Source organism: Delphinus delphis, chromosome 10, assembly GCF_949987515.2.
Source record: "Delphinus delphis chromosome 10, mDelDel1.2, whole genome shotgun sequence".
NCBI classification, from domain to species: Eukaryota; Metazoa; Chordata; class Mammalia; order Artiodactyla; family Delphinidae; genus Delphinus; species Delphinus delphis.
Genome location: NC_082692.2, coordinates 66055446 through 66122791, shown reverse-complemented (window position 1 = coordinate 66122791; position 67346 = coordinate 66055446). Strand labels below are relative to the sequence as shown.

The following is a 67346-nucleotide window of genomic DNA, read 5'->3' as shown; positions in this document are numbered from 1 at the left end:
TGGTTAAGTTTGTGTTTTCTAGGCTTCAACAGTTTCAAGGAAGGCTCATGATGGCTCAAGGATTTCAACCCACTCCAGCCAAGGGTAACCCAGGTCCCTAAAACAGTCAGCAAGGGACTTCTATACCTATAGGGTAGGTTAGGATCTGCAGCCCCTGTCCAGCAGGAAGACATTTCAGAAGAAGAAGACCTCCGGTCCCTTAATCCTTAAAAATAAAGGGTGTAGAATCCCTCAGGGGGGAATGAGACAGGCTGGGACCTGAGACCCTTTGCTGCAGTGCTTACACCTGGACAAACATCTCCTGGAGCAACAGAATACAAGAAACTCTAAGGGAGTAAAAATAACCACACACACCTGCAACTGGGGCAAATTATGAGCAAGACGCAAAAAAACCAAAAACCCAACTGCCACTTCTGAGGTGTTGGGAGCAAAAGCAGGGGACTACTCAGGATTCCTGCCCACGACACCACCAAGAGGGTGGGCAGACCACCTAAGTCACCCCTCTGGCCTGACCCATGGATGTGCCCCTACTCTCACTCCATTTAAGGAACCAGCTCGGAGCCACCCTCCCCCAAACCCTTGTTCCCCCAGCAAGCAAGCAAGGGCACCTGTTGCTTGTTGGGCACCTGTTTCTTATTTTCACTCCCTTGTTCTGCAGCATGAGCCCCAATAAAGCCTTGCCCGAATTTCTCCTCTGGCCTCTTACCAACTTCTGTTGATTAAAGAGTCCAAGAACCTGGGTCAGTAACACTAAGACCAGCGGCTGTCTGATGGGGCCGTTCCAGCTTCAGCTGATAACATGTTTATTGCATTAGTACAGTCGGCCTGCCCCACCCCCACCCCCACCCCAGCCTGTTCACAGCTTTCTGCTCACTGCCCAAGGAGGTGGCCCTTCCCCCAGGGTGGGCATTCTGGGCACCTCCCCCACCCAGGTCGTTGCTCGGGGACCCTGCTTCTCTGCCTCCTCCTGACCAGCTGGACCCTGTGCGCAGCCTGGGCCACCCCTATCGGGGTTGCATTCAAGGATTATTCTCTGTTAATAAATAAGCCGGCATGGCTGCCTGTTGGCCAGGGCCTGTCGGGTCGGTGTCTTCCCTCCACCAGGAACCGCTGTGTGCCGGGGCCCTAGCTGCTTCCCAGGGTCTGACCGCCCCCTCTCTCTGCTGCTGCCACCTCCCCAGTCCCCAGTGTGGGGACGGCCGAGTCACCAGTGCGCTGCGCTGCGCGGCCCCCGCTCAGCACGCAGTTCTGGGGCGTGTGTCCTCCGGTTGCGGCCCTTCCTCCGCGACTCGGGAGGCGGTGGGCGCGGCGCGGGCTGCGGACGACACATTCGCAGGGAGTTCGTACCACCGCCGCCCGGCTCCACCAGCTGCAGGAAGTCCCGGTACCAGAGCTTGGGGCCCGGCGGCGCAACGGGCGCAGCATCCTCGGTCCGGGCCAGCCTTTCAGCCTGCGCAGCACTCAGCACGTGCAGCGCCAGGCGACGCATTGGCTGCGAAAAGCCCTGCTCCACGGCTGCGCACAGGTACACGCCTGAGTCCCCACGCCGCAACCAGCGAAGCAGCAGGCCCCGCATCGTGCGTTCGGCTCGCTCCTCTGCGGGCACCTGCAGGCCGGATCAGCGTGAGGCTGACGTTAGGGAACAGGGCGGAGCTCGCCTGAACGTGGGGGCGCGTCAGAGACCCTCCCCAGTGGGCGGAGAAAGGGCGGGGCTTCGTTCGGACTGGGCTGGGGCGCGGGCGTCAGGCGCCTAGTTAGAGGAATGGGGCCTCACCAGGATGCGGAGTGCAGGCAAGGGGCCAAACTGGGCGTTAGGGGTCTGGTTGGGCGGAGACTCACTGGGCAGAGCTGGATCGCATCTAGATGTGCGGAGCAGGCCAAGGGCCTCATTAATCAGGGCGCGCACTTCCTGGACGTAGGAGTCGGAACAAGGGCCTGGTTGGGAGGGGAGTGAGGGGAGGCTCACCTGAGTGTAGGCCGCCTCCCCCGCGCGCTGGAAGGTCCACTCCACGCGCGCCTGCAGCGAGCGGGGCTCACACTCCAGGAAGGCGCTACCTCCCTCCACACCGAACACCTTCCGCTCCAGCAGCGCAGGATGGGATGAGTCTGGGGGCAAAGGGAATGTCAGATTCAGACAAGGCAGGGCAGGGTGGGGCAGTCTTTAAGGGATGGGGGGTGAGAGCAGCTGGGACACTCACCCCCGGTGCACAGTGTGCTGGGGTCACCGTTCTTTACATCCTGCCGTCGGAACCTCCTGGGGAGAGGGGACATTAGAGCCTCCGTGAGCCCTTCTTTTAGCCAGGGGCAGATAAAGACTCCCTCCAGGCAGCCCGCCCCCGATCCTACCCACCTCTTGGCACTGGGCTGGAAGCGCGTGCACGCGGCCCCATCCCAGGCGCAGTAAGGGTCACGTGCCAAACAGCATTCGGCACAGGCGCGGCCGTGGGCAGCGCAGCGGTGCAACGGGATCTGGGCCACCCCGCTCCGAGAGGCTACGTACAGTTGGTGCTAGGGGTACAAGGGGCTCCAGGCTGACCTTGGGTGGCCCCATGCCTGCCTCCCATAGGTCAGGGATCCCTTCCCCCATTTGACAAAAGGGAACACTGAGGTCTCAGGTCCCACAGTCTAGTGAAGGCAGAGCCTGTACTCGAAACCGGGGCTTGTAATTACCAAGAGAAGAATGGGGGTGGGGGCACCTGGGAAGAGGCTGGGGCCATTCCGCCCGCAAGCCTTCTGGTCACTTACCCTCTTGGAGGAGATTTGCATGCTGGTGACAGCAGCTGAGTCCTGAGAGGGAGGAGGGGTGCTGGGATCAGAGCTCCGTGGGGTGGGGGTACCCCAGGCAATGGGGGCTAGGCCTCACCTCAAACATGTGCAGCTCCTCCAGGAGCAGCCCCTCAGCATTAGGCCGGCCACCCTTGGGGACGGAGATCACCTTCAGCACCGTGCCAGCATCTGCAGGGATGAGAAGGCTGAGTGACTCCTTGTGTTCCCTGACAGCCAGGGCCAGGGGTCTCCTCACCTCTGAGGCCTCCACCCTCCGCATGGTTGGGATGGTGAAGAATGTGGGTTGGAGCAATCAGAGCAGCATCCAGAAGGAGATGGGGGCACAGCCCCCCGAAAAATATGGAGATGGGACTGAACAGGGGGAGATTCCTCTAACAGGCCAAAGAGCCTGGGCTGGGTCTTGTGGGTGGTCATGGCAGGACCCTGACCTGTGCCAATGAAGAGGACGTCGTAGTATCCGTCAACAGCTGCTACACGGTCCGCAGTGATCTGGGTGAAGGTGTACCCGGCACCCACTTGTTGGAAGAGGGGGCGCCCCCCCATGGGCAGGACCGAATTGTACATGAGGGGGTGGTTCCGGGCAAACTGGATGACATCATCAGGAAAGTCCTTGGTGGAACTGAAGGTGCCAAAGGTCTTGCTGGGGCACTGGGGGGTGGGAAGGAGGCATGACAAGGATGTGGATATGAAGGCCTGGTGGGCAGCCCTCCACAGGACACCTCCCGGAACCTGGAGCATGTGTGAGTGTGTGTGTGCGCGCGCGCACGCACAGGGGGCGGGTGTTGGACAGAGCCCTGCCCTGGGAATCTGAGAGAGGAGCTCCAGCCTTGCCTTTGGGGGTCTGAGGGGGAAACATGGCCTTCCCCTGAGGAGCCCTGTCTAATGAAGATGATGTTTTCCCACCCATAAAAAAAAGAAGACACAACATTCACCAAGAAAACCCCAGGCCAAATTCTCTACCCCTGAAGCTTTAAGTGGGTTGTGGTGGGAGTCCCTGGGCTACGCACCATGCCAGGTCGGGGGTAGGGGACACGGCCCTGGTAGGACACCCACTGGTGCACGGGCCCCTCCTTGTGTGCAAAGGGTCCCAGGAAAGCCCGGCGCACATCATTCATGCTGTACACGCACACTGCGGAGCCCTGGAAGATGCTGCTGCAGGTGAAGATGTAAGTGGAGTAAGGGGCTCAAGTGGGGCCTAGCCAGCCTTGCCCCACTACCTCCCACACCTCACCTGGTCGTGGAGAAGACAGCATAGAGCAGCGGGGTCCAGCGATCCCGCGAGGACAGCAGGAACACGTCCTCTGCAGGGAAGGGACCAAGTTGGGGGAGGGTGCACAGCCAGGCTCAGGGTCTGCGCCCCTGCGCCCCCTCCCCACACCCCATCCTCCATTATTGGCACTTACGGAGCTGGTCAAAGTTCGTATCGCCCTCAGCACCGGGCACTGAGCACACCAGCCGCGCCTTCAGGAACGTAGTCCACTTGTTGACCAGGCTGCGCTGGCCACCCACGTCGTTCTGCGGGGTCAGTAGGAGGGGATGAGGGCGAGGCCCCAACAGACAGGCAAAGGGGCGGTGGCAGGATCACCGAATGTGGCCCAGGGACTCCTCACCCTGCAGATCTGGCCAACGCGGGACACAGACAGGCGTCCCAGGGCCGGCGTGGCCTCCACTGCCGACTCACGGAAGAAGAAGTAGATCTTGTCATCGTCCGGGTTCTCACTCTCCGGGATCCAAAAGACCTTGACAAACTTGGGCTCTGACCACAGCAGTAGGTGTGGGGTCAGCAAGGTCCTGGCCCTGCCCCCTGCTAGGAGGCCCAGGCACTGCCTCCCCTTTCTTTCGTGCCGGCAGAAGCCCTCAGGGCAGCAGCTGACCACCCAGCCTCTGGGACCAAGTTCAGATGGTGCTCCCCGAGGACACAATCGAAAGAAAGAGGGCCTGCGAGTCAAGAAGAAGCCACGAGAGGGCAGCAGAGACCATGGCTACCTGGGCCCACAGGCAAGCAGACCCTGGCCAGTGGTGGGCCTCTCGCCTCTCCCCTGGCAGTTCTCTATGCCAGTGGGCCAAGAAAGGAGGGATATGGGGTACCTGGTTTTACCTTCACTCATGAATCTTCCTCTCTAGCAGGAAATAGATGCCTCCACTCCTGCTTCAAATACTCTGCTGGGTCTCATCACTCTTAGAATCTACCCTGGCCCTACCCTGTGCTGACAGTCCGGACCCCTTATCATTGCTCCCTTCATGAGTCTGTTCCTTGGCTTGTTCCTGCCCCCAGGGTCTTTGCACTAATTATTCCCTCTGCTTGGAATGCTCTTATGCTCTTCCCGCAATCCTGCTGTGTTTTGGGCATTAGCACATACCTTTTCTCAGCAGGGTATCTTCCTTTCCCCAACCCTCCCACCACCACCACCGCTGCCTAGTCTCCTTTTCCCTTCCTCTCCATTCTCTCATTATATCTCCTGGCCATTGGAACGGATCTTATTGTGTATTAGATCTGAGGTCTGTGAACTCAAAGAGGGCACGGGCCATACCTATCTTGTCCACCCTGCGACCCAGTGCCTAGTGCAGGGCTTGACCCAGGGTAGCTACCTGGTGAGCACTCACTGCTCACTCCCTTTATGGGCCTTACTCAGCACCTGCTCTGTTGGAGATGAGGGCCCCCTCCCAACAGTCCCACCAGTCTTTCACCGTTGAGCCAGCGGGAATCGTGTGGTTCCGTTCGGAGACTTGGACGATGACCCAAGCTGCGGAAGATGGTAAAGTCCCGGCCCATGAGGTCTGCGGCTACTCCCGAGTACAGCTCTTCCCCTGTAGACACGGCAAGGCTGCTTAGTGGCAAAGGCTCTTGTGGTGGGTTGGGGGCACTATGGAGCTCTGGGGGCTCTTGGGGAGTCAGTGAGGCTATGGGGGATCCCTGGGGCTCTAGGGAGGGTCTTGGGACTTTGTGAGATACTAGAGTCTCTGAGGGGTTCCAGGAGCTCTCTTGGGGCCCCAGCCTTTGGACTCACCCACCAGCACGGAGGCAGCCCGATGCCTGGGGTCATAAGGACTCTTGCCCTTGCCATCCTCTAGCCTTCGAAGGTCCAGCCGGAGCATGGGCTCCTGGGAGGCAGGGGGGAGTTGTTACTGTAGGCCCTTTCTTACCCTCCCAACCTCCCTCCCTGACCAGACCTAGCCTTACCTCCAGCCGCTGGCCCACCTCCACAAATGCACAGGTTGGGTGGAAGGCCCCTGTGCCACAGGCCAGCAAGTGGGTGCGGTTGTAGGCATGCAGCAACTTCACGAAGTTCATGCACTCAGTCTAGCGCGCACGTGGGCAGGGGCAGGAACAATGAGGCCTCCCCCAGGGAGGTGGCCTTAAGGGCTCCCAGCTCACCAGTGGCACTCCCACCCCTTCTTTTCTGCATTAGCCCAGGCCAGTACTAACATGGGCTCTAGGGGCTCAGGTGCCCTTGGTGACCAGCCCGGCTCACCTCTCACCAGAATGGGTTCATTGGGAAGCATGCCTGCATTGCCCCCCATGACGCAGAGGCCTCCAAGAAGAATCACATAGCCCCCACCCTGACTCACTACCTCTGGACTTCAGCCACCTCAACCCTCCTGCCCCCATCATAGCCAGAACAGGCAGGCTTCTGTTTTAGCACTGCCCATCTCTAGAGTGAGGGGCTGACCCTCCCCACTCCCACCCAGGCAGCCAACACTCACGCCAATGTCCTTCCCTGCCCAGTTGCACTCCTCTCGCCATTCCACAGGGGCCGGCCAGGCCAGCTATGGGGAGGGGGGGGGGAGGGAGAACACGGGTCAGGGACTCAGGATGTTCTCTATGCTGAGGGTGTCGTCCACTCAGGAGGCCCATCCTCCAGGAAGCCTGGAGTGGGGTCCCGGGGCGGTGCTGAGGCTGGGGGTCCCTGGCACCTTCTTGGCCCGCTTGCTAATGTTGTCCAGGCTGAGGGAGGCCACATGGTTCTCAGCGCCCACAAACAGGCGCCCACGCTCCTCATCCAGCAGCAGAGCTTCGTAGCAGCAGGTCCTCTCCAGCCTGAAGGTCCGGAGACCGTGCTGGGCCTGGAGCTCTGTGGGGCGGGGACACCACTGAGGATTCGCCAGTCATACTAGGAGCTTCTTCCAGGCCAAGGTTGTACATGTGACCTGGCCCACCCACATGTGAATTTACACGTGTGTGAGTTTACACTCAGGGGGACAGGCCCACCCAGGGTCAGAGCTTCCAGGGTGGGCAGTGCAGCCCACCCCTGCCCCCATGGGGGAAGGAGGTGGAGCTTCTAGGGCAACCTCAGACAAGTAGTGTCCCCAGGCGAGTGCACGGGGAGGCAAGGGTTCTGGGGTAGGCCTGCATGTTGGGACAGCCAGAACCCCAACCCCAAAGTCAGGCTGAGGGTTCTCTGCCACCAGCCTAGGTTCAGTATGATACCACTGCCTAGTAACCACCCTGTGTAGGGGGTGTGGGAAGGGGGCTCTAACAGTCCCCACACCTCAACTTCCCTGGGAGCAGGGGATGGAACAGAGGCAGGATCTGTTGCCATGCTTCCTGGGAAAGCATGAGGAGAATGTGGGCAGAGAGCTTGGGGACTGAGGCCAGGAAAGGGTTAATTGGAGATGGCCTGAGCGTGCCCCCAATCCAACCCAGCCGGTGGCACACACACAGTGCAACAGCCAACACAACGCCCCCTACCCACACTGGGCCCCTTTCCTGCCCACCCTGAGGTGGGCCCTCCCGCCTGCCAGGTGCACCTACCTTGGAAGGAGAGGCGAAGGCGTGGCGTGCTGGGGGCAGCACCCCCCAGCACTGCCACCCAGAGCAGAGCCAGGCCTGGGATCATGGCGGCGGCCTCAGCCCGCCCCATCCCTGCAGCTCAGGGAGCTCAGGGTTCAGCGGGCGTGTGTGGAGGAGCCTTGAGCCACCCTGGACTCTGCCCCGGATCTGGAAGAGAAGGAGCTGCAGCGAGAGCTAGGGAGGGAGGCTGGGGGGAGTCCCCAGGGATCAGATTACAGCCCCTAGGGGAAAGAGGCTGGGGGGTCGCATTCCACTTGCAAGTCCTCCTCTCCCTTGGAGGGTGCCCTGCCTGGCCACAATCACAGACACACCCACGCTGGGCACACCATCGGGGTCAACCCCATACTGGCAGGCGCCTGCCCCACCACGTCACCCTCCCCAGTAACCCGCCCTCATGTACACACACCCACAGGCATTAATTCACAAACTCTGCATGCCTACGTCATGCCAGCCTGGGACTGGGGCTGGGGGCAGTGGGGCACACAGACAAGGTCCTCCTGCAGGAGGGGGCAGAGTACCAACAAGGACTCAGATTGGTGCAGTCATTGCAGTGGTGCCAAGTGCAATGAGCAAAACAAGACAGTCATGGGTGTGCCGGTAACAGGAGGGGGGTCAGGCCTCTGGAGGTAGCTGTGCACCCACGGGCCCACAGAGGAACAGAAGCACATTTGGAGCTGGCGCCAATGGTGTGGGCGTCTGTGAGTGTGAATGTGCTTCTAAGGATCCCTTTGTGTATCTGTATTCTGTAGTGAGTATGTGTGTGTGTAGTGTGTATGCAGGCATATGTGTACATATCTATGTGAAACCATGTGGCATGCGTGTTGTATTACACATGTAGGTGTGGCATGCATGTGCGCACACACGGCATTGTATGCATGTCTACACAGTGTGTACATGTCTGGGGTGTACACTTTGTAAGTACATACGTGTTTGTGTTGCACATGTGTGTACGTGTTTGTGCACAAGTGTGTGAGTCTCTCTGGACATGCAGGTGAGCAAATATTATAACCGCAGCGTCAATCACTGCCTTCAACTCTGAAACACTCCGGAAACCCACTTCTCAGAGGGATAAGTGCAGCCGGGAGACCCAGGGCTGGGCAGACGCCTCAGTTTCTGATTTGGGAGCTGCTCCTACTTGGATCCAGCAGCCCCAGCTTTTTGCTTGACCTCTCTCTCCCCACCCCAGAGGGTGGGAGGGGCTGGTCACACACAGAAATTCTGTGAGCTCAGACTTCAGACCCAAGAGGAATCAAGTGGGGAGAGCCAAGGGCCTAAAGCAGATTCTCACCCCCAGCTCGGGTGAGCTGCCCTTCCCTCTCCAGCCTCCAGAGTCTCCCTGAGCCTCTCCATCCCGTCTTCGCCCTCAGGGTTTCCCCATCTTTGAGACCCTCCACTTCTCTGAGCCAGAGCCCTTCCCTGGACCTCTCAGATGGGGTCAGGCTCTGGCTGCAATGTCCACCCTCTTTCCCAGAAGTTGGCTGGGCAGGTGCCGGGCACAGTAGCCCTGGCGTGGGGCTAGGTCCTGGGGTGCATTCAAGCAAGGGGCACAGCTGCCGGGGCACGTTCCAGACTGCTCTCCCCAAACCCCCGCCTAGCTCTGCCGCTTCCAGACCCCTCCCACCCTAGGACTCCCACCTCCCTCCTTCCTTCCACTGACACTTGCCGCTGCCTCTTCTGGGCCCGTGAGGTCTGCGACGTCACAAAACACCAGGTTGCCTTCCCACACTCCACCGAGAGCTCCGGCATCAGCGGCTCCTCACCCTGGCCCCTTCTCACCCTGCAGAAGGGGAGAAGCCGAGGGGCCCTAGGGCACCCTCTGACGGCTCCTTTAAGGAGAAGCCCCCGCCCCCACCAAGCCAGCCGCGCCCCGCCGTCAAGTTTACAGGGCGGATCGGGTGACTGGGCAGGCAGCCGGACCGGCTGGAGTTGGTGGCCAGAGCGGAGCGGGCACAAGGGAGGGGCGGGTAGGGCCGACCCCTCCCCCCGTAGGGCTTCAGAGCAACAGGATGCCCCACGCAGTGGTCCTGGAACTGAGGCCGGCAGTCAAGGCAAATAAGGAAAAAGCAATAGAGACCCCCTAGCCCCAGGCAGCTCTGGCAGAGGGATTGGTCAGATGGGGCACCCCCAGGGACTCGTTTCTTCACTTGTCCCTCCATAGCTGGGGAGCTGGAGGTGGGTAATGAGGGGCTCAGCTGCCATCTCAGTCCCCAGGAGCCAGCTGGGAAGGGCCGGTCAGGGTCAGAGGTCGGAGCGGGGGTTCTCAAGTGGAGGTTTGATGGGCCCCCAAGACCCTGCCCCAGTCCTTCCTTAGGGCTTGGGCCACTTAGTACTTCTGCCACCTGGCTGGCAGTGGCTTTGATGACAGCCAGTCTGGGGCGGGAGAAGAGAGCCAGAGGGGCAGGCAGGGCAGGGAGGCAGGCGGCAAGTCTCACTTCTGCACTGCAGGGTGTGGGACCATCCAGAGCCCCGTCATGACCGGTGGTCCCATGTCTCTGCTGGGAGGTGAGGGGCATTCTATGCCATCTCCATGAACTTCAGTCTTTCTTCCAAGGTTGAAGGTGGGAGGAACTGCCCCACCGAACACAGAGTGAGGTACCCAAGGGGGCTTCAAGGATAGGATGGGGCTCCTACACCTCAGCGCCTCAGTTGGGAAGGGTCTGGGGTCTTGGCCTAAAGGTGAGTCTGGTGGACACACCCTGTTTGTACTGCCAGGTCTACTTCCTTGGAGGGGTTGAATGTTGACAATGTTGGGGGGGCCCTCAGGTCCACCTGGGTGAACATACCAGGGCTTGAGGGTGGGCTTCCACCCCTCAATCCCCCCAAAATGCATCCTGCTGCATCCTCCCCAAGGCTATCAGCAGCTCCTCAGGGGTCTGTGAGGGAGGCCACGTGGGCACTTCAAGTGTGCATGGTTCTGCTGCCCATCTCCTGCCGAGTCCCTGGAGTAGAAGTGTCTGTGTCCATCCAGGGTGGGGCCATGCCCCTCTTTCCTGAACCTCAGGCCTGGTGTTTCTGGCCCAGCCTGGCTGGCTGGTGGGCAGGTGAAGGGTGGGGGTTAGTGGGAGGACCAGGGGCCTTCAGGAGGGGGAGTGGGGGTGACATAACCCTGCCTGAGCTCCTGGGCTTCCAGGATGTGGCCTCTCCCTCCTCCCAGGCTCTTTTGCCTTGGACCTGGGCAGCGTCCCCTGGCCTCATGCAAGCAAACAAAATTCTTTGGCTGTTTACAATTTTCCACCCAAGCAGCCAAGATCAGCAAGTACCTTTGAGGTCCCTACCCAACTGCACGGTACCCCCTACTTGCCCCCACTGCTTTTAGTTCTTCAGGCCCAGGTCCCAGCCTCTGTTTCATCCCCACCCCCAACCCAGTGTCCATACTGGAAAATGGGACCAGGACCCCCCACCATCTGTCCAACACCCTGGGACTCAACCCCCAGCCGAAGGGACTGGGCTGTTCCTGGCTCACCTGAGCCCTTGGCATTGCCTTCCCACTTCCAGATGTGTCCCCCTCCCTGGAGCAGGAAGGGAGATCCCCAGGAGTGGGAGCTCAAGTTGTCCCCATCCCCACAAGGTCTCCTTTCTGCTCCTCAGCCCCAGGTCCCAGCGTATGCAGACCCTGGGTAGGAAACTTATGGAGGCAGCCCCCTAGGGGCAGGGTCACTGGCTGTGGGTCACACTGGGCTCTGGAAGTCCCCAAGGATTCTGGAATCATGCAGCCTGGGCCTGGGTCTCGACAGAACGGAACAAACCAGGGGAGGCAGCTTGGGTCTCTGGTGCTGCCTATCAGTGGCACAGCCTGCCAAGGCCTTGGTTTTTCCTTCTGGAAATAAGTTGATTGTGCCAAGTCCCAGCACCTGGCTCCCCAGCCCTCATCGCCATCTGGGCCTGCCCCTTGCACCCTGCCTGGACTCTGGGTGGTGCGACTGGGCTGGGGTGAGACATCCATTTGAGGAAGGCTACAGCCAACACTCCCAGTGCCCAGCCTTGGCTGGGTTGGGCCTTGGCTCCCCACTCACACCTGCTTTAGCCATCAGGGCTGGTGGCTCCAAAGTCTCGACCTTTCCCTCTTCCGGTCACATGGGTACTAGGACGTGCTACCCTGAGGACTTAGGCATGGGGGGAGGGAAGCGGCGGAAAGTAGGCCCTGGAAAGCCCAACTGAGGCCTAACTTCCCTGACAATCTGCTACCCACTCCAGGGGATCTCCCAGGAAGGGTCTTTCAGGCATTTCCCTCATCCACCCCCCCACCTGGTTTCCAGGCTCCCCAAGGACCCCCAGCCCACCTTTTTGGAAAGATGAGCTCCTCCCCTCCTTCCTTGCCTGTTCCCTTCTGAGGGCCAAGTCAGAGCTGAGGTGGAGGGGCTGAGGGAGGGGCCGCCCGGAACCCTGGGCCTCTAGCTGGGGCCCTACCCCAACCCGCTCCGCCCCAGCCCTCCGCCTCCTTCACATTCCTCCCTGGCTGAGGTCAGCCCCTCCGCGATGGGGGAGCCCCCCCCACCAGCCACATCACAGCTCTTCACTCACTTCTGTTTTCTTCGTTGCCCAACGGGGGTGGGGGGTGGGGGGAAGAGGGGCCTGGGGGTGGGGCCTCCCTCTCCTCTCCTTCTCCATTGCCTGGGGGAGGGGGGGAGGAGTTGCCAGGAATGCGGCAAAGTAGACTCCGGAGGCACCCTGTACTCATTAACATACATTAACATAAATGCTACATTCCCTTACTAGTCAGGGGGAGAGACTCTCAGGAGTACTGGTTGGGGGCTCAGGATGCTCTGGGAGGGCAGACCAGAGCCCGCCCCAAGAATCCACTCCCCAGTAGCCAGAGAGGGGTGGGGTTGAATCCTGACTCTGCTGCTCACCAGCTGTGTGTCCCTAGGGGGAGACTGAACCTCTCAGATCACTCTCCTCACTTGCCCTGCCGTTGTAAATGGTGGGCCAGGCAGGTCTGGCACACTGTGGGGTACACAGGTGTGTACTCCAGTTGTCATCTCAGCGCTGGGCAGCCTTTGGCATGCAGGCCTGGAGGCCTCGAGGGAGTCACTGCTGCCCCTTCCAGCCCAGCTTCATGGGGCCCTTTCTCAGGCTTGACTCCCCTCCTGCCCCCTTCCCTCCTCCTCCCCACCCCGCCACAAGCCCAGCCCCCAGCACAACACCCTGACCCTCCACCTGAACCTCCTTCTCTCCCCAGCCGCTGGGGATTCCTCAATCTTCTTACTCCACAGATCTCCAACCCACCCCCAGCAGTGCCCATGCCCACACCCTCCTCCCTCCAGGGAGCCCCCAACTCAGGGAGGACTTCTGTCTCCTTTAAGATAGAACAAGGCCCCAGCTCCTTTCCCTGCAGCTTGAAGCCTGACCCCTTCCCCAGGTACCCAGCCTGGGGGTCCCCGTGGTCCTTCTGCCAGTTCTCCTCCCAGTGCCTCCCCTCTGCAGTACCCTGCCTCCCCAGCTCCTCACTCAGAGGACTTGCTGAAGCCCGCGGACATCCCAGGCTCTTAGCCAGGCATTCACACACGCCTCCCTGGCTCGGCCCTGGCTAACCCTGCCAGCGCTCCAGCTACCCCATCTCTGGGAGGTGGCAGCTGTTCCTTCGCTAGGACTTAGCTTGGGCTGTGCCCTGTGCCCTTTTGCCACCTGCTGGACTTTTCCTCATCACCCACTACCCACTTTTCTCTGTGAAGCCCCAGGTGCTTATAACACCAGGTCCAAGCCTCTCTTCAGGGCTCTGGGTTCCCCAGCAACCACCATCCCATCCCTTGGGGGCCCCAGGCACAGGGAAGCGAAAGACACAGTGCCCACAGGAAGCCCGGCCACCTTCCTGGGCCTGCTGAACCTGGGTGAGGATGGGGGGTTGATGGAGAAGAGAGACTTCAGCCCCCTTCAGGATTCAGTCACTCAGGCCTTGACTCCCTCCACCCACAATGAGGTCAGAAAACAGAGTAAATGCCAAAGAATGTCAAACTGATTTTTCTCCTAAATAAGATCACCTGTGAGGTCAAGTCTCCTGTAAGGGTGGAAACCAAAGCAGGGAAAAGACAGAGATCCATGGCCTTGACCCCTGCTCCCTTGGATACCAGTGCCCGTTGCTGTGTGGTTAACTGAGGAGCTGATTGGCTGGCAGGCATGGACATACTTGGGGTCACACAGCTGCATGCAGACCTCAGCTGGCTTGAGGCTCTCCTTGGTGGTGTGCTGGGAGCTGGCTTCCGCTTTGGGGGTTCAAGGGGGACTTGGCGGGGGGCTTCCCTGGTGGTGCAGTGGTTAAGAATCCGCCTGCAAATGCAGGGAATACAGGTTCGAGCCCTGGTCCGGGAAGATCCCACATGCCATAGAACAACTAAGCCCGTGTGCCACAGCTACTGAGCCTGCACTCTAGAGCCTGCGCACCACAACTACGGAAGCCCACGTGCCTAGAGCCCATGCTCCGCAACAAGAGAAGCCACCGCAATGAGAAGCCCGCGCACAGCAACTAACACCCAACGCAGCCAAAAATAAATTTTTTAAAAAGGCGGCGGGGGACAGACTTGGGGGAATGCACAGCCTCACACCAGGGATGAGGTCCCCTAGGATCTCTTTTGGGGCAACAGACCCAAGGATTGGGGTCAGTGGTTTGGGAGTGGGCCTGGACCCAGAACTCAGCCAAGGGAACCTGCAGTCCCGTCCCTGACTCCCAGGGCAAGTAGGACCTGGCTGGCCATGCCACAGGCCAGGTGGCTGGAGTCAGGACTTGTATTCTCCAGCCTTAATGGCTGGCTTGGCATTCTGGGGGGGGGGGGGGATGGCTCTGAGGGGAGTGGGAGGATTTCCTGACCTCAGGAGGAGCTATGGGGCTGCCCCGAAACATGGTAAGGGGTTATTCTAGGTCTTGGAATCTCCTACAGCCTCAGAGGATCCAGTCCTAATGGGGCCCCCTCCCCTTTCTGCACCTGGCATCTGGGCCTCCACCCACCTGCTGGGGGTGGGAGGTCTGGCCCAGGGGAGCTGGAAAGTGGCTACAGACCAGGGCTGGCTTCTCCCCACAGGGTCTCCCTACATCCTTCCCTCTTCAGAACTCTCTCTCAGAGCTTGTCTCTTTCTCTCTTCCCAGCCGTTTCCCCACCCACCCCACCCTCCCAAATGGGTTAAAAATAGCCAGGCTGCTACCACATCAGTAGCCTGAGCAACTATTTGGAGTGGGGTGGGCCCTCTGGGAGATGGATCAGCCTTGTGGTGGTCCCCACTGGCTGGAGACAGCCTACCTCAAACTGGGATCCACAGCTTGGTCTGGGAGCAGGAGCCTGGGTCCTTTGCCTGGCCCTGCCTCAGGATCCTGAGCCTCATAGAAGCAGCTACCCATGGGTGGGGTCAGGAAGATGGTCCTTCTTAGGCTGGGAGAACGCTGGGGGACACACAGCCAAGGAGCACTGAATCTCTGGCTCTCCTCACCCAGGGATGCGGGACGGCTGAGGTACAGCCCTGAACAGTTCTAGGCAATGGGGGGATCCCCAGGAGTCACCTTCATGGAGTCCCTCCTGTTGGGGTGCAGGACACCTGGGATGCACCCCCCTGCCTACCGCCCCCCATGGCTGGGAATTTCCCAACCAAGAAAGACAAGGATGAATTGAGAGGCCGCCCCCACCAGTGCTGGGACAATGAAGCCTTATGCTCTCAAAATCAGAGCAGGGGTAGGAAGGCCAAGGGCAGGTGGGGGCCTAGCTGTCTGCACCCAGGGAAGTACTGCTTGCCAGGAACCCACCCAGACCCATTGCCAAGCCGGGTACAAGGGGATCCTGGCCAGAATCCTGCGTGGCCCACTCAGGGAGGGAGACGCTGGGTTCATCAGGCAGACAATGCCAGCTCGTCAATGGTCCCTCTGTGCAGGGTTCTCCCTCAGGACGGAAGGAAGGAATCATCTCTGTCTCCCGCTTCCTGCTGGGCGGATATCAGGGCACCGGAGCTCCCACACCGCCCGCACATCTGGGGTTCAGCGGGATCCAGGGCTGACCGCTGAGGGCAGGAAGGGATCCTGGCTTGGACGTGGGATTCTGTTCTCCTTGTCAGTCGGCGATCCTCAGCCCTCAGTGGCAGGGGTAGCAGGAAAGGCCCGAGGGACTGGGGCGGGGACGGGGGGTGGGGGCCGTTGAACTCCTTCCGAGGGGGCGGACACAGCCTCTCATCTCTCGCCAGGACTCGGGACCCCGAGGCCGAGGGGAGACTGGCAGGTGTGCGGAGGCGAGGTCCCAGGTCCCCGGCCCTACCCTCCCACTCGCCCCGCCCTCTCCGCCTCCGCGGCGCCGACCCCGGCCCAGGCCGCTTTGTCCCGCCGAGGGCGCGGAGCCGCCGCCGCCCTACAAAGCTGCCTTTGTGCCCGGCGGCCTCCGCAGGACCCGATGACGTCAGCCTCCGCGACCGGCCCGGCGGGGCCCAGCACGGGCTGCTGCGCCCTCTGGCGGCCGAAGGCGGAAGAGCTCGCCTGGGAGCTCCGCCCAGCAGAGGCGGGCCTTTTACCGAGCCCTTCCCACAGGCTCAGAGGGCTGCAGACCCCTAGGTCCAGGTGCCTTGCCTGGAGCTAGGGGCTCACCCCACAGGCACCCCGGCCCTGTCATCTGCTGCTCCCTCCTCCAGCAATGCACGAGCACTTCCCATAGCCTCATGGAAGGCTCTGCACTGAGAGCCCAACGTAGCCATAGCCCTGCAGCTATCCAGCTGCCCTGCCGGTGGCTACAGTCACACTGAAGTGTAGCCACCTGCCTGTCCCTACCCTCCTCAGGTTTGGAGGGGGACCTCTTGGTCAGAGACCTTTCTGAACATGTCTCAAGGCCCCTGCTGTCCTCAACTTTCTGTTTAGTCAAGCCCAAGGGACTTCAGTTCTGGGCAGGGCTCTGGGCAATGTCTCAGAGCCCTGGCAAAGGACCCAGGAAGAAGGGAGGGTGTGCAGGGGGCTGCAGCCCACCTGGCTGTGTGGCCTCAGCAACGCACACTACCCCTGGGCGCTGGGCCTGGGAGGTCAGAAGTCACATTTCCTTCCGCACTAGACTCATTGGACACTCCTCCTGCTCCCAATGTGGAAGAATCCCTTAGGAGAAGAGCTCCTTAAGAAATCTGCCCCACTGTTCCAGAAGGCTGCCCCAGACCCAAGACTGCAGAGGTGCTGAGGGAAGAGGGGGAGACATGGAGGCCCCAACATGTAAGATGACTAGTCCAAGGGGGAAAACTAAAGTGGTAAGTACTGGGCCTGAGTATGACCTGCGAGCTGAGTGCCCAGGGCCCTGCCACAAGTGAGGATCCAGGTCCAGACTACCATCACCTTGGCACATCTTAGCCTGGGTCTCTGCCCCCTGGAGAGAAGAATGTCGAGCAGTTCTTGGTATTTTTTCTTTCTACATTTTATTATTTCAAACCAGGTGAACAATTCCATAAAACATGTGAAAAAAGCAAGGAAGTGTTCAACACTGAAGGACCCGGGCCTGGGGTGAGGGCATGAGGGGCGTGGCCCCTCAGCAGGCAGCGGCGGTTCCTAGGTTAGCGCTAAGGAGCTACATTTAGGTTAATGGAGCCAGGGCCCAGGGCCGCTGGGGCGGGGCCCTCAGTGACGTTGGCAGTTGTCTGGAACAGCCCTTGAAACCCAGTTCTGTAGAGGGCAGGGCAGGGGCGCCGCCCGCACAGGGGGCAACCAGCAGAGGGATGGGTGTAAACACGCAGACACACTCAAGGCACGGAATCATGGGAAGGGGGTTGGGTGGGTGCTGGTCAGGACCTGACAGTTTTAAATAGTTTTTCTTCTAAAAAGTTTTCTAGGTTTGCAGTTTTCTCTCTCTTTTTTTTTCCCTTTGCCTTTCTTTTTTTTTTTTTAAAAAAAAGCTACGAGAATGAGCCAGTGGACTGTGGTCTCCAGGAATGGTGGCGTCTCACGCTTCTTGTGCTTTTTCCTTTGGGGCCTCCGAGTGGCTTAGGGGGAAGGGGTTGGTGGGGGCAGGAGGCTCCCTGTAAACATTTGGACTTGGGTTGGGTCAGGGGCTGATGCTGGGCGAAGCCAGGGGTCCCAGGCTGGAGAAGTGGGTGCCCCTCCAAACACAGGCCTTGGGAGACTCAGCATGTGCTCCCCTCCCCCATCACAGAACAAGACAACAGTTAAAACCAGAACAGATGCCAGGAGGGGGTACGGTGGCCGTTCCCTGCACCTGGGATACGGGCAGGCTTCAAACAGGGAGGCCTGTGGCAACCCTTCCCCCAAGTCTCTGGAGCTGAGGGAGGGGAGAGGGGGAGCCAAGAACAGAGAGAGGAGAGAAGGGGAAAAGCGGCCAGGGGGACAGGCGGGGAGCGTGGTCCTCTTGCCCCCATCTTCCTCAGGGGCTGGGGGGAGCAGAGTCGGCGGTGGCCCTGGAGGTGGGGGACAGTCAGGGCATGGGTCGGGAGGGAGGGAGGTAGCCAGTGTGTGTCTCTCCTCCCGCCTCCCTAGACAATGACCCTTCTCCTTTTTCCCCACCCACTCGTTACCAGGGACACAGTGCCCGCCCAGAAGCCAGTGTGTGTTGCTGGGTTACGTGGGGGAGGGGAGTCTGTAGCACTGGCAGAATCCTCCCCACCTCTCCCAGGGCTGGTGGGGCCAGCCTCAGACCAGGGCCCTCAGATAGGTCAGAGGGGAAGACAGCAGGGATGAGTGCAGAGCTGGTCATACTGAGTGGTGGGCAGCTGAGGCAGCTGGGCCCCCTCTGTCATCTAGATCCTTCAGGCTAGGCCAATGGCCTGGTGGGTGAGAAAGTGAGTTTTCTCCAAGGAAAATCGGGACAGCCCTCTAGTTCTGTCCCAGGACACAACCAGGCATTTCTGCTGTCTGGACCAATGGGCAGAACGGAGCCCAGGCTTACCTGTGCCACCTCGTCAGTGCCCTGCATTCCATCGCCCTCCTGATTCAGCACCTTGTGCCTCCCTCCCCTTGCCCTCTGGTCTCCTAGCGGGTTTCCAAGTTCACCACCCCCACCTGGACTTTCCCCAGCCCCAACCGTGTCCCTTCTCTGGGCTCAGTGGCCCCACTTTGTTCCTCCCTGCCCGGCCCCCTCTGGCTCACCATCCTGCCAGGCCCCGCTGCCCCTCAGAAGAGGCCGCAGTCCTTCAGGTTGTTCTTGATGATGACATCGGTGACAGCATCGAACACAAACTGCACGTTCTTGGTGTCAGTGGCGCACGTGAAGTGCGTGTATATCTCCTTGGTGTCCTTGCGCTTGTTCAGGTCCTCGAACTTGCTCTGGATGTAGCTGGCTGCCTCATCGTACTTGTTGGCCCCTGTGGGAGACAAAATGGTGAGGACTCGTGCTGCATGTGCGGCAGGCAGGCCTGTCCCATAGGTACAGCGAGGTTCTATGCGTGTGAACTGACAAGCATATAACGTGTGACACTTGTGAGAGGGCACAGGCACGTCTGAGTGTGCAAAGAGGGGCACCTGATTGTGTGAAGGAAGATGCTCAGTGACGTACAGAGTACATGCCTGAGTGTGTTAAGAAGGGCCTTGGGGTGTACAGACACAAGTATCGATATATAAGCCTGTGAGGCACCAGCCCTTGCGTGTGTCCCACAGTTACCCTTCTGTCCAGCGGGGGGCGCCCGTGGGCCACCTGGTCACCACCAGCTCCTCCCCAGAGGCCCAGACCCCACACCTGTATACTCAGGGAAGCAGATGGTCAGGGGGCTGTGTGTGATCTTCTCCTCGAACAGGTCCTTCTTGTTGAGGAAGAGGATGATGGATGTGTCCGTGAACCACTTGTTGTTGCAGATACTGTCAAACAGCTTCATGCTCTCATGCATGCGGTTCTGGGGGCAGGACAGCGCCTTCAGCACCAGCCCCCGCCCCTACCACTGCCCCCACCCTCCCCCAGTGGCCTCCGGGCCTCTCACCATCTCCTCGTCCTCGGCTAGCACCAGGTCATAGGCGCTTAAAGCTACGCAGAAGATGATGGCTGTGACGCCCTCAAAGCAGTGGATCCACTTCTTCCGTTCAGACCGCTGACCACCCACATCAAACATCCTGCAAACACAGCACCTTAGCTCCAGAGAAGGGAGTTCTGCGAGAAGGTCCCTGCCCCATTTCACAGGCTGACCGACTGAGGACAGAGGCCTGCTCAGAGTATGGCGGCTGCCTCCATGGAATCATCCACGCTGGCCCACCTTACCCCTGGGGTTCTAAGCCAGGACACGTCTGGCCCAGCAGGGTCAGGCTGGTCAGCAGGGTAGGCTGCCTCCACATGGGGCAGGGTCAGCAGAGGCTGTGAGCTGCTGGCAACCACAAAGCCTTAAGAAACTTCAGAGTGGGGCTGCGGATCCTGGACCAGCCCTCGTTCCCAACAGCCATCGGCAGGCCCTGGAGTGAGGATCTCTTCCCTGTCACCCGCAAGGCTGGCAGCTCCTGCCCCATTACCCTGCCCACACGCTCGCTCACTTGAAGTGTAGGTCTTTGAAGGTGAAGTGCGTCTCCACGATGCCCGTGGTCTTCACGCGAGTCCGCAGCACGTCCTGCTGCGTGGGGATGTAGTCACTCTGTGCAATGCGCTCCAGGTCATTCAGGTAGCTGGGATGGGGAGTGGGGCATCAGTGGGGGCCACCGGGCCCCGTTCCCTCCCATCCCCTCATTTCCCAGGCATAGCCCTTGCCGCTTTAACCCTTGCCTGTACTGCATTCACTGCTCAGATGAGGAAACCTGCACTAGCACCCCTGCCTCCTGCCTGTGGAATGGGCCTGGGAGGAGGGGCAGTTCTGTGGCTAGCCAGCCAAGCCCCAGCACCCAGGTCTGAGGCAGGCCTGCGTCAGACAAGATCCAGGGTGCTGGAACTACAGGTGAGGGCAGTGGGAGGGGGCAAATTAGTCCTTCAGTGAGAGATTCAGGATGCTAATCGGCGTAATTACGGCACCCGCCACAGAGCAGGCTGGCATGTCCTTCGATGCAGGGCTGGACAGGTTGGGGCCTGCCAGGCCCAGTGGGCTCTTTGCCCAGTAAAATTTGGGCTCCTCAGGGGGAAGGCATGAACACTCGCTTGGCGGGGGTCCCAGGGGCTCCTCATTACCAGCTCTCCTAATTAGTATCCAAGCTGCCCCGGCCAAGCCCTGAGACCAGCTCTGCTGCCTGCCTCAATATCTTTGCTGTGTCCTATGGGTTGGGTCCAGGCCTCCCAGCCACTGCCCAGTACCAGTGTCTTGCTCTTGGGGCAGGGCTGCTGGGGCGAGCCCTTGGCTCCCACCAGCAGCTAGGCCAGAGGGAAATGACCTCAGAGACGCAGAGACAGAACAGAAAAACAGGAAGGGCTATGGGGAACCATGACGCATGTGCTGTGACCTGCAAACTGTACCCTGCCCCCTACTGAGAGCCTCCAGCCCAGAGGCCTCATGGTGGGTTCCCCACTAGTTTTTCCCTTGTCCCCAACAGGTGGGCTCACCCCAGGGACCCACTGCCCCACAGCAGTCTTGGAGGATTGCTGTGAGGAGGGGCTGCAGTATGCCTGGTCCCTGGAGTTTTCCAATCTGCTCCCCACCTCTGGGTGACCTTGTCATGGCATAAACCTGCCTGGGAGGGCAGGGCCCATGTTCACTGCTGAATTCCCACACCCAGAACAGTGCTGAGCACAAGGTGGGAACTTAATGTCTGGGGAATGAAGAACGGGGATGAGGATGATGGAGGAGTGGGAAGTAGCTGGAAGGTGGCCCTACGCTGCCCTCCTTGAGTATCCTGGGCACTGAGATGGCAGTGGTTGATAGGACCCACCCCTCCTTGCCTCCAGGACCCAAAAGCTCTGCTGGCGCTGAGCCTGTGACCTCTGGGGAGCACCCCCGCCCCCGCAGTGTTTGGCTGTGACTCTGCAGCTCCTGTGAGGGGCGTGCACTCACAAGTGCATTCAGGCCCGGCGGGGAGAGTGGGGCGGCTGTCCCTGTGACTGGGGCAGGGCTCAGGTGCCATGGCCAGGCAAGACCGGCCTCCACCCACCTTCACAGAGGTCCAGCCCCTCTCTGGGTGGGCTCAGGATGGCATGGGCAGTGGGACTGGGAAAGCTGTTCAGACAGAGGGACTGGCTTAAGCAGAGGTAGGAGAGGAGACATGAGAGTACGGGGCCAGCAGCCTATCTGGGTGGCACCATCTGTCTGGATGTCCCTCCACAGCCCTGCACCAGGCCAAACCCCAGATCACCAAGACCTTGGCTGACAGTCAGCAGCTTCACGAACAGAGGCTGGCAGTATCTTTTTAAGGGTGCTCAGGCCCTCTGGTTCAGGCTATAGTCCAGGTCTCCCCACACTGCACCCCCAGCCCAGCCCCTTGGAGTACTCACTAGGCGGCAGAGTCGTTGAGCTGGTACTCCCGCGAGCGGCCAAAGCAGGCCTGCACACCGTGGTCAGCCCAGAGCCTCCGGATGACACCGGACAGATCCTCAGGGAGCACGCCCTGTTCCTCAGCCGTGCACGACAGTGCAAACAGCTGCCTGGCGTCGTCCTGGGCACAGCAGTGAGTGGTCAGCTAGTTGCAGGAGCACACCCCCACCCCACCTGTCAGAGGCAGGGAGGCCTCCGGAATGAGGCCCAGATTGGGGTGTTCTCAGCTTCCCCAGGACAAGACTTGCCCTGAAGCCTTATGGGAGGGAGGCAGGGTTGGGGAGTCCACGTACCGCGCGGGAGGGGTCAGCAAAGTCAATCTGCAGATTGCCCATGGCTTTAACAATGGCCATGATGGACTGGATGGTGTTGCTATAGACGACTGCCCGGTACTGCCGGCATTCCTCCTCTGAGTAGCCATCCTCGTGGATGATCCTGGCAGCCAGGAGTCAGGGGTTAGAGAGTACAGGGCACAGGGACCTCACATGGCTGCCTGGGGCTGCTGGGGCCTGGAGAGACCTACTTCAGAAAGGAGGAAACTGGACTTCCCTGGTGGTGCAGTGGTTAAGAATCTGCCTGCCAATGCAGGGGACACGAGTTCGAGCCCTGGTCTGGGAAGATCCCACATGCTGCGGAGCAACTAAGCCCGTGTGCCACAACTACTGAGCCCGCGTGCCACAACTACTGAAGCCCGTGTGCCACAACTACTGAAGCCTGCATCACCTAGAGCCTGAGCTCAGCAACAAGAGAAGCCACCGCAATGAGTAGCCCGTGCGCTGCAATGAAGAGTGGCCCCCACTCGCCGCAACTAGAGAAAGCCCGTGTGCAGCAACGGAGACCCAATGCAGCCAAAAATAAAATATAATATTTTATATATATAATAAATATAATATAATAAATTAAAAAAAAAAAGAAAGGGGGAAACTGCCTCTAAACCACTCGGACCTGAGGATGGATGCTGCCTCTGGGAAGGTCCTGGACCTGGCTAACACGGCTGGGCCTATACTTGGGCTGGGTATACTGGACCCAGTACAGGCCCAGAGGAAGAAGAGGGGAAATCAAGGTTTGGAGGCTGCCTCCCGCACACAGCACTTACTTCATCTGCTTGACAATGGTGCTCTTCCCTGACTCCCCAGCACCTGGAACAAAGGGTACAGTTGGTCAGGGAGCAGGCCCAGTGGGGTTACAGAGGTAAGCCAGCCACGTGGTCTAGAGGCAGAACTCACCCTCCCCATCAATTGCACAGTGAGATGGAGGTAGTCGGGCCTGGTGGGCAGCAGAGCTACCAGGGGTGCAGCTGGCAAGGCCACAGGGGTGAAGGCAACCTCGGCCACCTGGATCCCATGGTGGACTCACTCCAGGCCCTCGCTTCCCACAAGGTCCATTGCCCACCATGGCTCCCCAGTTCCCTGGTTGAGTTCAGGGGCTTCGGCTGGAGACTTGAGGCTCAGGAGTCACCCTGTCATCCTCACACATGCAGGCTTGCCACTCTGCAGCTAGTGCTCCCCAACATGGTGCCTAGGCACAGCTAGCAGAGGAGCCCTGCTCACTCCAGCGGGGCAGCAGCCCTCTCTCCCTCCACTCTGAGCCGCAGCTGCCAAGGGGCCTGGATCCGGGCATGGCGTCATACCCCTGCCTCCCAGACATGGCCCAAGGCCCAGCGCCCCATGCAGTGTCACACACACACACACACACACACACACACACACACACACCCTACCTGTACTGACTCAAGATGCTTCCCTGCAGAGCCCCATCCTGTATTTCTCTTTGGCCATTGCTGAGGGATTTGCTGGCTCTCTCTCTTGTGACTGTCATAGCAGCCCCAGAGATAGGTACTGTTTCTCCCATTTCACAGACAAGGACACTGAGGCTCAGAAAATTAAAGTCTTGGCCCAAGATCATGTTGCCAGGATTCAGAAAGGCAGGGAGACATGTACGACGATGATGCGTGGCCTGCTCAGCCCTTCTCAAAATGTGGCTCAGATGCTGCAGGACGATGCCTTGGGAGGGTGTTTTTTTTGTTTGTTTGTCTTTTTAAAAGCAGATTTCCAGGCCCCATCCCAGACACACAGCCACATCTCGAGGGGTGCAGGCCAGAAATCTGCATTCCTCAGGGAGTCTGCAGGGAAGTGTGAGACCACTCAACTCCCGGCTGGGGGATGGAGGGGGTGGAGGCAGGGTCCCACCTCTTCCCTTTGCCGCTTGCTCCCTGTCCTGAGCTCCAAGTAGAGCGTACCTCAGCTTGGCCTGGCTTTCCCTCCCAGCCTTTGCCCAGACTGTTTGCTCTGCCCCGTCACCGCCAGGCATCTCCTCTTGCCAACTCCAGGCCTTTGCCCGTGCAGTTCTCTTTGCTGGGCACACCTGCCCCATGCCCCACCTGCGTGTGTCCCAAGCCTCCTGATCACTGTGGCGGGTCTGTCCCTCTGAGCAGCTCAGCAGGGTGTGTGGTGGGGTCTGTGGGGAAGTCACACTTGAGGACTCTGGCCCCCATATCCCTCAGGGTTGGTTAAGACAACCTCAGAGGCTGAAGGGGCTAACACACAAACTACCACGAGCAGCAATAACATCCGAGCAGCAATAACATCCGCAATGATGATCACGGCCGAGCTGTGAATAGTGCCCCCTACGTGTCAGATGCTATTCTACGCCTATCACACCCACTAAGTAACCTCACAACAAGCCCCGGGGGTAGCTCTACTCTCACCCCCACCTCGCAAATGAGGAAACTGAGGGACTTCCCTGGCAGGCCAGTGGTTAAGACTCTGTGCTTCCAATGCAGGGGGCACGGGTTCGATCCCCGGTCGGAGAACTAAGATCCCGCAAGCCGCAGGGCGTGGCCAAAAAAAAATTTTTTTTAATTTAAAAAAATTTTTTTAAAAAAGGAAACTGAGAGAGGCTGCTGTCACACAGTTATAGCCCCTCTGCAGGTGGCTCACCCTGCAGTGTTGCATGCCTGGTACTGTGGCTGGGCCACACAGTCCCTGCCACTGGGTTTACTTCCCAGGCAGACACAGGTCTGAGTCTCTGCAGTGCCCTCGGAGAAGCAGCAGACCCTGCTGAGGCCCCTGCCTGCATCCCCCCTACCTCCCACCCCAGATCCACATTGACCAGGAGGAAACTGAGGTGCAGCTGCGGCCTTCACAGCTGTGAGCCTGGGCATGTCCACAACCCAGGGGCCTCCCTGAGAAGGCCTCACAAACGCCACCAGCTGCCTGGAATCACTGGGCTTGACTGTCCCAGGCCTGCTTCCCAGGATAGGGGAGCACTGGGGGTGGCACAAATGGGCAGGCTCTCGACAGGCTGGGGCATGAGCCCCTCTATCGGTCCGGCCCCTGGGCACTAGAGGCCCCAGTCCCAGTGCATTCCCCTGGGTGTGGGCTCTGGTCAGTGGCAGCATCCCTCCCTTTCCCTTGGGCTGTGCATGGCAGGGGAACAGCTAGGACCCCTCAAACTAACACTTCCCACCTGCAGAGTGGGGACATGGGGAGAGGGCCTGGGAAGGCCTGATGGTGATGCCTGATCACTGAGGCCCTTTCCCCAGGGCCCAGAATATCCATGGGGCAGGGAGGACAGCACTGGACTGGCTAACCACGAGGGCCAGGTGACCGCCTGGCTGTCCTTCCCACCTAGTCACTTGCTCCCACAGAGCAGGAGGGAGGGAGCACATCCTGGAGCAAAGGAAGACCCAGGAGCCACAAATCTCAGCCAGTGCAAGAGTGGAGGCCAAGGATGCAAAGTGATGGGTCAGATCGATCATGCCGTCCCCAGCCAGGCGAACTGAGACTCAGAGCGGGTAGATCTCCAGGGCGTAGGGGACCACAGGTGAGGGTGACTTTGGGACCACCGTCCACCTGAGGCACCAGTCTCCTTGTCTGGCCCTTTGATTACTCTCTTGGTAAAGGGTGTGGGCCACTCCATGACCCTGCCCAGAGATGGGGATGACAGCACAAACTTGCTTTGCATCTGATTTTCCTAGCTGCTGCAGACCTGGCAGACACTGAGGTTCCCTTCCCTGTCCCCTTCGAGCCTCAATCTCCCTTCCTCTCCCTTTGAAGAGTTTGGAGGACATTCTCTGCCCCCCGCAGGGGTCATTTCAGAACAACTCCCATTTGACAGGTGGACAAACCAAGGTCATGGAGCCCTCATCCCTGGAGTCAAAGCTGTCCCGTTGTCCTTCCAGCAGCTGTGACTCAAGAGGGAAGGAGTTAAGTGGCAGGACAAGGGTGTGATGCTGGCAGCCAAGCAGGAAGCAGGGGAGAACACCAGGACAGAATCAGAGGCATGGCCCAGGAGCAGCTACAGCAGATCAAGGGACAGAGGTGGGTGGGGCCACAGCATGATATCCCGGTGGACACCCTGGTTCTCGGGCAGCCCACAAGCTAGATGCCCCAGGAACTCCTTTTCCATCGGGGCCTGATGATGTTCCCCTGTTAGATAGGCTGGTACCTGGAGTGGAGTTTGCTTGTACCTTGCTAATCCTGGGCACCCAGTTCTCCCCACCCAGCCCTGCACCTTCCCTTCAGAGAAGGGGGCTTCACTAGCTGGATCCGGATTGCTGCAAAGGTGCTGGGTGGGGGGAACTCAGCCAGTAGAAGGTACCAGGAGTCTCCTACCCACAGCTGGCCCACCAGGCGTTCCTTCTCCAGCTGAGACCAGAGGGACCCACAGAGGATCCCTGGGGTGCCCTCAGTGTTCCCACTGGGCCATACCTCTTCCCACCAAGGAAGAAACCTCTGCAGCCCTTGCCCTGGGGCGCAGCTGCTGGGCCCCCAGCAGGCAGGCAGTAATTGCCGAGATGTGCTGGGTGACAGCGGCTGCTCTGCATTAGAACATCTGCTTCCACTCTGGGAGCGCTGGGCCCCAACGGAGGAGGGAACAGATGGGGGAAGGGAGAAACAACGGCTCCACCTGCCTGAACAAGGCCAGCAGGGCCTCTGCAGCAGAGACAGGGCCACTGGTCCAACGGCTTGATGCTGATCCCAAGCCCCAACATCAGGTCTCTGCTGTCGTCTATCTTGAACCCTCTACCTCCCAGACAAGGCTTTGTCCTGCAGGGAGGCCCTGACATGCCGCTTTCCTCTCTGGCCCCACTTTCCCTTCTGCAGAAGCTGTGAAGCCTCGAGTGGCCAGCAGGCCCATCTCTCACTTTCAGATCCTCTCCCAGAGGGAGGTCCAGACCTGCCAGAGCCCTGGTGTCCACCCCGATTCTCCCTGAGATCTCCAAGAGCTGCAGTCCTATCCTGCCCTTCCTCTGACACCTCATCTGTGAAACAGGATACCACCATTATCTCGTCCGAGGAGACGGGTGAGTGCCCAGCACACGGTGAGCATTCAGATCAAAGTTATTATCACTATTTCTTTTACCCTTTGGAAGATGACAGATTTCCCCAAACCTCTCATTTCCTGCAACCCACAGTGACCACGCTGCATAGGTCACTGCAACCGCAGCCTGCAGAGGGGCCTGCTGTGACCATCTCATTTTGAAGGCGAGTTTCTGAGGCTTTCAGACAAAGCACAGCACAGGGCAAGGACCCAGTGGCTAAGAGGCTGACTCAGCAGTGGTGGTTCCCTGGCGGGACTTGTGTAACCTGGGACCAGAGTCAGAGCCACTCACTCCTTTGCTGGCTTTTTGCTCTTAGTTGTCACTTCCCTTCACAACCCGGCACTTCTCCACAGCGGGGTACTCCTTCCCGTCCAGCAGCCTCATGGCAGACACTGCTCACTGGCTCTCCTCACCCAGAAGGCTGGGCAGGCTGGGTAACAGGCCTCCCCGCAGAGGCTTTTGTGCTGGTGGGCTCCCCTGGAACATGTGGGGCTTGGGAGAGCAGCCAACTGACGTGGCAGGCCTGAGGGCAGAGATTCTCAGAAGCGGCAGTGGCTGGGACCACAGGGTAGACGGGCAGCAGCCCAGCTCAAAACCCACAGCACGGCCCCGCCCCCTAGCCCCCACCGCCCCCCTCCCAATCCCCTCCCCTGGCCTACCCTGGCGGGGGGCACTGGGGGAAGGTAGGGGTGAGCCCTGGGAAGCCCACCCCGAAGACAGCCCTGGCACCACCTCCCACGGTCATCCCTGTAAGGTGCCACGTCTCCAGCGCAGCCTGCGGTTCTGGGGCCCCATAGCTCCCGCCCCTCGCCTGCAGCCTTAGGGTCCCGCCCCGCCACCACCAGGGGGAGCCCGTCAGCCAGAGACCCGGTGGAGGAGGTGGGGGTTGGGCGGCGCAGAGGCGCGTTGGTTTCTGGAAAGCAGCCGCGGCTAGGGGCAGCTGGGGGAGGTGCCGCAGCCATGGCCCCCTCCCGAGCCTGGGAAGCCCTCGGCCGCAGAGACGCCGCACGCCAGGGAACAATGGAGACGGCAGGGAGGGGCAGAGGGCCCCGCCAGACAAAGGCCCTCCAAGCCCCGCCCCTGGTGTCTCTTCCTTCCTCCAGGTGCTGCTCTTTGGCCCCCTCACTCCCTCCAAGGAGGCTCAGCTGGGGTCTGGCACTGCGAGGGGCCGGGCAGTGGGTCTTGGATGGAGCCTGTGACACCGCCACCCACGTGCGTGGCCTTGGCTTCCTCCAGGTGCCCCAACAAACCCGGAACCTCCCTCCCTCCAGCCTCTGCCACTTGGGAAGCCTCCAGCGGCTTCCGCGGCTTCATGATGCCCATCAGGGAAGCACCAACAACCAGGGCCTGGCCTGCTACTGCCAAGTCAGAGCTCTCTGTGCAAGGGAAATAGGCCTCGGGTCCTGCCAGACATGGAGAGGGCTTTCCAGGGCAGGGCTGTGTCTCCCTCAGTGGGTCCCTGCCCACTGTACACAGAGAAACTGAGGCACCACGTAAGGAAGACCACCCTGGAGGAGAGGAGGCCCTGAGACCTGTGCACTGTCGGCCACTCAGGCTACAGGTCTCACCCTCCACAGGAGCCAGGCGGTGCTGGACAGGGCCCAGGTCATACAAGGAGCCAGGCCATTGGCACACCCCTCTTCTTGAGGCTTCTTCGTTTAAGAAATCGCTTTGCTGTTTTCAAAGAATCTGAATAACCCCTACCTTTCTTCCTGATTCACTGTGGTAGACCCTGGGTGAGATGCCCATGCCTGGGCCTCAGTGTCCCCATCTATGAAATGTACCCCTCAGGGGAGTGTGCCAAGCCCAACGCCTGCCCTGAGCAGCCTCCCTTGGGTCCTCACACCCACCCCAAACTGTCCAGCCCAAGCGGGCAGTTTGCCTATGTGCTCACAAGCCATGGACCGTGCTGAGAATCAAGACATCACAGGTCCCAGCACTGGGCACAAAGAGAGGAGAGGACAGCCTGAGGTCACACAGTGAGGAAGACGGGGGAGTGGGCGCTCTGGGCCCCGAAGTCTTGACTGGCCATGAGGATGCATGTTCTCAGCTTTGTGTGTGGCCTCATGGCCCACCGACGCCTTGATGCTTCTGCTGCTTCTGCTCTAGCTCTCCTAAGGCTTTTAGGCTCCTCAGTTCCCTAGGGCCTGGCCTGACAACCCAGAGCAAAACCCTGGGAACCTCCGTGGGGGAAGGCAAGGCAAGAAAACTTGGATTTTGGAGGCCAAGTAGCATGAGGACCGGCCTCACCACGTCTCATGCTGTAGCCAGCCCACACCACAGACATATCAGTCTCCACACAGTACCGTACACGGGCTTTGCTCTTAGTGGGGACCCTCTGCTGAAACACTCTTCCCTGCTCCTCATCTGGACAACTCCCAGTCTTCAGGTTCAGGGGCCCCCATGCTGGACTCTGACAGCCTCTGAGCTTTCCTCAGGCCTGGTCTCAGTCCAAGCCTGGGTGCTGTGGGAAGCACAAGCGTAATGTTAGGGGAAGAGCAAAGCGCTAAGCTGCCTGACTGTGACCTAAGTATTCCCGTGAGGGGACGTGGGCCAGATGTATTAGGACGAGGTCACCCCATGGCCACACAGCAGATTTCTGGCTTTAAGCAGGAAAAAGATTCACGCACAGAGTCTTGGGTCCCATCCTCCTGGGCAGATGGTCCCCTTTCAATCTCCTAAAAGAATTGAGGCCCCCCAGGCATATGCAGAACACATGAGCACCCAGAGCATCTGCCTGTCATCCTGACTGAGCAGTTCTTGCCAACTGGGCACAGGCTCCTGAGGGGTGACAACAGTTGGGGGCAGGTGCTCAGGGTCACTACCTGGGTCGCATTTTGGTGTCTCCACTTATTGGGTAAGTCACATGATGTCCCGGACCCTCCGTTTCTGCATCAGTGAAATGGATGTAATGTCAGTCCCAGCCTCGCAGGGTTAAATACGATGAGACCAACCCTACACGATAGTCATCAATCAGAGGCAGCTGCTGTTATCACCAGAGGGGAAACTGAGGCCCAGTGAAGGCACCCCCAGGCCCAGTGAGTAGTGGGGTGGGGGGAATCCTTACGCTGGATCAAGGGCCCTCTGTCTACCCCCAGGCAGGGGAAACCCAGAGTGAGCTAATCCCGGGGCTGCTGCTCCATTTCCGGGTATTCATCTGGGCCTGCAGCCGGCCTTCCGGCTTTGGAGGGCAATGGCTGCTCGGGAACATAGAAGCAGCCCTCTGCTTTCCTGCTAGCCCCCCTGCCGGCGTCCCTCTCCCAGCCACCACTTCCTGTGGTCAAAGGAGGGGCCTGGAATCCTTCTCAGAGGCGCCACCTTCTCTGAGATCTTGGGCCCAGTGGTTGCTGGGACAGGACAAGGGACAGAGCTGTCTAGATTGACTCCAACCCAGTGACTACCAGTAGGGTCGCCCACAGGCATATGCAGATGAGCCTGCACAGGTGGGGCTCACCTTCTAAATCCCCCAGTTGAGCTGGCTCACACTCCCCACCCCAGTGCAGAGTGTGAGCGGCTCTCTAGCCTCTTCCCCTTTTGGGCTCCTCCTCCTCCAGCTGCTTCCTCCTTTTCCTCTGGTGTGGACACCACTTCCCTGAGAGGCCCAGTCCTGCCATGCAGACTTCACTGCCCCTCCTCCTGCCCGGGGCACAGTAGGTGCTGCCATCAACACCCCCTCTGGATATTCTGAGGCTGTAGCAACCATGGCACCCCGGAACGCTCCGAGCCATAAGGACACCTTCTCAACAAGGCTTATATGATACCACCTCTAGGCTTCGGTTCAAACTGGCCTGGCATTTACTGTCAAGCCTTGGAAGTGTACCCAGAAGGCCAACACTGAAGGTCCAGTCCAGTTTAGGGAATGTGTGGTTATTCCAGGGAGATTATTCCTCCAACCACCAAGATGACCATAGCCCCAAAAGCAGCATCGGGGTGAGGGTGGAGTGTTTGGGGTTTAGTAAGAACAAGAGCTACAGGCTAGAGAGGCTGGGTGGGGCTGGGCAGAGGGGGCCCCACCCTGCACCTGTGGCTGAGGGAGGGGCTGCCTGAGAGCTGCAGGTAGTAGGGCCACCATCAAAGGGCCTAGTCCTTGCCCTCCCCAGGGCATTCTTAGGCAGGCCCATCAGCTGTGGCCTGGCCAGAACCTGTTAACTCCTTTCCCCCACTGAACTTTTAGGTTAGGACTCCTGCCCTGAGATACTGGGAAGGTGAGATAGAAGCTGGCCTGCACCCTGCCCCCATCCTGCTGGGGAGACAGCACTTAGGCTCTGGGTCGGACTGTCTCGTCCTCTGCTGGGGATGTGGTGAGGCAAGGCCCTGGTCCCTCAGAGGCTAAGGGCTTATGTGGACAAAGCTTCCTCCATCCTGTTCCTGCCAAAAGAATGGGTGGCTTCTAGTGACAGAGACCGAGAGAGACACATCTAGGGACTTAGATCGAGGGCAGGGTATACAGGACTAGTGTGCCTGCCTCTGGCCCAAGCTGTCCCAAGTGCCAGCCCCTGCTCTGCTGGAGCCTAGGGACCTCACTGGGATCCCATCAGGCCCCACCCCCAGCTACCTGCTGTCACTTGCTGGGCAACTGGGCAACATTTGCAGGCCTGGGTATCGATGATGTTACCCAGTGACCCGGCAGCTCAGGCCAGCCCAGGGCCAACCCTGGGCCAACCCAAAGAGGTCCTTGACCATGCCAGTCCCCATCTGGCAGCCTAGGCTCCAAGTCAAGCACAGTGGGTGGCTTAACGCTGCCTCAGGTCCTGGCATGGAAGCCTGAACTCCCCAACTGGCTTGACTTCCACCTCTGGCCACAGTGGCAGGCATTCCCTCTGTCCTTACCACCCGCTCTGACCTCTGTCTGGGGTTCTCCAACCCCCAACCCTCCTGGGATACCCTCAGCTGAGCTCCAGTGTCACTTCCTTTGCAAAACCGCCCTTATTCACCCAGTCTCCCAGCTCAGGGGTATCACTTGAAGGACCCAGTTTCACTCCTATCCTAGAGGTACAAGTTTTCATGTTGGCTGCACCGACATTGGAGTCATGGGCAGGGGCTGAGCCCAGGGGACCTGAGCAGGACCTAGGCAGAGGGGGTCAGAAAGGGCTTAGACCCCTACTCACTCCCTCACTTGGGAGCCCCAGCACTGCACTACCGACTCAGGAAGACAAAGCCTGGCTTAGCCTGGGGGAGGGGTGGGAAGAAGAGACTCTGAGGCCCAAGCTGCCCCACCCCCCATTCAAGTGCTAATGAATCCAGCCTGAAGGCGGGATAGCAGGATAGCGGGATGGTGGGATGGTGAAGGCCATGGGGAGAATAGGGAGGCTGGAGGCTGGCCTGGGTACCAGCCCACGCGGTACCCAGGGCCCTGACACACCCCCAACCCTAGACCCCCAGGAAGGTGGCTCAGTCCCCAGAGGTTGGGCCTAAGGTCCCCAGGACAGTGTGTCACTCCAGATGGCACCCAATGTCTGCAAGCCTCAGTCTCCCGCTTGCTGTGAGCAGCTGCCTAAGGGAAAGGGAGGGGGTTCCCAGGGGCTCCATACTGTAGCCAGGCAGCCTCCAGGCTGGGGAGATCCCTCCCCACCAAACTCTCAGCTCTGCAGGAGTCAGCAGAGGGTCCCCCACCTGTTTTCACACCCCCAGACTTTGGTGTACTGTCCCCACAACACCTGTGGCTGTAGGCAGGCACTGCGTCCCAGGTTATGGATGGAGAGCCGGTCACCTACTAGGATTTCACCTGTCACTGGGTTTCTCAGTCAGTACACTAGGTGGAGCTGGGATTTGAACCTAGGTCTGTGTGACCCCAAGAGCCAGTCTAAGGAGGGTGAGCCCTCCTCCCCACAGGCCAGGAAACACCCACCCAAAGGCTTGGGAACCAAGTTGGTCCCTCTGCCCCCAATGCCTGACCCTGGCAAATGTTGCTAATTTTTCAAGGCCACGCAGAGTACCCCTTCTCCAGGAAGCAACGCCCCTGCATTCATAGGCATCATTAGACTCTACCCATTACCTAGCCAGCCAGGATCCTGGGCTAGCCCTTCCCACTAACTCCAGCTACACCAAGCCCCAAGCAGCAGCCCCAGAATTATTTATCCCTGTTCACGGATGTTCGCAATAGTTTCACTCTTTCCATACACACTGAATAGGCACCTACAGTGTGCCACGCCCCTTGTGAGAGACACAGACAGGACAAAGGTCACAAAACTCCCTTCCTTTTCATTTGATAAACCTAACTGAGCCCCTGTATGTGCAGGCTCCGCACTGGCCAGGCCAAGAACTCCTGCAGCATTACTCTGGTCTGAGCCACATGACTATGGGGCAGCTCCAGCCCTAAAAGCTAGACAGGCTCTACTGGAGTGGTAGAGACAGCGGGCCTGCAACAGTCCCCAAAGAGCCTGAGCTGAAAGGAAGAATGTAAAGCCAGTCTCCCATATGAACAGTTGGAGTCCCTACTGTGTGCTGTGCCCTGTGACAGGCTGCACACTCGTCAGCAAGAGATCTGCATGGAGTGGGATAAGGGCTGTCTCTGAGGTGCCAGCATAGCCTGATGAGACCAGGAGGAAACAGCCTGAAGAACTTTTCCCTCAGTCTCCCAACCCCCCAGTCCTGGTCATTGGCCCTACACTGAGCCCTTGCCACCTGCCCATGATATGGCAGGCGATGGCTCAGTGACCGCCATCTTGCTCCTCCATCTACCCATCCCCAAGGCCAAGTTCACACCAGTAGCACTGCTTTCATTCAACAAACAGACAAGAAGCACCCAATAGGTATCATGCTCCATGCTGGCACAGAAGGCTCAGAAATGAACAGGACGCAGCCCTGCCCCTGTCGCAAGGGAGGGCAGCTGTGACCTGGACAAATACCACACTCTGATGGGGGTAGCGCTGGGGGGTGTGGGGGCGGGGGGCAGAGGAGCCTTGGAGAAGGGGGTCTGTCAAAGAAGGATCCTGGGAGGCGATCCCTGAGCAGAGTCTTAAAGAACGATCAAGTAGGAGTGAAACGGCAGAAAAGTACATCAAGGGAAGGGAACAGATACAAAGTCCCAGGGGCAAGAGAGAACTGCTGTATTTATACCCTGAAGCCTTCCTGGGGCCAGCGATGGGCACTGTCTCTCCCTTCTCTGTAGACTGCGCACACAAGCCCAAACAAATCAAAGTCACTCTCTAAACACACACACTCTGGTTTACTTTCCCCTAAGTGCCCAGCCTGAGGCCCCAAATTCTACCTGGGGACAGCTGGTCAGTCAAGTTGAACTGGGTGGAGGCAGGGGTATCGCTGAAGTAGGGCTGGTATCAGCAACTCTGCTCCCCCTACCAAGCTGCCGGAAAAAACCCTCTCACCAGTTAGTGTGTATCACATCTGCCTTTGCCCCAGTGACAGTGACAGTGACTATGTCCGCTTGCTGGCGGGGCAACCCAGGACGGGAAGGAGCCAGTATGCGGGTGGGGCAGCAGGCGTGGTTCTGGCTGGGAGGCAAGGCTGGCAATTGCCCAGCCTGAGTTCCGTTGCCTGGACAGGTCTTTCCGCTACGTGGGACAGGCACCCAGCTCTCTGAAGCTGCCTCAGCTAGGCTCCCATCACCTCTTTGTACCTGGACAGGAAAGGGATGGCCAGCCAGGATCCTCCTCCAGGCAGTCCTGGCAGATTGAGTCCTCAATTTCAGGCAAAGTTTGGTCTCCCAGCCCCTTACAGTGCATCCTCTGCAGGGTCTTAGCCCCCACTCCCCACTCCCAACAGGAACCTCCACGAGGTCCCTGTTCCCCCCATCCTGGGCACAGCACTCCTCTGGCCCAAACCCAGGAAGCCCATTTCACAGAGAAAGCAAAGGCCAGAAGGGCAGAATGCTGAGATGGACTCCCCAGTCTAGAACATGCTGAGCATTTCTAGGGAACCCTGCACCCCTGGTTCCTGCCGGCCCAGCATGGGAGGGGTGGCCAGTCCTAAAACCTGAGCCGGGCTCCAAGCAGCAAAGACTGGTGGAATGGGGTCAGGACACAGAACAGGCCAGGAGCCCCATGGCCCAGTCCCACATCTTCTCGGGCACTGCCATAACTGCAATCGGCCTGGGAAGGGGCTGGCTAGAGACCCCCTGGCCGGGCACTGGGAGGCAGCAGTACCGGAAGCAGTACCCTCCCCAGGCCCAGCGGGCAGTAGCGATGGGCATTCCGCCGCGTCGCCACCCACTCGCTGCTGCCGCTGCCGCACTCGCAGCAGAGACAGGAAGAGGCAAGCGCCCAACGCAAAACAGCCCAGGAGGCTGGGCCGCCGCCCCTTCCCGCCCCTTCTCTTCCTCCCCGCAGTGGCAGAGGAGCGGATGCCATTTTGAAACCTCCAGGGCTGTGCCCCTGAGGCCAGGCCCCCAGGGACAGTCAACAGATGGGCCCAGGATGGAAGACATGCTGTCCCTCGGCCATACGCTCAGCATGAAAAGCCCCGCTTTTCACAGCCTGGGGACCCCACGCAGCTCTGGGGCTGAGGGGCCACACCCCCCCCACATACAGGTCCAGCCTCCAATGCTGCCGCGAGGGCCTCCCTCAGCCCCATGCCTGAACCCCCCCCAAATCAGGCCACCACTGGGCACCACACCTGTTCCCAGGGGGAGGCTGGACTGGGACAACTACCAGGCCCGCAGCCTCTGCACAAATCCACTTCAGATGCCCACCCCCAGCAGGCCCCCAACTACTCAACCAGCTGGTCCACCACTCACAGGACCTCAAGATCCGACGGCCCACCCACCCCCGGAGGCCACTTCCCAGGCCTTTGGGCCCAGAAAGGGTGCGGGAAGACTAGCACCCATCAGCATATCTCCTTGGCCCGCCCGCCGGGGGCAGCAATATGTCGGATGTCTCACCACTTCCACTTCCCCCCACCCCTCAAGCAGCCACCATCTTCCCTGGCCTTGGAGGCGACGCAACCCAAACTCCACACTCGCTCCTACTCCCAGATGCCCCCCTCACTGGCCCAGACAGGGTTTAGAAACTGGGAAACAGATACCCAGCAGAACTCCCTGGGAAGCTTGAGGCCAGGTCCCCTCCCCCAACATGACCAGTGGAGCCTCAGTCCAGCCCCTTAGAGGTCTGGGGCCAGTCCACTCAGCCCGGCCCACCTGGTGTAGGAGGGTTGGGGGAACCTGGAGAAGGCCAGAGTGTGGGAAAGGACTTAAGAGCAGGGGAGCAGAGGGTTTGAGGAGAGATGTGTGCAGAGAGGGAGCTGGTGGGCCAGATGCAGGGAGCAGGGGTCTCTAAAGGTTTGGGGGTTCTGGCTGGAGAGAGAGCTCATAAGCAGTCATCCCACTTGAGAGGTCCCTTGGGGTCAAGGTGCACAGGTGGAGAATATTGGGTCCAGAGTAGGGATGGGGCACAGAGGGAGAAGGAGGGAGTGACTGGGGGCCTGGGAGGGGCCCTGGAGATACTCATGCCCAATAGGAATAGGGGGAGCAGGTGAGGGAACAGGTGGTGCCTGAAGGTGGGGGCCGAGTGGGATTCTGGGGGGTTGGGTAAAGTCTAGGGAAGTATGAAAGGACAGGCAGGGGCTCTGAGGATCTGCGAGGTTGGTCAGCAAGGGTGGATGGTGAAGCAGAGTTCTGGGCAGCGGGTGTTGGGGCACTGGTGGCTGGATTTGGGGGTTTGGGGTCTGGAATGAGTTGAGGATGTGATCTGAGAGTCTGGGCTATGGATCAGAGGTCTAGGCCAACCCAGAGTTTTGATCCATTATTTGTATGTCCTTGCCAGGCGGGTTTGGGGGGTTCAAGTCCAGGTGTGGGGGGTCCAGGCCGAGTCTGAGAGTTCGAAGCCCTAGTCCTCAGGTCAAAGTCGGGGATTTGGGCGGGGAATCGGGGGTCCCAGCGCAGGGTGCTGCCTCACCCAACAGCAGCAACTTCACCTCCCGCGCCGCCTTCTCTCCGTCTTCCCGCAGGTTCTTGTCGATCATCTTGGAGCGCTCGGCCGCCGCCTTGTCCTCGGCGCTCACGGTGCAGCCCATCCCGCCGTCCGCCGGCCCGGCCGCTGCCCGGCCCTCACACGGCCCCGGCCCAGCTCGGCCCCGCCCGACCCACTCTGCTCCCGCCGCCGGCCCTCTACGAGTAGCTCCCAGGTCGGCAGTTCCGAGCGTCTGCGGGCGGTGCCTTCCAGGCCGCCGCGCACGGACCGCAGGGCGGGCAGGGGGTGGGGCCGGAGCGAGTCAGGCCCGGGTCTGGGACGGGGCGGGGCCGGAGGTGGGGCCATATGAGATTCGGGGCCGGTGATTGGCGAAGGCGAAGTTAGGTGCGGCCCAAGCTCGGCTCGGGCTGGAGGCGGAGCCACGCCAAGGGATAGCGGTAGGGGTAGAGCCTAGCCCAGAAGGATTGAGCGCAGGGCGGGCTGTAGGCGGGGCCGGACTCCGATTGGGTGCGGGGCGCCTGGAGCTCCGCGGCCCGACGGCGGGGGCGGGCGGATCTCGTAGCCTGAGGATGGAGATCCAGTGCACCTCAGGGGCCGAGCAGGAACCAGTCCTCTTAGTTGGGCGAGCAGAGCGGAGGAGGCGTGTCTTCGTCACTTGTTAATGAACCCAATAAACTTGTTTCAGGATCCACAGCGCCCCGGAGGCTCTCTGGACTGCGGCTTTCTTAGTCTTAAAGCGGGGTTGGCCCCTTCTCTCTCTAGGTTGCAGTTAAGAAAAAGGTTTATTGCCACCTCAACACTTTTGCCCAGGTTGTCTCCCTACAGCTGGGATACCTCCTCTAATCATCCAAGACTTATCCATCCTTCTCTGATCTTCTAGGAGGTATCCTCCTGCAGGTAGTTATCCTGGACTCCATCATGGGACCCAGCAACCATGACCCAAGGGAGAGAAAGAGAGAGAGAGAGAGAGAGAGAGAGAGAGAGAGAGAGGTGCCACCTGACTTCTGGGAAGATAAGTGGCCATGATCTTATGGCCTGTCACCCCTGGACAGTGGCTGCAACCCCATGGCTGGACAAAGGTGGGGTGGAGGCAACAGCATTTCTAAGGGGACATTTCAGTCTTTCTGATCCTGTTCTCCAGGAGGAGGCCACAGCCCCGACCTCCGATGGACATTTAAAAAGTCTGCCAAGGGTTACCCAGGAAGGTGTCCTGTGTGGCCCTAGTGCCACGAGCTGAGGAGGCCCCAGTCCAAAGACAAGGAAGGTCCACAAAGCAGGGAAGGGAGCTGGCCACCAATGCTTGGTCATCAATGCTTAGCCACCCACAGTCCCCTGTTTAGCACAGACTCCCTCCTTACCACCTTGATACACATCTTCCACTCTCAATCCTCAGTCTGCTCTCCCTGGAATGTCCATGCGTCCCTCTCTGAATGGCTCTCTTGTTGAGGGGGCATTGGCCTGTAAGTCCTCAAATGGTTCCCGCAGGGCTCCCTCCTGCCTGGAACCAAAGCTCAGGCAGGCCCTGCCATGAGCACTCAACGCAACTGTTGAAAACACAATGCCCACCCAGGGACACAGACATTCAGAGATATGCTCTACACATCCATACATAGGCTCAGCCTCCAAAATGCTTCAAATCCACAGAACACACTGTAAAAATGAGTGCACACAGCCAAGAACACAGCCTGTCCACACAGACTACAAACCCAGCTCCAAGGTGGGCCTCTTCCCCTGTCAGCCCCGCCCCTCGCTTGAGAGCTGATCCTCCCTCCTTGGGCCTCCCTAGTCTGCTCCTAGCAACAGGCAACAGCTCTAGCAGTTACCAGGCAACAGCTCTAGCATTTGCCAGGCAACAGGGAGAAACTGTCCGTCCCTTGGAGGCCAGGCTCACCAGAGGTAGGTAGACACAGACCCCAGTCAATGGAGGTGAGGCAGGACAGGGCCACTGGGAGGCATGGCTTCCCCCAGCCCCAAGCCAGTTCCTGTGGTATTTGCACCCTTCCCACCAGTTAGCCACCCGCTTCCAGTTAAGTGCTCTTCCTACAGAGTCCAGCAACCCCTGCATCCAGTGCTCCTGGCTGCTCCCTCACCATTTTCATGGGGGTCCCCAGGGCTACTGCGAAGTCTCTGTTTGCTCCTCCAGTCACACACCTCCCACTCCAGGGGCTCAGAGCCCCACAGGCCCAACTTCTCCCCCAATCACCAGCCCCATGTCCACCGCTGCTCTGAAACCCAGACACTTCGGGTACCCCCGATAACCCCTGTTTTCACTTTGTGACCTCCCACCAGCCAGAGCCATGACCCTTGCTCCCCACCCCTACATCCTGTCAGTTTCTTCCCCTCCTTAACTCCCCCTCAAATACATCCCCATTCTCTGTCCCCACTGTCCCTTATTCTAGGCCTCCAGTTTCCTCCCTGGCTCTCCTGTTTCTCTACAATCCATCCTCTACATGGCAGTCAAGGGGATCCTGCTGAAAGAAACCATATCACTCTCTTGCACACAAACCTTCTGTGGCTCCCCAGTACCCTGAGGATAAAGCCCACACACACGGCTTTGGACTGTGCAGGGGCAGAGGTGGCACAGTGGTGATTGACAGCAGGGACTCTGAGGAGCACTCCACAAACTTGCCGGCTGCGTATTACTTTGGACAAGTACCAGAAACGCCTTGTGCCTCAGTTTTTTGTTGTCTTTTTTTAATTTTTCTTTTTTTTTTTTTTTTGGCTGCACCAGGTCTTAGTTGCAGCACGCAGGATCCAGTTCCCTGACCAGGGATCGAACCCAGGCCCCCTGCATTGGGAGCTTGGAGTCTTTTTTAAAATAAATTTATTATTTATTTGTTTGTTTTACTGTTGGCTGTGTTGGGTCTTTGTTGCTGCGCGCGGGGCTTTCTCTAGTTGCAGCCAGCTGGGGCTACTCTTCCTTGCGGTGCGCAGGCTTCTCATTGTCATGGCTTCTCTTGTTGCAGAGCACAGGCTCTAGGCGCGTGGGCTTCAGTAGTTGTGGCGCACGGGCTTAGTTGCTCTGAGGCATGTGGGATCTTCCCAGACCAGGGATCGAACCCGTGTCCCCTGCATTGGCAGGTGGATTCTTAATCACTGAGCCACCAGGGAAGCCCGGGAGCTCGGAGTCTTAACCACTGGACCACCAGGGAATTCCCATGTCTCAGTTTTTTTTATCAGTAAAATGGACCTAACAGTAATAGCTACCCACTACACTGGCTGAGGTCACGGATAAGGGAGGAAATGTAGCTAAATGTTCAGAATGTGCATGGTACACAAAACGCCCTCAGTAGGGGTGAGTTGTTATAACAGTAATTTCTTTCTGCCAGGCCCCTTAGGGGCTGTCCCCGACCAAGGCCCACCTCATCTCCCTCCATTTGCAACACACCAGCACTCCAGCCATCTGACTTGCCTTGCTCTCCCCATTCTCTTGCACGTCCCCCATTCCCTTCCCCCACTTCCCTCCTCCCAATCTTTCATTCCCTGGCTGTGAGCTGGGCATCTCTGACTCCCATTGTCCTGGGGCTTCCCTTCCCCAGCCAGATGCCACTATCCCAGTGGTGAGTCTCTGCCACCCACCCAGATCTCTGATTCCAGACCCCTTACAGCATAGTCCTTGAGGGTGGCAGGTAAATATTTGTCAAACGAAACGAATGAATCACACAAAGTTTAACCCACCCTTCCAGGGGTTCCCCCTGGAGCGGGGAGAGGTGAAAACACTAATCCTGCCATCACTATAAATATATTCACCATAGTTGTTTGTGCAGAGAGGGTAGAAACTCATGGTGCCTGGGAAGGTCAGGGAGCCTTCTTGGTGGAGGTGGTGTGGGGAGTATTAGAGGGAGAGGATCACTGAGGGAAGTGGGAACAGGGACTGGGAGGGTGGGTTCGGGAACGGGCTGGGGAGAAAATCAACAGTCAGAGCTAGAGAAACACCTGGCTTTGAAGCTGAGGCCACTGAGACCCAGAAGGGGTCAGGACGCAACCACGGTCATCCAGCGAGGGACATCACAGGCATGCTGCTTCCTTTACACTTGGGAGCCCAGGAGTCCTTTCATCCTTTCAAGAGACATTGTTCTGGGGGCGGAGGATGGTTGCCCAGCCAGGGCTTCACGGGCACCAGAGGAGGCATGACTTGTGTCTGTGCATGCTGGTCCAGCAGCACCTGAACTAGACCGTAAAGGACAGTAAAATGACATTCAGCAGAACTAAGGATGGCATCCCAGCTGGAATGGAGAAGTGGCAGCTACTGGCTCACCTGGACAGCTAGGATAACTTCGAGGCTCACCGCAGGCCACAGAGCAGGTCCAGCTTGTCCTGAGCTCCTGTCGTGCACCAGGCTGAACAGGGTGAGGAACAGAGACCCCCTCAGTGGGCTGCGACTCCCCGGTCCACAGACTCCAGGAAGGGGAAGCTGCCAGAACTTCCCCAAAGGCAGTTTCGGGGTGGGTGTGTTTGCCCCCACCAGAGTCCAAGAACAGGCAGGACCCCACAGGGATGCCAAGTCCAGGATCCTGGCCACTCCATCTCCATGGCTCTCAGATGGCAGGGAGTGCCCAGCTAGGCCCTGTACCACCAAATCACAGCTTTGCAGATAGGGCCTCAGCAACTTCTGTTTGTAGATCTCAGTGGTCAGAGCTGGCTCCCTCCCTGCAACCCTGAGCCAGGCTCCACCTCCTAGTACATCCCCTGCACTTCCCCTTTCCTGCTTCTGAGCCCAGCAGCACTTCTGAGATTGGAGTCAGCCACCTTGCCCTCTCTGCCCCTTCCTTCCAAACCGCTATTCCCAGGCTTCTCTTACCCCCAGGGAAACAGTCCCAAGCCTGGCAGGCCTTGGGGTCCAGGGTCCCCTTTCACAGTCATCCACCTCCTTCAATTGGCTTTGGCCTGGAGAACTCAGGGCCCAGCACTCCATGCTCAGGTTTCTGGGGGCTAGGGGATTCCACCTGACACGGGCAGGAGGCTCTGAGAGGAGTCCTTTCAACTACTGTTTGCTGTGAAACTACTGTGTGCCATTGTGCCGAGAACCTTAGGGTGAGGAAGGGAGCTGGGACCCTGCGCTTCAGGAGCACACCAAACACGTAAACAGGGAAATGAACTCCACTGTTTTGGAATAACTCAACAGGGTGACACGAGAGCCACTGGGAGGTGTATGCAGGAGGAACAGTCCAGGGGCTTCCCTGGTGGTGCAGTAGTTAAGAATCCGCCTGCCAATGCAGGGAACATGGGTTCGAGCCCTGGTCCGGGAAGATCCCACATGCCGTGGAGCAACTACACCCGTGCGCCACAACTACTGAGCCTGTGCTCTAGAGCCCGTGAGCCACGGCTACTGAGCCCGCGCACCTAGAGCCCGTGCTCTGCAACAAGAGAAGCCACTGCAATGGGAAGCTCATGCACCGCAACAAAGAGCAGCCCCCGCTCACCGCAACTAGAGAAAGCCCGCGCGCAGCAACAAGAACCCAACGCAGCCAAAAATAAATAAATAAATATTTTTTAAAAAAGGGGGGCTTCCCTGGTGGCGCAGTGGTTAAGAGTCCGCCTGCCGATGCAGGGGACACGGGTTCGTGCCCTGGTCTGGGAAGATCCCACATGTCACAGAGCGGCTAGGCCCATGAGCCATGGCCGCTGAGCCTGCGCGTCCGGAGCCTGTGCTCCGCAACGGGAGAGGCCACAACGGTGAGAGGCCCACGTAACGCAAAAAAAAAAAAAAAAAAAAGGAGGAACAGTCCAAGAAGGGGAACTCTGAATGATGAGAAGGGACCAACCATGTGACAAGCCAAGAGAAGAAAGCGATAGGCAGAGGCGACAGCAAGTGCAAAGGCCTTGGGGCGGGAAGGGCCTGAGTGTTCTTGGAACAGAAAGGCCAGCCTGGCCAGAACAGCCAGAGCAAGAGGGACTGTGGTGTGAGGGAGGCCAGCCATGAGGCATCAGTGAGGCACAGGGAAGGCAGGGGGCTCCCAAGTGCCCAAGAGATGCTGAGGTAGGAGTTCATATGAGCCTGCAGTGGACAACAGCATCTCCAAGCCAGTGACCCATGTCTGGCCCTGAAAATCCAACTGATCCTGGCACTCAGGGTGCTGCTGATATGACTGCGGGAGAACTGCCCAGTGACTTAGCAGGGGACCCAGGGAGCCTTCAAGGCTTTGGGTCCATGACTGAGCTGAGCCCCCCTCCATGTCCTTGAAAAGCTCTTGTCCAACTTGCTACTGTGTCTGTTACCTATGCAGCCTCTAAAGGCCCCCTCCCCTGGGTAACCCAGTATCCTTGGAGGGCCTGGGAAATGATAATCAGCCCTATCCCCGGGAGCCACTCCTCTGCTCACCCTGTTGCCTAGCCTTCCCTGCCGTGCTGTCCAAAGGCTGGGGCTGGTAGCTTCTGCAACTCATTGGGGCCTTCATTAGCACTGCTTCCTGGAATTTAATTTAATGAAGGAGCAAAAACAGCCCTAATGAAGGTAATCCAACAGGAAGCAGCCCATGAGATGCCTCCAAGGCCCAGCCACCAGGGCTCAGGAGCTTCCTGTAGATGGTGACCAGGAGCAGAGGGGGAAGAGAAAGGGGACCTGTTCTGGGAGAGATGCTGGTCACTGAGCCCTGGAAGCATGGAACATAGCTCTGCAGTACTGCAGGGAACAAATGCTGCCACTGAAGCCAACTAGACAGATTTAGAAGAATAAGCCTGGTTGGGGATGGCTTCAGGCTGCTGGAGAAAAGCTTTTGAGACGCCCTGGGCCAGTACCATCTATCACAGCACAGGCCCAGCTGTGGGCCAGCACCAGTGGGTAGTCAGGAGGGGCCAGATCATCAGGGCCAAGGGCAGGGAAGAGTTTAAATTTTATTCCAAATGTGATGGAAACAATTGGAGGGTTTGGGGGAATTCCCTGGCAGTCCAGTGGTTAGGACTTGGAACTTTCACTGCTGGGGCCCAGGTTCAATCCCTGGTCAGGGAACTAAGATTCCACAAGCTGTGCAGCCTTTAAAAAAAAAAAAATTGGAGGGTTTTTAAGGGCAGGTGACATGATCTACTATTTTAAAGTTCCCTCTGACTGCTATGGAGAGTGTGGCCCCTGTGGACAAGAGAAAAGGCAGGGAAGGAGGCACGGGGTGACCACCATGTGGTGCAGGAGATGAGGGTGATGGAGTGACACCTATGGGGACAGGGCTGTCCCACATCCTCTAGGAGAGGCTAGCTAGAGACATGTGGGAGGCAGGGCATAAATAACTGGACTGAGCTAGTTTCCTTCCAGCAGGTTTGGGCTGACTAGTCCCCTTTCAGCCTTCTCCACAGGCCTGGCCTCTTCTCCAAATAGACATGGCTCAAACATTTAAAGAAAATCTGTTTAAAGGGTTCCCCAGGCCCCTATAGTCGTCTCCCCAGCTCTGTGCACCTCTCTACTCCGCTGCTGGAGTTCCCTTCCCATTTCTCCATCGCTGGGAAGCCTTCCTTGCCCTGCACCCAGGTCTCGGGCACCGCCAAGACTTCCCAGGAGCTCCAGGACTGTATTTCACAAGGGAAAATGCCGGAGGCTCAGATGTGGGGTGAGCCTCAAAGATCAGAGCCTGTCCCTCAGCTTTCGGCCTCCTGCCACCCTGTTCCCACCCCTGCCCTAGTACCCCTTAACACTGCCTGCCCTCGGCCCACCGCAGCCCCCTCGCACCCTCCCCGCTCCCTATTCGTGACCTCCCTCCCCAAGTTTACCTCCCCCGCCTCGGGGCCAAGCTGAAACCGGAAGCGGCATCTGAGTGCGCCGCCCCGCCTCTTCCGGGGCTTCTCTAGGCGGGAGCGCGGGGTTTGGGTGGTGCTAGAGGCAGGGCACGGCTTCGCGGGGCAGCGGCGCCTCCTAGCGGGTCTTTGGCGCAACGCCGGAGCCGAGGCGGGCCTAGCGCCCGCACCTCCCCGCAGTCCTCTCCTCTCCTCCCGACTGCCGCTCGCCATTACCCCCACCAGGCCTGCCTTCCCGTTTCGTTCTGCCTCCAGCCCTGGCCCCCGCCTCCGCCGATCTGCCCACTCGGTGGCCAGAGAGGCCCTCCCTCCATAGGGCAGTAGCCGTTCGGTGTCCTCTGGCTCAGAGCCGTCCGTGGCGCCCCATGGCCCTTGCCCTGCTCTGACCCCATCCCTCCTGGCCTTCCTCCAGCCTTAGCCGCCCTCTCGGCCCATCCTCAGAACGTGCCATGACACATGCCTTCCTGCTTCTTCTGGTCCTGGCATCTTCGCCGCCTCCGTTCCAGTATGTTTTCTAGCCTCCACCCCGCAAATTCACAGCGGAGATTAAACGCTGATTTGGTTGACTATCCCGGTGGGCACTTCCCCTGCTTCCTGAAGCTGGGGTGGCTCAGTGCCCATAGCCTGCGCTGAGCCTGGGGCCGCGTGCCGGTGCGATTTGGGGGCTCTGGGTGCCTTGCTGAGCTTGACCCCAGAGTAGATGTGGGCAGCGTAAGGAGAGGAGCTGGGCGATGCTTGGTGGGGCTCCCAGAACGCTTGGTCAAGGGTGGGGCTGGGACTCGGCCCCTTCCTCCGCACCAGGAACCCCTCCAAGGTCAGGCAGCTCATGGGGGGCCCAGACCTGGCTCCCTGAGGACCCGGCCAAGTGTGGGACTGGCAGTTCCTCACCCTCCCGCCCCGCCCCGCCCGGAGCCTTCCTGCCTGCCCTCTTCCCATGCGCCAGCCAGGACGCCTTCCTGGACAGCCTTGGAGCCTCAGAGCTCCGCTTCACAGCCATAGCTGACCATCCCCACCACCAGGTCCTGTAACGTGTTGGGTGGGTCACTGCGCCGCCCAGACTCTGGCCGTTGACCGCCAGGGGGCAGCAGAGGCCGCCTCCTATGGATCTTCTGGGGCGGGGGTGGGGGTGGGGTGTGCGGGTTAAGTCTAATCCTGTCCAGGTCCCGCTGTGCGTGGCAGGGCAGGTTTGCAGCCTTGTATGGTTTTGAAAGCAGTTTTGTTCTTTCCGATTTTTCCCAGGGCTACTTTTTCTTCCTAAGTAGCTTGCAGTCTATTATTACTGTTCCACGTCATTTGAAAGTTAGTTGCTGGATGACTTTAAACTGAGGTCAAGGCAGAGATCTGAAAGTGTCTTCTGGGTCCCTGCATATGCTCTTTGATGTCCCTGGCTTCATCGTGGACCCGTGATGTTCCTAGCTACCAGCAATTGGCCTGGCCAGGCCAGGCTGTGGCCACCCTGCGTGTTCCCTGATACGACTGCCCAACCTCCGCGTACTGTCTTCCAGCTCAGTACTTCCAGGGCTCTGGCCCAGAAGTCCTTCACCTGCCTCCAGCCCACCACGCTGCCAGCTTCTTCAAATCTCTTACCCTCAATAGCTGCTTCTTCCCAGTCTTCCATAAATGCCTCTGTTGGCCCTGCTCCTCTCACTTCACACAAATTTTCTACACTTTATCTTTTCTTTTCTACCTCTCTTTCCTCTATCCTCTCCAGGCAGGCTTGCCCCTCCCTCCACAAAAAAAGCCCCGGTCAGGGTCCTTAGTGACCTACACGTTGCTGGACCCAGTGGTCTGTGCTCCACCCTCACCTCCTTGAGCAGCTGATGCTCGTCTGGTTCCCAGGAGCCCACATTCTCCTGGGTTTCCTCCTACCTCCTGGCTGCTCCCTCCAGCTGTTTTGCTGGTTCCACCTCATCTCTCCTACCTCCTAACAGAGGAATATTCCAGGGCTCAGTCCCTACTGCTGCCCTCCTCCTTCCAAACCCATCTGCCCCCATCACATCCAGGAGCCTGGCTTTAAGTACCAATCCACACTTTTTCTCTCCCAGATCCAAAGCTCCAGCACTGGTCACTCTACTGAACTTGAGTCACACACCTAGCAGCAAACATGGCATTTCCACTTTGATGTCCAGTCAGTGTTTTAAACTTTTCATGGGCAAAATTGATCTCCCTCCCAAGCCTACTCCTCCCCCCGCCTCCCTCGGCAGATACAGTGGCAAGTTGGAGTCACTCTGGACTTGTCTCTGCCCTTCCCCTCATACGTACCCAAGCCATCAGGGAATCCTTCAGGATATGCCCAACGTCTCACCCCAACTCTGCCACTACCTGGGCTGAGACACCTGATATGTCTGTCTGGAACAACTGTAGTAGCCCTTGCGTCAGTGTCACCCTTGGCTCCCCATCTCCCACCCCAGAGTCTAGTCTCAATGCAGCAGCCAGAATAATCCATTTAAAACCTAGAGTTGCTACTGAGTCAGATCCTGCCCCCTCCTCTGTTCAGGACCTGGCATTGACTCTTGCCTTTTCCACAGAAAAATCCAAAGTCCTATGGTGGCTGGCATGGTCCCACAACATCCCCTCATTAGCCCCCAATCGCCCCTTCTACCCTCTCCCACCTCTCTCAGCATCAGCCTCGATGGCTTCCTGGCTGCTCCTCTCCCAAGCCGGCACATTCTGCCTCAGGGCTTTGCACTGGCTGATCCCTCTGGCTGGAATGTTCCCTGCAGACATCTGCATGGCTTCCTCCCTCTCCAAGTTCTGATCAAACATCCCTTCCTCAGTGAGGCCCACCCTGACCCACCTCCCAACCCTTGTTCTTTTTAAATTTTATTTGGTTGCACCACGTGGCATGTGGGATCTTAGTTCCCCGACCAGGGATCAAACTCGTGTCCCCTGCATTGGGAGCGCGGAGTCTTAACCACTGAACCGCCAGGGAAGCCAGCCCCTAACCCTTATTCTTCATTGCCCTTTACTCCCTATACTACTGATCATCTGCTAACAAATGATATAACTTACTGATTATGTCTCATGTTTCTGGTCTGAATCCAATCCCCCACCTATAAGTCCAAGGAAGGCAGGGCTCTTCACTTTGTTCATTGCTGTACATACAGGTGCTAGAAGAGCACCCGGCACATAGGAAATCTTAATAAATACTTGTCAAATGAATGAACAATGAATTCCTTTTCAGTTGATAGGCGAATGTGTGCATGTGCACACAGGTGAGAAGGGTGCAGGCAGGGGCAGCTGCTGGTCAGGGAGACCAAGGCCTATGCTTTGGCCCTTTTTCCTGGTCTGTATTGTCTTATTTTTCTGTTACAAGCAGTCATAGGAAAAGTGGTGAAAAGAAATATTGACGACCTCTGTGCTGCTCTAATTTTGGGGTTTTTTTTTTTTTGGCTGCACCACACAGCTTGTGGGATCTTAGTTCCCCGACCAGGAATTGAACCCAGGCCCTCAACAGTGAGAGCACAGAGTCCTAACAACTGGACCGCCTGGGAATTCCTGCTCTAATTTGTTAACATTTCAGATTAAAAACATTTTTTTCAGAGCAAATTTTAAAAAGCAAACCAGAAGAAAAAAAGACCTGGGAAATTCTTCAAAACATACAAAAATGCTTAGTGATGACCAAGGGCCTGCAGACGCATCCTCGTGGAGGCGGAATGGCTGGAACTTGACAGAGATACTCATTCTCAAACAGTCTTGTGGACACTTGACTTTTCGATATAGAGTAGTGGCCACATTGCCTGCCCCCTTGCCCCTGGAGCCTGCTGCCCAGCAATCAGTCTGGAGGAGAACTTGCTTGGAGATGGCCTCCAGGGGCCAGGGTCCTTCCTCCACCCCAGCTGTGTATATGTGGGTGAGTGTGTAAGTGTGTGGCAGCGGGGAGGGGTGGGTGGAGCGACTTTCAGCTCATCCCCCTTGTCTGAGAGGCCTGAAGCCAGGCTTGGGGTCTTAAGAGATTCCAGGCAGTCCTGCTGCTGCTCTGACCTGCAGCCTTCTTTGGATGGAGGGAGGTTGAGAAAAGATCCCCGGGGTCTGTCAGCAGGATGGACCCTGCCCTTTATTGCCTCCTGCTCCACAGGAGCCAAGGGTCTCAGGCAGGGCCATGGCCTCACCTCACGAGGAAGACGCCAGAGACCCCCAGAGGGCAGCCTTGCATGCCAGGGGCACTCTGGGCTGCGGCCACCTCTAGGCCAGTGTCCAGCTCTTTTCTGGGGCCACGGGGCTCCTGAGTGAGTCCCCAGGCTGGAGTCAGGCGCCTGGGGCTGTTGAGAACCAGACTCAGGAAGCCCCCCTCTGATCAGCTGGCACTGCCATGGGCCTAGCAGCCACCAGCTTGAGGAAGTTCTTTCTTCAGGGGTTTCTCAAGCCGGCAGCTGCCTTGCCAGTTCAAACTGGATTTTTCCTGCTGCCCTTTCCCTGGCCGCCTAGCCGGGTGCAGGGTCTCTCCTAATGAGGGTTTGATGCCAAGGCCTGGGCAGCTCCGTCCTGCTGGGTCCCAGCTGATTCAGGCCTGCCTCAGGCAATGGGCAGCTTCCCAGTCCCACCCGGGCCAGGCCACCTGGGGCTGCCCTGCATCCTTGCGGTTCTTGCCCTGCCTTGGACTCCCCCACTCAAGACTCAGGCCTCACATACAGGCAATCACTAACCCACCTTTATTCGTAGTAGGTTTTACTATTAATAAAAGATTAGCCTGACAGGGCACAGGACCCCTGGACTTTTGTCCCCAGATTTAAGGCATTGGCAGAGGGTTGACATGGCAGCTAGGGAGGGCAGGGGGCCCTTCTGCAGGGCTTCTGCAGGGCTCAGCCGCCCCCAGCTCAGACCCTCCCTGGAAGCTGCTGGGGATGCACCTCACGTTGCCTCCTTCCGGAGGCCTCTCTCTGTCCCATTTCCTGGGGCCTCATTAATTCCTCCCCACCTCACCCCGTGAGAAAGCAGGTCTGTGCTGAGCCTGGCCGAGGCCCAGAGCTGGGTCTCAGCACACCACTGGCTGGTTTGGGAGGCAGGGTCGGGGTGGAGTAGGGGACTCACCCTGTCCCCACCCTTATCCCAGGGAAAAAGGCAGGGCAGGCTTCCATCACCATCCATGTCCCGGCTCCCACACCACTTTCCAGGAACCCAGGGACCATGGAGATCAAGAATATAAAGCACAGCTGGTCTTATGTATAATATTTATAAAAGGGGGCTGCCAGCCTCTCCATCCCTGCCTCAGATTGGCCCTTGGGGTCTCTGGCTCCCAGGGGCAGACACGTTCTGGGCCTCAGCTTCTTTCTTCTCCCAGCAGTGGAATGTGAGCTATGGCCTGGGCTTGGGGTGGGGGGAGTCCCAGCCTCCCCAGGACTGGTGAAAGACCAGGAAAGGGGCCCCTTGGGGTGTCCACACCAGCCTCACCCTCAAGCATAGGGTGAGGGGGTTCTGCTCCCGGTGGAGGGGATGGGAAAGAGGACCAGGTTATCCAAGGGCCTGAGCCCACGAAAGGGGCCTAGGTGACAGAAGGAGGAAAGGCAAGCAGGCTGAGGGAGATGAAGCCCCAGGGTGCAGACCATGGCCCAGGAGCAAGGTGGCGGGATGACTGCAGGCCTAATTCAGCTCTTTGTGCTCCTACAGGCTATGCGACCTTAGGGGGCAGCTGCTGGGTCTCAGTCTATGCACCTGTGCAAAGAGAATAAGGGGCTTGGGTGGGACCTGAGGCAGCAGGAAGGGAGCAGGGGTACAGCCCCACCTTGCTCCCAGCTCAGGAAGCTCCTGTAGGCCAGGAGCTCAGCAGGGTAGTGGCCCAAGGGCCTTGGTCCTGGCTCTAACAAAAACTTCGACAGAGAGGACATGGGGCAGGGCCAAATGCCATAGTGTTCACCACGTCTTTCTCTTCCCCCTCCAACTGGCCACTGGATGAGAGCAGGGGCTGAAGAGTCTGGGCAGGGGTAGGAGGACAAGTAGACAGAACAGGATGGGGGTCATCCTAGTGGCTTCCTCCATGCCGACTGGTCCCCGAGATCCAGTCAATAATGATGAAGCTCAAGCTCATGGTCATCAGCAAGAGGCCAAGGGCAGCAAAACAAAGGGCCTGTGGGGTCAGAAGTCAGGGTCAGGTCTGAGGTCAGGGCAGCCCCCTCATCCCCACACTAGCACACCAACCCCCAGGCCCTTCGCACCAGGATTTTGGGGGTAGATCTTGCAGGTTCCTTCTCTGTGGGCATGATGCGAAAGTAGAAGATGGCAGGGAAGATGAAGATGAGGCATGGGGCAGATGTGGCACCTGCAAAGAATAAGGCATGGCCACCACTGGCTCACGTCCACCTATTGGCTAAGGTTCAGGGTGGACCCTTTAATGAGATCAAACATTCCTTGATGAGGGAGTCTTGTCTCGAGACTCCACTCAAGAGCTCTGTCTGATTCTGGAGAGCCCATCAGCCCCTCCCCTTGTTCTCTGTCTACCAGGATAGAAGGCTAGTGCCTTTGGTGTCAGAAAACTCTGTCAGTGAATGAAGCTGGCAAAGAGAAGAGGTAGACCAAGAGACAGAGATGAAGTTTGAGGATACTGGGCCCCTGGGTATAGCTATTCCTGAAGGCTTTTCCATTAATTGAGCCAATACATTACTTTCTGTATAATTCATTTTGAGTCGGCTTTCAGACGTACAGAACCAAGAGTCCTGTCAGTGATATCAATGATACTCAGCCCCCAGGTCTGTGTGTTGGTCCTTGCAGAGCTGGGTTGCGGAGTCAGTCTCCTGAGTTGGGTCACCCCAAAGACGTCTCAGAATTGTTTGATCTTCCCACTCAGAGCCCCAACTGAGACAGTTGGACAGAACCCTAAACCTATAGTCCCATGATCCTGGGGCCCAGTCAAGGCTCTCCACTTAACAGCTATATGGCTCTCCCTTAATCACTCTAAACTTCCTCATATGTGAGGTGGGGACAAGAGCCAATGAGATCCTTAGTGAAGGCCCCTGGACCCTTGGGCTCCATTCCATCCTCCAGCACCCCCAGCAAGGGTAACTGACTCGGTGGCTCTGAGCCCTCAAAATGGATTAGGAGAGCCTTAAGAACAAATCTCAGATGGGACGCCAAGCTGTGCACATGGCCAGCAGCCATCACTTAAACGTAGGGTACGAGCTTAGGAATCTGTCAGCGTTTGCAGAAGGGAAGTTCTCTGGGGCAGTGCCCTGTCTCCATTCACAGCAGGGCCAGACCCTTACCGATGACCCCGAAGATGCCCAGGATGTTGGGGGCAAAGATGACCAGCAGGTTGATACAAGTGAGCAGGCCAACAGCAATGAGCACGTGCCGCAACCAGCTGAACTCGCGGTCCTGAAACAGCATCTGCTGGAGGGCGCGGCGCACCTGGGAAGCAGGGTGGGGAGAGTCATCAATCTGTCAGCCCCATCAGTCCCACCCCGCCAGTGGTCTGGCCACCTGGCCACTTGCACATTGGCTCACCGGAAACAGAACAATTGGCACTGTGAGTGTGACTGCCGTCAGCACGGCCACGCGCACACACAGGATCAGCACATCAAACGGGTCCACCTTGCTGTAGGTGTGCAGCAGCTCCGACTCCACCCTGTCTGTGGCAGGCAGGGAGGGTGGTCAGCAGGAGGTCCAGGGATGGGGTTGGGCTCTGAGCCTGGGTTGACCCTGACAATGAGGAGTGGCAACACACCTCCACAGCTGCAGGGCACAGTTAGGCATCACAGACCTAATGAACGCCTATAGTATGCAGGGTGCCATGGCCACTGGCCAGCCCCTTGCCCCCCAGCCTGGCCTCTGCCTCTGCCCCCACGGTCCAGCCATACCGTAGAAGGTGAGGTAGCCGAAGAGGGCGGCCAGGAAGTACATGACATACATGACGGCGATGGACAGGTTGGAGATGTGCTGCATCTTCCTCTTGGAGGGGCTATGGGGCAGCAGGGGAGGGGATTGGTGCCAAGCTGGGCCACATTGGGAAACCCCCATGTGTCCTGGGGTCTCTCTCTGGCACCACACCCTCACCATCTGGTAGCTGAGGGAGCCTCCTTCTTGCCCCCGGTCGCCCCTTGTGGCAGCCATGGAGACCTTGGATAAAATGACTTGGCTCCTGTCACTCTTTCCTCCCTTTAGGACCACATCCATTCTCCCCTGACCAACTCAAGGCAGCCCCCTCCCCCTCTCCCAGCCACAGATACCTACTCCTTGAGCTCTGTATAGATGGGCAGCACCTCAGGGTGGCAGACAAAGGCGAAAGCCATGATGGGGATCGTGTACGCCGTCTGGCAAAACAGGGATTCTGTGTCAGAACAGCCCCTGACACTCTCACCAGGCCCACTGCCCCCTCCCTGGTCTGTTGCAACCTGTGTGTTGAGGGTGAAGTAGCTCGGGGTGCAGAAGGCTGCGGCCTCCGTCTCAACCTGCAGCCCCGCCTCCTCCTTGATGACCTCCACGAGGCTGAAGTTGCCTGTCACGTTGGCTAAACTGGGGGACAGCGGGCAGGGCACGTGGAACTTTTTGTAGATGACCTAGGTGGGGGCAGGGAAGGATGAGGGTATCAGGGCCAGGCTAGGCTGCCTGTGGAGTCACTGTGAAGCCACATCTAGATCAGGACTGGAGGAGCTGCCTTCTGACCCAGGCTTCCCAGAAAGACCTGCCCCCCTCCCTCGACCAGCGTGGGGGGCGGGGGTCACTCACTGCAATTAGGAAGAACACCATGCAGCTGAGAGAGAAGCCACTGGAGTAGCCTAGGTAGCCTGTAAAGTTGGGGAGGGGGGTGGTGAGACCAAAGGTCCCCTCCCATGCATCCGTCTAAGGCCCTGGCCCTGCCACACTCACCAAGCTGCCGCATCAGTGCCAGAGGCAGAATGACGATGACAGAGACCAGGATCACCAGGTAGTTTCCATTCATGTACCAGTCCCTGCAGGGATGGGAGTGGGGAGCCGATATTAGAGTCCACTCAGCCTTGGGTGATGGGGCCGCCTGACCCCCAGCCGGGGTTACCCGTGGTGCCACTGAGTGATCTCTGAAGAATACTTGTCCACAGCTCTGAGCCTCCCTTTCCCCATCTGCAAAATGGGCCCACTCCCAACACTCTCCTGGACAAGGTGAGGACTAATACACTCAGCTCCTGCTTGGTAACCATTACAATTACAGTCACTGTGGTTGTTCTTCCTAGGACACACAGGTCTGGGTCCATCCTCCCCGTGGAGTGGCCCCAAGGGGCCCGAGGGGGTGGGTGGGATGAAAGGACCTGGGTCTGAGGCATTTTCCATGGGGGTCTCAGGGACTTGCCAACCACCTGAGCTCCTTGTGGTTCCCCCCAGCATCTGCATCCTGCATCATCCTGCCCCACGCCCTCAATGGACAGTGGACACAGGGAGCTAAAGGGATGAGGAATGAGACCTTCCTTCAAGGGCAAACCCAAAGGCCAACTCCTTGGGAAAGGCCCCCAGGGCCTGGCGGCAGAATCCTGGCTGTTTCCTTCCTCCCAGAGCTACTTGCAGCCATGCAGCCTTTCTGCTTGCCGGGGCTGTATTGTCAAGGGCAGGGCCTGGCTATCTTCTCTGCTCCTACCCACAGAACATGCTTATGCCATGAGAACTGGCTAAACTGATGATAGGCAACTGGGACACTGTAGGCTTAATTTCTTGGTTGGGGCGAGGTGGTGGGGAGGCTAACACCCAAGCCACGGTCAGAAATAGCAGGAGCTTAGAGCTAAGCCTGAGGTTCTCAGGTGCTCTGTGCTCACAGGCTGGGTCCACGGCTAGGCGGGCCGGCTTCCTCAGCCTCAGACTACCCCCTGCCCCACATGGCCCTCCTGGGAGTCTTCCCCAAGGTGCTTCATAAACAAGTGTGCACAGAATGGTAGCTCTGCCGGCAGCTCTCTGCGCCCCACCTCCACCCTGTCTTGTCTCTCCCACTAGCCCAGCCTGGGCTCTGCTAGTGGTGGACATAGAGGGTTAGACTAGGGCCTCCCACCCTCACCCAGCCCCACCCCACCCTGGGGCTCACGAGGTCCGCTCCTCCAGGTTCAGGAAGGTCTGTATGACAAGGGGCAGCTCGGACTTGATGATGTACAGGTAGCTGGACATGGCTGGGGGGAGAGAGGCAGGTCAGCCAAACCAGCCAACCTTCAGCCTGTCCACCGTCCATCACCTGCCCATCAGCCTCACCTCCGATGTTCTGCAGCGCAATGGCCAGGGCTGCCGCCAGCTTTCCTGGGGTCCCAAAGGCACGGTAGCCCAGCTGCTCATAGGCACGGATGCCTGTGGGGACAGGGAATCAGGACAGTCAGGAGTGCTCTCCCCAGCCCACTCCTCCCTGCTACAGGCCAGGTTTGGGGCTTACCCACGATCCCTGAGGACTTGAGTAGCAGGTGGATGGAGTAGCTGGAGAGCAAGGCGACGGCCGTCAACAGGAACCTGGGGAAGGTGGACGAAAAGAGGTCGCTGGGGCTCCTCTGGCAGGCAGGGGGCAATGAGCTCCGGGAGGCCTGGGTGTACGGGGTCTGTGACCCAGGTGTCTGGACCCCCAACATGTGTGGATGCAAACTCAGCAGGCCCCAGGGGTGGTGAACATCACCTGGGCTGACCCAGGGTGGCCATGACCCAGAAAGGACCCTCTGAGCACCACCTCCCCTTGAGATCTTGGAAGAAACATGTTTTTCATTTAGGCTGCAGGGCAGAGCTCTGAGGTAAGGACACGTGTACCCACAGAAGGCCTGGCCATGGGGTTTATCCATCATGTGTAAATGTGGTAGGACAGACTCAGTCCTGTTAGGCTGGCCCCGTGTTGTCATCTCAGCGGGTTTACTGGGAAATGAGGTATATTTGTCTGGCCACGGCTGTTTTTTTCAGCTGTGGTTTGGGTTGAGTGTAAGTGCCCACCCACTGCAGCCTGGGTCTTGTGACAGGAAACTGGCAGGTCCTGGGAGGTCAGGATCGGTGGCCTGTTTAGGGCTCCTATCTTTAGAAGGTTCGCTGAGGGCACTCACAGGAAAAGGATGATGCCCGTATTGGCCATGGCGTAGGCGAGCCCCAGGATACCACTGCCCATGATGGCGTTACTGAGGTTGAACACTGACATCCCGAATGATGTCTTCCCCTCGAACTGCAGGCACCAGAGTGAGACGGGAGGGGTGGGATGAGTTAGCAAGTTGTGGAGGGTAAATCAGCATTCCCTCACACCATCCCTTGGCCTCCCATCGCTGCCCCATAGCACCTCATTACTGCCCTCAAGCTCCCAGGGGTGCCCCCGAGCCCCTGATGGCCACCCCTGCTCACATCAGTGAAGTGTGGCTCCTTGCTGGGACTTTTTGGTAGGAAGCCTTCACCCTCAACACAGATCCGTCCAGGGCCCTCGACCCTGCAGGCACAGACCAGCCAGGCAGCTCAGCTCCAGCCCCTTGCCCTGCACCCTGCCCTGCCCTAAGCCATGAATGAGTCCCTCGCTCACCTCTGGTTGCCAGCCATGGGGGTGGCGACAGGGAGTAGCCCCTCCAAGTGTTTGCCGTTGGGTACCAACTCTACCATCTCCGTCTGCAGAGGTGCCTCCATGGCTCAGGGACCACCACCAGGAACACTGGCTCTCACACTGACGCGGTCAGAAGTCTACAGAGCAGGCAGTCCCCCTGGTTATCCCCGCTCCTTGGGCTCACAGCCCAGACTCCCACAGGAAGTGTGCAGCTGTAGCACACCTCCCAGAAGTTCACTGAGGACATACATGTTCATGCAGCTCTGCCTGCTGCCACCCTGGAACCTGCCATTGAGGGGCAGAGCTCAGACACCTGAGTTCTCCAGGACATTCTGAGGCGACACCTCAGCCAGTACCTAGCACTCCCCTGCCACATATACATACCGACCCAGGCAAGCCCTTGGGGCCTCAGTTTCACCATCTGTGAAGTAAAGCTCAGTTGGATGACCTAAGTTCAGAGCCCAGTGGTGTCAGGACCCCAGGAGGCTGAGTCCCAGGCCACCAGACCCCACTCTGGGGATGGGTCCTGGACTGATTGCCCCTCCCTGATATTAATACTGGGAGACAGTTTCCTGTGCCCTGTGTGCCAGGGGCCTCCTAGCCAACCTAGAATGGCGCTGCCCGACGGCTGGAGGCCTCGGGAGAGGGCGAGGGCTGTGGGCCCTGTTCCCAGCCACCCGGCGGGCTTTGCTGGCAGCCAGAACAAAGGTCCCTCTGTGGGCTGAGAGCTGGCGCTGGGAACGGCAGGCGCAGAGGCTACCCCCCCGGAGCCAGGAGGCCTAAGGCGGTGCTGGGTGGCTGGACACCTGGACCCTGCCCGCTTGGCTGCAAAGGGCCCTCAGGGGCCTTCCAGGAAATGGGTGCCCTGGGGCCCAGTTCTTTGGGCCACACAGGCCTCACCCTCCACACAGCTCTGGCCTCAGGGCCATGTTCTCTTTCAAGCCTCTCCTCCCCTGCTGGGGAACCCCCCACCCTTAGGTACCCACACTTTGAGGAGACTCCCCACTTCCTGGAGCCCCAGGTCAGGAACTCAGAACCTTGGCCAGCTGTAGACGGGCCTGGACCACTGGATCAGTCTTCCCTTCCCTGCGCTCAGGGCATAGCTCTGCTGGACCCCAAAGGGATCAGCTCCCCTCCTCCCCAGGCCCAACTCTGCCCGCTGCCCAGACAACTCGCTAGCCCCTCGCCCATCACTGGCGCTGGGAGCCACCTAGCCCATGCCCAGAAGGTACCTGGGCATCGTGTCCCCAGGATCTATAAGGACATCCTGAAGGCCAGATGGGCCAGCAGGAGATTTGAGGCCAGAGTGGAGACCAGGGAGGGGGCAGCACTGCCAGGCAGGTGAGCCAGAGGCTAGTCTTGATGTCATGGCACCCCCTCCACTTGGGAACCCTGAATCCTGCCCCAAATCCCCCATCCCCACTCCAGATCCTGAGGGTCTCAGGTCTGCTCCTGAAGCTGGAGCACCAGGGGTCTCAAACTCAGCATTCAGGGCTAGGGTGGGTAGGGGAGGCTAGGCTCAGGACTCGGGCCTCAGGCCACAGGCCCTGGTGTTCTGGAGGCAGCAGCCACACAGAACTGACCAGAGGACCTCCCTGCAATGGCCCCAGGCAGCCCCAAGCCAGAGTTCAGATCCTAGGTACCTCAGTCCTGAGTACCCCATACCTGGCACCCTTGGACCCCTCAACCTACCTCTCCTTCCTCTGATGCTGGCATCTGAACCCTTCTCTCCTCCAGCCTGTCCACATAGGATCATGACAATTTGAGCATCTCTTCTAACGCCCTCTTCCCCTGGACCAGAGTCCCTAAGGTAAGCCTGTCTTCTTCATGCCCCTGCCCTGAGCCTCACCAACAGCACCCCTCCAAGGATACCAGCACCTGGTCTCCAGAGTCACTCCAGAGTGCCCCCTGGCTCTCAGCTGGGGTTGCCCTTGCCTGGCCTTCCGCCCGGGGCAGGCTTGGACAGGCCCTCCGAGTGTGCTGAGTCAGCAGCCTGGACAAAGCACTCTTCTCTGCCTTAATATTCCCTAGTAGCCAGGCAATGCCTCCAGGGAGACCACAGCCCATGGCATGGTCATGGCCAAAGTGCCTGAGGCCCTGGCTCCAGGCTCCCCATCCCCTCAAGCAGGACCTGGGCCTAGACCTTCAGGTCCTGCCTATTACTCACGACCAGTCACTGCTGGGTCTCAGGCTGGCCTGAGATCCCAGAGAGGACATGGAATACCCCTCTTCAAGTGGCTTCCAGTCTGGAAGGGACAAAACCCACACAGACATCCCCCACCCTATGGCTCCTGCAGGGGAACCCCAGCACATAGTGTGGCTTTTAACCAAGCCACATAGTGCTGGGACTCAAAAAAGAAGAGAGAGGGGCATCAAGGAAGGCTTCCTGGAGGAGGAGGTGAGGGAGCCAGTTCTGAAATTCCAGCAGGAGCCCCCAGGATGTGGAAACAAGCAAAAGTATCTCAAGCAGAGTGCACAGCATGGGCAAAGGCCCTGAGGTATGGTATAAGGCAGGCTGTGAGGATAGAATGAAGGTTCCGTGGCTATAGACAAGCCTGAAAGGGCCTTGAAGTCAAGGTCAAGGAATCTGTACTTCAGTTAGGGCAAGGCTAAGGGCTGGGGGGCCAGGGTAGAGATTAGTACTGGCCTGACATGTGGACCTCCAGGCATTTCCTGAGGCTGGCAGCCCATTTTTGACAGTTCCTGTCTCTCAGGCCTGCCGCCTGCCAGGCTCCTTTGCATCGGGTATCGGAGTAGACTCAGGGGATAGCCCCTGCCTGAGGAAAGCTGCCAGCAGATTCTGACCAACTGTGGGAAAAGCCCAGAGTGGACACTCTGGATCTGAGGCCTGACCTGGCCCTGCCTCACCATGTGACCATGGACAAAGTATTCCCCACTCAGGACCTCAGTGTCTTCCTGTCTTCCGGGGGTTCTGTGAGGTTTGACCAAAGGTGGGGACAGAGTGAGAAGCCTCCCTGAGGACTTCGCCCCCAGAGCAGACCACAGGCTCCCAGAGAGGGGTCAGGCTCTTGGGTGGGGAGATCACTGCGACCTTGGGCAGATCATCAGAATGGCATCTGTCATGGGTGTAGCATCGGTTCAGGCAGTAAATCGATGGTCCAGGCCACTGCCCTGGGGCCTGTTTGCTCTGTGGAGAGATAAGGGGGGGGGGGTGCAGAAGCCATGGGGATAGCATAGCAGGTAATGCCCGCCCACGCAAACATCACAGGGTGAGAATTCGTCAGGCACACCTCCTCGACAGGCGTTGAGTTTGGCTAATTAAAGATTTCGAGATCCAGGAATCCAGGCCACCGTGGGGCCACTGCTTGTGTCAGCTGCTATGGGAAGCTCACCTCTCTGTCCCCACATCCAGGGCCTTGGAGCCACCAGGGCTCTGAGCCCGGCTTTCCTCCCCAGTGATCAGGGACGTGAGTGGGTCTGCAGTAGCAGGCTAACTACAGGGAGAAAGTCACACTGTCCTTCTTCCCTCGGTTCTGTAGCCACATGTGCTGGTGGAGGCACAGAGCTTGCTGCCATGGCCCCCAGGCTCCTTGTGCCTGGGCAGCCCTCACCTTAAGCTCAGATCTCAGGTGAGAGGCGGCTGGCCTGGCTTAAGGGTCCACTGTGGTCATCCCTGGGGGCCCACGGATGAGGGCTGCCCCCAGTTCTAGTTCACCAGTCCTTACTTACCACTCCCCTCATTAGCTGAGAGAAGGTGTCCCTGCCTAGAGCCCCTTTGCCCACCCGCTTCTCCAGGTTTCAGAAGGATAACACCCTCCTCGGACAAGCTATCAGTTAACAGGGAAACTGGATTCAACAGACACATCTGGATTGTATGTTCTCAAGGCAGAGCCACAGAGATTGGTGTGGAGCTGATTGCTGAGGTCAGGGGTCTAGGGACAGGGTGTGGTGTGGGCAGGTGTTCGGAACGCGGGACGATACTAAAACAAACCCCTTGCCCCTCCACCAGACCCACAACTCCAGATTTTGACCTCAGTAGATTCAATCTTCCATCCACTACTCCCCCATTGCCAACAACACCGAGTAAGTGGCTAGTGTGTGGCCAACATACGGCTGGTACTGAGCGGGTAGCATGCAGGAGGGGAAGGCAAATGGTGCAGAGCACTGATGTGTTGGCCACACCAGCCCCTCATCCCCTAGCTCTCTGGCCTGGTGCTTCTGTGTTCCGGGTATCCGGAAGTGTCTAGGAGGATCTGAGGGCCCCAGCTGGGGCCGGAAGATGGACTTTCCTGTGACAGGGTACATTTTCTAAACCTAACAGACGCTTAGCATTGGGCCTATCCCTAGACACCTAGGCCTCCCCTTCTGCCCACCCCTGGACCCTCCTTGCTCAGATTGCCCCCAGTGGAAGCTGCAGTCGGAACCTCTTGCCTCAAGACTGGGCCAGAGCCAGCAGCAGCCCCCCGCCCCCCACTGCCAGCCTGCTGAGAAGGACGTGCAGCCCGAGGCTCAGCTGAGGCAAAGGACAGGACATCACGTGCCTGTGGCCCCCCCAGGGGCAGGGGAGACCCCGAGCCAGCCAGCCCATCCTCCTCCCTGCTGACTCGGAATCCCCTGGAGGCGGCCAAATATTTGGACAGCCGGACTTCTGGCCCCAAAGAAAGCTGGAGCGGGGGCCTGGGGCAGCTCAGGACTCACTGGAGACCCCGATGGGGGGGCAGAAGGCAAGGTCAGCCCAGAGGAGAGGCGCCATCCAATGTCAGGAAGAAGCAGAGAGAGTCAGAGGGAGGGAAGAGAGAGACAGGGAGAGAAAACACACACACATGATATCTGTGTCCATGCATACTGATCCAGACCAAGAGACAGGCACGGGGAGATAAAAGAAATGCAGACGGATCTAGAGCGACACAAATAGAGAAGAATACACAGAGAGATGGGTGGATAGACATTCAGACAGGGAGACAGACAACCAGATAAGTGAGAGACAGATCGACAGAGATGGCCAACCATTTAGAGATAGCCAGATGGAGAAAGAGACAGAGAGACAGCAAGACAAGACAGAGCATCCCAGAAGGTGCAAGAAGTAGAGGGAGCCAGAGGCCCAGGTGAGGGGGCAGCAGGCCCAGTGGGCACTGCAGGGATGCCACAGCATTTCCAGGTTCCTACAAGGGCAGGTTATGCTCCCATTAGCCAGGTGCAGACATCCAGAGGGTGGGACTGAGCCCACTGGGGCCACAGGCCAGGCCCAGCTGGAAAGCTCAGAGCCCCCTAGTCCAGCACCCATGGTTTGTCTACCCACACAATAGGAAAGGTATACGGAGAGGACAGTCAGTTGAAGTGACCCCCATCCTCAGCAGCCATGCACGTGTGCAGACGTGCTGGCTGAGAGGCTGTGTACAGGACGTGGCCCGCAGAGCGGAAATTCAAATCCAAGCCACCCCAGGCCGCTGGCCGGAAAGCCCCTCCTGCCCAGCAGCTGGTCCTTCCCTTCGGTCCCCAGAAGCCCTGCCTGGTCCTCTAGAGCGCCCCCACCATGCATCTGTCTTATCCAAAGTCCAGCCCTCCATCCACCAGATTGAGTGTGCACAGGCACACAGTAGGTACTCAGTAAATATTAAATGAATGGAATGGGTTCAAGGTCTTTGGCAAGCCTCCACCCCATTTCACCTGCTCCAAGTGGCGCCTGGCTCCCCAGCCATGTCTGCACTGGAACATCCTCCTGCAGTGCCCCTATCCTATTATGGTATAGACTGCACATCCCGCCCCAGTTTTCTGTGCACACAGATGCCAAAACTGTACCTCTCTTGTAGCCAACCACTCCCCCAAAACATTTTCCCCCTCAGACTGAGTGCCTGCACCCTGCCCAGCCCAGACTTTCAGGGTGCACTCAGTTCGGCTCAAAAACCTTCCCTGCCCCCCACCCAGAGACCATGAAGCACCCAGCTTGTCCTGTTGCACCTCAGTTTCCCCACTCTTCCAGGGCTCTAAGGCTACTTGCTAGGGCAGCAGGCACTAGGACAGGAGCAACCAGCTCTCATGCTCTTGCCACCTGGAGCCTGGATGGGGGGGGGTGTTTGTGACATGGGCCCAAAGAACCAGTACAGAACAAAGGGTGGCTTGGGAAGCCAGTGAGGACAGTGGCTCTATGGGCCCAGGCAGAACGAAGTTCTGAGATGTACACCCCCACCCTCCCCAGAGACACAGCCCCCAGCCCTCAACCTCAAGGAGTCCGAGATTCTCATTACTGATCCCAGCATTCCAGCCCTTTTAGGGATGTGCCAGGCCTGGCCTCATCCACCCCTGATTTTTCCCACCTTTGGTGCTTCCTGCAGGAAGCCTTCCATGTTTGTGCAGAACCTCCCCCTCTCAAAATGGACCTGTCCTTGGATCTCTCCAGCTTGCTATGCTCCAGACTGAGAACCTCTGAGGCATTTGCTTCCTTTCCAGAAGGAAGTGAGCCCCCATGCCAGACTGTGTACTAGAGAGGAAGGGCCCCTTTCAGGTCCAGCACAGTGGCTGAAGGCAGTCATGGAAGGAAGGACAGGACTGGCAGGCTGAAAGAAGGATGGGCCTGGGTCGAGGTGGCTCCCACGGTGCAAGGACCTTTGACTTAGTCTCCCTCAGACCTGTCCCAAAGCCTACACCTGGGCTCAGGGCTCAGGTTACTGTGGGGGGGAAAGGATGGATTCCCACAGGCCCCGCCCCTGGCCTCCCCCTCCCCGGGTGTAAACAAACGCACGCACTCGCTGTGGCCAATCGAAGGGGCCAATCGGGTGGGGGCGGGCTCCTGCAAACCTAGTCCCGGTCCTTTCCCTCCGCCCCTGAACGCACTGTCAGCTCTAGGAGCTCAGACCGAGCCTCGCCCTCAATCCAGGGAGCCACGCTCGCCCTGTGCCCGCCGTGCCCGCTGGCCTGGCTGCAAATGGCACGGACCCTGGTACCAACATGTGCCACGCGGCCCCTCAGGCAGCCTGGCCCGGTCTGCCCTCAAGCCCCTGCCTAACGCAGCGGGATAAATATACCCTGACGCCCGGCGTGCCAGCGGGCCGATTTGCTTGTCAGGCGCCCGTCGGGGCAGCGCTCCAGGGCCTGCTCCCGGCCCTCTTAGGCCCCCCTCCGGGCCCTCTCGAGCTCGCGCCCTTGGACCGTGCCTCGGGAAACCCATCGCGTGCCACCCTAGCCCCCAACAAGGCGTCCTGTGACCCCAGCCCTGGATGCCGCCGACCTCCTGCTATCCCGCCCGGCCGTGCGAGAGGCCCCAAGACCACGAGGTGCTCCTCCCAGGACACTAGCTCAAGCTGGGAGCTGGCGGGTCCCCAGACCTGCGCCTGGAGCGCTCGGGGCTTTGGCTCCCCGGAGGCTGGGGCGCCTGCCCGGAGCCAGGGCGGGCGAGGGGACCTGCCCAGAGCCCAGCTCCGGACGCGAAAGCGGACAGTAGGGCTCCGCCCGCTCGGTGCCCCTGGACGGGGGGTCGGCGCCCCCAGCAGTACCTGGCCTCGCGGGTGAGGACGCGCGATGCTCCGCTCGGGCCGGTGCTGTCCGCTCTGCTCCCGGCTGAGCGCAGCGGCAGGGGATGAAGGGCGCTCGGCCCCGCCCCCGGCCCGCCCCTGGCCCGCCAATCCCCCGCGGCCAGCAGGAGGAGGGGCAGGTCTGCGGAGAGGCGGGGGCCCTCCACTGGCCTGGAGCAAAGGGGCAGCCCGAGCGCTAAGGAGCCTTAGGAGAGCAGCTGCTGCGGGAGGGGCTCAGTTGAATCTTGTTGGGGGAATGCTTTAGTCCAAAGCAGATTCTCTCTGAGGTCTCTGAGCGCCCCCTAAGCCCTGAAATGCTCTGCCCTCACTTCCCTCAAGCCAGAAGGGGCTCTTCAGCTAAGAGGAATGGGAACAGGGCCATGCTTAATCTCAAAGAAGGATGCCTTGAATGGGGGACTTTCACATCACTTAGGCACAAGATGTCTTTTCTGCCTGCCTCACCCTTCCCAAGCAGAGGTGGGATAGGGTGAGGACAGGGGCTCCCTGCATCAATTCTGTCTTCACCCCAGATACTCAGAAGAGATTGAGGGTAGACAAGGGTAGGGGCAGTGAGGACGGGGCGGGGGTGGGCAGAGGGTGTGGGAAGCAAGTCTTGGAGTCTTGGCCCACGCTGAGCCTTGTCTGGATCTCCCTGGCCATGCCCCCATTTCCTTATTTCTAAAGAGTAGGAGAGGGGCTTCCCTGGTGGCGCAGTGGTTGAGAGTCCGCCTGCCGATGCAGGGGACACGGGTTCGTGCCCCGGTCCGGGAAGATCCCACATGCCGCGGAGTGGCTGGGCCCGTGAGCCATGGCCACTGAGCCTGCGCGTCTGGAGCCTGTGCTCTGCAACGGGAGAGGCCACAACAGTGAGAGGCCCGCGTACCGCAAACAAAAACAAAAATAAAGAGTAGGAGACAGCTGTGTCTGCCCATGGGAAGTGGGGCCTGGGACTTTGTGCCTCAGGGGAAGGGGTTTTAGGGTGACCCCACCTGGCTGAGGGCTCCCTTCCCACCCCTGCCTGCTTCCCACCCAAGGCCTTAGTGCTCAGAGGTGTGTGGTGGGTGTTAAGGCCCACCAGCCCAGGAGCAACCAGCAGGGAGCTGGGGGAGGCCTTGACCTTGGGGGTGAGCTGGGGGGGGGTGTTTGCAGAACAGCTGTGTCCCTTGCTTCTCAGCCACTGGCTCTGATCCGATTAATCCATGGCCTCTGCTGTTCCTAGTCAAGCTGGATGTCTCTGTGTCATGTCTGCCCCCCTCCCTGGTATTGGGGAGAATGCCCTCAGAGGACAGGCCTCACCCCTTCCCTGTCCTGGGCTGGGAGTCAGGACTCCAGGATTCCCTTCCGCCCGACTCACAGCACCCCCGCAGCCAAGCCCTAGCGTACCTCAGTTTCCCTCTGCGTCACAAGGAAATGGCTCTGGCTTTTCCCCTGGCCTGAAGGCAGTGGGTTAAGGGGAAGCTGTGAGCCAAGGGGACTCAGCTTTGGCTGGGAGAACCAGGGGATGGGAGGACTAAAGAGAAAGGCATTGGGATGGTGGCAATCCTTGAAAACCTCAAACCATCTAAGCTCCCTCCCTGCTGATGGCTGAAAACTAGGAAGGGACTGGCTCTACCCCTTGATCTGGGGCTGGTATAATCCCAGATCACAGCTTACTTTGGTCATGAGAGACCCTAAGATTCTCACCCTTTGAAGGGGCTTGAGGACTGCCTGTGGGACAGAGTCAGATAGGAGAGGTGTTGACCAGGGTCTCAGGTCTGCCCCCCACCTCCCAACTCCAGACACTCTGGATGCTCACAGAAGCCATTTGCAAAGGGCTGGGTGCTCCTATTGGCAGTTCCTGAGGAGCCAGGCCTGGCTTCAAGGTCACCCAGCATGTGGGTGTTGGGGTCCTCAACCCAGACTGGAGGGAGCAGGGGCCAGCTGGGCTGGGCTGCTGTGGGAGCCCTGAGGGTGGTGTGAGGTGGGGTCCCTGGGCCAGGTCAGTTGTGGCCAGGCTGGGGGAGGGGCTGCCCGATTGTTGATGCTAGGCCCGGGCCCCAGCCAGGGCAAGCACAGCTCAGAGGCCTTTCCCACCACCTGCCAAATCTCCCAGCCCAGCCTGAGGTGGCTGGACAGTTGGCAGCCATTATGGGGCTCTGAGAGGTACCAGGCACCTTCTCCCAGAGGCTGGAGGGAATGTCTATCTACGCAGCTGCTGTGCTGGGGGCAGCCACCTGGAGTGGAAGGGGGGGAGCTTTATCTCAACCTTCGGCCCAGTCCCCTACCTCCACTCCCCCATCTCCAGAATCTGAGACACAGGCCCAAGAAACTGTCAGAGATATGAGACAGAACTTAGGATCCCAGGATCACTCAGGCTCTCCTTCCAGGGTCCTGGCAGCCCTTTGCTCTGTTCCTCCCTCTTTAGCCTCCAGCTAGGCAGCCCCCTCTCACCACACCAGCACCTCCCCTGGCACACCATCTACACACTGAAGCCCCATCTTCACGTCCAACCCAGTCCTCCCCAGAGCCTAGCATCTGTATCCACTGATTCCTCGGACGCCCTGCAAGCACCTGCCTCACACCCAGCTGGCCTCTTCACCTCCCCCACTGCCCGGCTGTTCCAAGAACATGCCAGCCTTCACCTCCCTGTGCCTCTGCCCTCCTGGTTCCCCATCCTGTCGCACCTCCTTGGCACTCTCACTTGTCCCTCAACACCCAAATGAAAGATCGCCTCTGAGAACCGTGCATGAGCCCCTGGAAGAGCCAGCTCATCCTACCCTGACTGCGGCTGCTCTTGCCGCCCCACCACACAGCCCCAGGCTCGGTGTCTCCAAGCGCTCTGTGTGGGCCCTCTAGACAGGAAAGCTCCTGCCAGGTTAGAGTGTGCGGATCAGGAAAAGCCTGATGGAGAAGCAATCCGTGGGCTTGGCTCTGCCAAGGGGAAGAAAGGCACATGCCAGGGTGGGGAAGAGAGGGTACTGTGGATGGAAGGGACAGCTTGGCCACAGGGAACCTTGAGTGCATGTGGGATTGGCACTGATAGGCGGAGGGCTGTGTGCAGGGGCGGGACCCTCGGCCTGGAGTCATGTTGGAGCTTTCAAGGCCTCACAGGTGAGGGTGGTTCTCACCTCCATACCCCAGGCTTGAGGACCCACACCCATAGCTCCTGAATATACTCTGCCCATCCTGGTGTCTGGGAGGCTCCTCTCCGGGCACTAGCAGGGGTGTGGGGTTGTGGAAGTATAGAGGGCATCCGTAGGCAAACCCACCTCTCTGATTCTCCCCTGGCCTGAGTCCACAGAGCTGGTGAACTCTAGGCTGGAGCCTGCCCCCACAGTCCCGGAGGGCCCCCCTCTCTCCCCTGAGCTCTGGCACCCAGCTTCTCTGGCCACTGAAGCGGCTTAATGTGCCCAGGTCACGTGGGCCGTGCTACTGCCCGTGGGGAGGGCCCAAGCCCCCACCCAGTAGCCACCCGACCGGGCCCTGACGTCAGCAGCATTAACGGTTCGCCAGACCTGTCTAATCTCTGTTCCGTGGCTGGGCCAGGTTAGTCCCACCAGAGCCAGAGTCGAAGGCTGGGAAGGCCCCCAGGGGCACCTTGAGGTTGAGGTCAGGCAGGGATGGTGGAGGCTGGAGGTGCCCACAGTAAATG

General features: G+C 59.0%; 3 protein-coding genes across 9 annotated transcripts; all 3 read right to left on the bottom strand.

The window, feature by feature from the left end:
• Positions 1–857: 857 nt before the first annotated feature.
• On the bottom strand, positions 858–9328 carry SEMA3B (semaphorin 3B). 4 transcript variants are annotated; one of them, XM_060021450.1, is made up of 19 exons: positions 9237–9328; positions 7541–7741; positions 6703–6860; positions 6493–6555; positions 5969–6088; positions 5796–5889; positions 5476–5595; positions 4398–4543; positions 4191–4302; positions 4019–4088; positions 3795–3939; positions 3216–3435; positions 2864–2955; positions 2746–2787; positions 2351–2508; positions 2199–2254; positions 1967–2106; positions 1840–1859; positions 1324–1606 (listed from the first exon to the last, which is right to left on the bottom strand). In XM_060021450.1, exons 2-19 carry the CDS (start codon positions 7647–7649, stop codon positions 1462–1464), a joined length of 2010 nt encoding a protein of 669 aa, XP_059877433.1. In that variant the 5' UTR covers positions 7650–7741; positions 9237–9328; the 3' UTR covers positions 1324–1461. The 4 variants fall into 4 exon arrangements, 3 of the variants coding, with proteins under 3 accessions (XP_059877431.1, XP_059877432.1, XP_059877433.1); XR_009520785.1 differs by having other exon boundaries at positions 1548–1606; positions 1775–1859; XM_060021448.1 differs by lacking the exon at positions 1840–1859 and having other exon boundaries at positions 858–1606.
• A 7838-nt stretch (positions 9329–17166) lies between these two features.
• Positions 17167–41364, bottom strand: GNAI2 (G protein subunit alpha i2). Of its 2 annotated transcripts, none has more exons than XM_060022545.2 (9): positions 41346–41364; positions 22995–23037; positions 22192–22333; positions 21859–22019; positions 19983–20111; positions 19442–19571; positions 19204–19357; positions 18618–18832; positions 17167–17929 (listed from the first exon to the last, which is right to left on the bottom strand). In XM_060022545.2, the coding sequence occupies exons 2-8, from the start codon at positions 22997–22999 to the stop codon at positions 18642–18644; spliced, it is 912 nt and encodes a 303-aa protein (XP_059878528.1). In that variant the 5' UTR covers positions 23000–23037; positions 41346–41364; the 3' UTR covers positions 17167–17929; positions 18618–18641. The 2 variants fall into 2 exon arrangements, with proteins under 2 accessions (XP_059878528.1, XP_059878527.1); XM_060022544.1 differs by lacking the exon at positions 41346–41364 and adding an exon at positions 37073–37335.
• An 8602-nt stretch (positions 41365–49966) lies between these two features.
• SLC38A3 (solute carrier family 38 member 3) lies at positions 49967–63772 on the bottom strand. Of its 3 annotated transcripts, XM_060022541.1 has the most exons (17): positions 63698–63752; positions 59299–59394; positions 56229–56383; positions 56057–56138; positions 55768–55883; positions 55122–55195; positions 54947–55039; positions 54786–54867; positions 53609–53691; positions 53468–53526; positions 53134–53298; positions 52973–53052; positions 52600–52700; positions 52247–52371; positions 52006–52150; positions 50962–51065; positions 49967–50873 (listed from the first exon to the last, which is right to left on the bottom strand). In XM_060022541.1, the coding sequence occupies exons 3-17, from the start codon at positions 56327–56329 to the stop codon at positions 50769–50771; spliced, it is 1515 nt and encodes a 504-aa protein (XP_059878524.1). In that variant the 5' UTR covers positions 56330–56383; positions 59299–59394; positions 63698–63752; the 3' UTR covers positions 49967–50768. The 3 variants fall into 3 exon arrangements, with proteins under 3 accessions (XP_059878524.1, XP_059878525.1, XP_059878526.1); XM_060022542.1 differs by lacking the exon at positions 59299–59394 and having other exon boundaries at positions 63698–63772; XM_060022543.1 differs by lacking the exons at positions 59299–59394; positions 63698–63752 and adding an exon at positions 59151–59283.
• Between the last annotated feature and the right edge of the window lie 3574 nt (positions 63773–67346).

Excerpts from the sequence above, each read along its gene's own strand:
- GNAI2 (XM_060022544.1), bottom strand. The coding sequence starts at position 37,190 with ATGGGCTGCACCGTGAGCGCCGAGGACAAGGCGGCGGCCGAGCGCTCC. Across the intron at positions 23,038-37,072 it reads GGTGAAGTTGCTGCTGTTGG|GTGCTGGGGAGTCAGGGAAG; the intron begins GTGAGGCAGCAC and ends CCTTTGTTCCAG. Across the intron at positions 19,572-19,982 it reads TTCAAAGACCTACACTTCAA|GATGTTTGATGTGGGTGGTC; the intron begins GTGAGCGAGCGT and ends CTGTGTTTGCAG.
- SEMA3B (XM_060021448.1), bottom strand. The coding sequence starts at position 7,649 with ATGGGGCGGGCTGAGGCCGCCGCCATGATCCCAGGCCTGGCTCTGCTC. Across the intron at positions 4,303-4,397 it reads GCGTTGGCCAGATCTGCAGG|AACGACGTGGGTGGCCAGCG; the intron begins GTGAGGAGTCCC and ends CTGACCCCGCAG. Across the intron at positions 2,107-2,198 it reads CAGCACACTGTGCACCGGGG|ACTCATCCCATCCTGCGCTG; the intron begins GTGAGTGTCCCA and ends CTTTGCCCCCAG.
- SLC38A3 (XM_060022542.1), bottom strand. The coding sequence starts at position 56,329 with ATGGAGGCACCTCTGCAGACGGAGATGGTAGAGTTGGTACCCAACGGC. Across the intron at positions 55,040-55,121 it reads CAAGTCCTCAGGGATCGTGG|GCATCCGTGCCTATGAGCAG; the intron begins GTAAGCCCCAAA and ends CTGTCCCCACAG. Across the intron at positions 52,151-52,246 it reads TGCCAATTGTTCTGTTTCCG|GTGCGCCGCGCCCTCCAGCA; the intron begins GTGAGCCAATGT and ends CCTGCTTCCCAG.